The 71,097-nt window shown below is 50.0% G+C and overlaps 1 protein-coding gene across 2 annotated transcripts; it reads left to right on the forward strand.

Moving 5' to 3' along the window:
- The first annotated feature begins 41,619 nt into the window (after positions 1–41,619).
- Positions 41,620–58,197, forward strand: LOC136793747 (inverted formin-2-like). Of its 2 annotated transcripts, XM_067027650.1 has the most exons (5): positions 41,620–42,026; positions 49,354–49,494; positions 51,737–51,952; positions 53,026–53,286; positions 54,363–58,197. In XM_067027650.1, exons 1-4 carry the CDS (start codon positions 41,996–41,998, stop codon positions 53,064–53,066), a joined length of 429 nt encoding a protein of 142 aa, XP_066883751.1. In that variant the 5' UTR covers positions 41,620–41,995; the 3' UTR covers positions 53,067–53,286; positions 54,363–58,197. The 2 variants fall into 2 exon arrangements, 1 of the variants encoding a protein (XP_066883751.1); XR_010839365.1 differs by lacking the exon at positions 49,354–49,494.
- The last annotated feature ends 12,900 nt before the right edge of the window (positions 58,198–71,097 follow it).

Here is a 71,097-nt window from a genome sequence, read left to right on the forward strand (position 1 = left end):
TTGGTATATTATGTTTCCATTTTTATTCATCTAGATGTATTTTCTAATTTCCCTTGAGATTTCTTCTTTGATGGATTGATTATTTAAGAATGTATTGATTAATTTCCATGTATTTGTGAATTTCTGAATTTCCTTATTGATCTCTAATTTCAGTGTGGTTGGGGAAAATACTTTGTATCATTTAAACCCTTTTAAATTTACTTAGGTTTGTTATATAGGCTAACACATGGTCTATTCTGAAGAATGTTTCAATTGTAATGAGAAGGATGTGTGTTCTACTGTTTCTGGGTAGAGTGCTGTACAGATGTCTTCTAGGTCTGCTGAGTTTATAGTGTTGTTAAGTCTTCTTTTCCTTATTGATATTCGGCCCAGTTGTTCTACCCAATGTTGAAAGTGGGGTATTGATGTCTCTAACTTTTGCTGTTGAATTGTCTATTTCTCCATTTCTCCCTTCAGTTCTGCTCAGTTTTACTTCACATATTTTTGGAGTCTGTTCCTAGTTGCTTATGTGTTTAAGGTAGTTATATGTTCCCGATGGAATGACCCTTTTATCACTGTGAAATGGCCCTCTTTTTCTGGTAATGTTTTTTGTCTGTTTGTTTTAAAGTCTATTTTGTTGGATTATAGTACAGCCACGCCAGCACTTTTTTGATTATTTACATGTTACCTTTTCCATTCTTTCTTTCAACCTATTTGCCTATTTGAATATAAATGTGTCTCTTGTAGACAACATATAGTTGGATCTTGGTTTATTTTTTAGACAATCTGACGATCTCTGCCTTTTGATTGGATTGTTTAATTTATTCACATTTAGAGTTATTACTGATATGATTAGATTTGCATCTGCCATTTTGCTTTATGTTTTCTATGTCTCATGTTATTTTTGTTCCTCATTTCTTTACTGATTTATTTTGTATAAAGTGGTTGTTTTCTAAGGCAACATGAGGAATCATTAATTACTTTAAAATTTAAAAATTACATATTTGAGTTATTGACCTTAATTTATCAGAATCTAGTTCAGATTTATTCTTAGTTCCAGGAAAATACAGCAACTTTACTCTTACATTGCTTCATGCCCTCCCCTTTTTTGTACTATTATTATATATCTTACACCCACATGTATTGTAAACCCAACAATATATTGTTAAAATTATTACTTATATAGTCATGTCTTTTTCCTCCAATTTTGTTGAGATATATTTGACACGCAGCACAGTATAAGTTTAAGGTGTACAGCATAATGATTTCATTATTTTCATGAGTCATGAAATGATTAGCACAATAAATTTAGCATCATTTCACATAGACACAAAATTAAAGAAATGGAAAATTTTTTCTTGTGATGAGAACTCTTAAGGTTTACTCTTTAACGACTGTCATTATAACACGCAGCAGTGTTGGTTATCCTTATCATGCCGTACCTCACATCCCTAGTACTTATACTTTATAACTGGAAGTTTGTACCTTTTGACATTCACCTCTGCCTCTGCTAACCATAAATCTGATCTCTTTTTCTATGAGTTTGTTTGTTTTTGAAGCATAATTGACCTACAACACTATGTTAGTTCCTGTTATACAACATCATGATTTGGTATTTCTGTACGTTTCCGAAAGATCACTATGATAAAGTCTAGTTATGATCTGTCACCATACAAAGATATCACATAATTATTGACTATTTTCCCCACACTGTACCTTTCATACCTGTGCCTCATTTATTTTGCAACTAGTAGTTTGTCCCTCTTAATTTCCATCACCTATTTCTTTCCCCATTCAATGCCCTCCCTTCTGGCAGCCACCTATTTCTTCTTTGTGTCTATAACTCTATTTCTGTTTTGTTATGTTTGTTCATTTGTTTTTCCACGTATAAGTGAAATCATACAGTATTTGTCTTTCTTTTACTAACTTATTTCACTTAGCATAATACCCTCTAGGTCTACTCATGTTGTCGCAAATGGCAAGATTTCACAATTTTTTATGGTTGGATAATATTTCATTGTATATATACACTATGTCTTCTTTATCCATTCATCTGTCGATTGTCACTTAGGTTGCTTCCATATCTTGGCTATTGAAATAATGTTGCAATGAACATAGGGAGGCATATATCTTTTCAATGATTGTTTTTGTTTTCTTTAGATAAATGCGCAGGAGTGGAATTTTTAATTTTTTGAGGAATTTCCATACTGTTTCCCACAGTGACTGCACCAATTTCCATCTCCACCAACAGTACACGGGGGTTCCCATTTCTCCACATCCTCACCAACACTTGTTATTTGTTGTCTTTTTGATAATAGCCGTTCTGATAGTTGTGAGGTGATATTTCATTGTGGTTTGATCTGCATTTCCCTGATGATTAGTGACGTTGAGCATCTTCTCACGTGCCTATTGACCATCTGTTTGTCTTCTTTGGAAAAATGTCTCTTCAGGTCCTCTGCCCATTTTTTAATTGGGTTGCTTGTTTTTTGGTATTGAGTTGTATGGGTTCTTTGTATATTTTGGATATTAACCCCTTATTGAATATATTATTTGCAAATATCTTCTCCCATTCAGTAGGTGGCTTTTTTAATGAAAGTGATACACTTTCTTTTTAAAAAAATATTTATTTATTTATTTGGCTGTGTTGGGTCTTAGATGCGGCACGCAGGCTCTTCGTTGCAGTGCGTGGGCTTCTCTCTAGTTGTGGTGCATGGGCTCCAGAGCACGTGGGCTCAGTAGTTGTGGTGTGTGGGCTTAGTTCCCCCACGGCATGTGGGATCTTAGTTCTCTGTCCAGGGATTGAACCAGTGTCCCCTGTATTGGAAGGCAGATTCTTAACCACCAGAGAAGTCTGGCCTGTTTGGCTTTTTAATACTTTCCTTCACTGTGTAAAAATTTATTAGTATGATGTAGTCCTGTTTGCTTGTTTTTTTAATTTTTATTTTTTGCCTCACTGCAGGGCATGTGGAACTTCCCCAAATAGGGGTCGAACCCATGCCCCCTGCAGTGGAAGCACAGAGTCTTAACCACTGGGCCACCAGGGAAGTCCTCCCATTTGTTTATTTTTGCTTTTGTTTCCTTTACCTGAGGAGACATATTTTAAAAAATTACTAAGACTGATGTCAAAGAGCATACTGCCGATGTTTTCTTCTAGAAGTTTTATGGTTTCTGGACTTACACTTAAGTCTTTAATCCATTTTGAGTTTATTTTTGTATATAGTGTGAGAAAGTAGTCCTGTTTGATTCTTTTGAAAGTTGCTGTCTGGTTTTTCCAACACCATTTATTGAAGATGCAGTCTTTTCCCTATTGCAAATTCTTGTCTCCTTTGTTGTAGATTAATTGCCCATATAAGTGCGGGCTCATTTCTGGGCTCTCTGTTCTGTTCCATTGATCTATGTGTCTGTTTTTATGCCAATACAACTCTGTTTTGATGACTGTCACTTTGTAGTATAGTTTGAAATCAGGGAGCATGGTATCTCCAGCTTTGTTCTTCTTTCTCAAGACTGTTTTGGCTAATCGGGGTCTTTGTGTTTCCATACAAAGTTTAGAATTTTCTGGTTCTGTGAAAAATACCATTGGCATTTTGATAGGGATTGCATTGAGTCTGTAGATTGCCTTGGATGGTACTGTCATTTTAATAATATTGATTCTTCCAATCTATGAACACAGTATATCTTTCCATCTGTTTGTGTCATCTTCAATTTCTTTCATCAGTATCTTATAGTTTTCAGAGTACAAGTCTTTTACCTCCTTTGTTAGATTTATCCCTAGGTATTTTATTCTTTTGACTGTGATTGTAAATGGGATTGTTTTCTTAATTTCCCTTTCTGATAGTTCATTGTTGGTGTAAAGAAATGCAACAGATTTCTGTATATTAACACATTCTTGACTGGGGTATTTTTGCAGAAACTAATGCCTGTGGCCAGCGATTTGTTATGTAAGTGACTATTGAAACACCTGCATTTGAGTAAATATCAACAACTTTTTTTGCATTTAATGTATTTATTTGAAACTTTGTACATGTTTTACTAAAGCATTCTAATATTTCATTAGAGTGTGATAAGCAGCATAGCAGGCACCTCTGTGCGGGGGAAGAGAACATCTCTTACAAATATACCATGTTTCACTGTGCTTTCCCCTGGAAGAGCAGACTCTACACTTTCTGGCGGCATTTTTTTTAGTCCTGTGGGTATTATTTCCTCTAGAATATGTTCTTTTATTTTACTTGATAGTTGACAAGGTGGATCTTTGCAGGGGGCTCTTTTAGAAACACCACAAGAAGGACCAGGTGTGGGACTACCAGTACATTCACCAGGACAGTCAGTTACCCATTCTCTAGATATTGCTAACAAAAATTGCTTGTCTAAGTCATTTTATTCTGTGCATTAAAGCTACAATAAATTTTTAACGCATTGAATAAATCTAAATTACTCAAATAGAAACCCACTTTCTTATACCATTTTTGAGTTTTCCAGAGGCTATTGACGTTTACTAGATATTGATTGGATCAATCAACTCCTTTCATATATTTATTATACTCTAATATACAAGGGGCCTTAGTTGTCTGATGGCCAGTCCTCCTGTCTTCCTTTCCTGTAGATGCTATGGAGACATCATGAGTAGTTGTTACCATAGCCTCTTGTCTTTCCATATAAGAAGAATCACTTCACCCTTCCATAAGACTGTCATTTCTCCCCTCTATAGATTTTTAGATTTCTCTTTTAATTGGTTTGGTAGACCATGATTTTCTCTTATATTCTCACAAACTCTGGTTTTATTTTTCAATAATATTTCGGATGTGAACACACTTGTAATAATTGTCTTGGTAAATACGGTGCCATGAACCAAGACAAGGTTGTAGGACTGATAATATTGTTTCTTGCAGTTTCTTTCCTTCACCCATCTAAATCTCAAGGTTGCAAATATATCCAGTTTCACTTTCACTAACCATCCTGACCAAAATGCCATATTTTGTAAGTTTTCTGGGATTATAGTTTCTGAATCTGAGTCGTCCTCTCCACCTTATCATTGCTTCCTCAAGTGATGGCTCTTGTTTTGGTATGTAGATCGATTGAAATTTTGGTAGAAAGTAATCCAAAAGAGGTTTAACTTTTGAAAATCTGTCTGCAGGAAGTGGAGTTTCTGAGTTATCATTAAAGTGAAGAAATGTCATTATTTGTTTGAACCTTTTTCTCGTCATAATCTTTGGAAAGATAGGTATTTCAAGTAAAGGATCAGTTGACCAATATTCTTTCCAGTGTGACTTTCTTATTTGTCCCATCAAAATTATTAATCGAGGGACTTCCCTCGTGGCACAGTGGTTAAGAATCCGCCGGCCAATGCAGGGGACACGGGTTCGAGCTCTGGTATGGGAAGATCCCACATGCCGCGGAGCAACTAAGCCTGCGAGCCGCACTACTGAGCCTGCATACCACAACTACCGAAGCCCGTACGCCTAGAGCCCATGCTCCGCAACAAGGGAAGCCACCGCATGAGAAGCTCGTGTGCCACAATGAATAGTAGCCCCTGCTCGACACAACTAGAGAAAGCCCACGTGCAGCAGCGAAGACACGAAGCAGCCATAAATAAAGAAATAAATTTATTTAAAAAATTATTAATCCAAGAAACTTCTTCATGTCACTATTGGTTACATCAGTCCATTTTAAAGCCTTATCACACTTTTTATATGACTTTTCATTCTGTTGGTGATACAAGTTTGTTTGAGAAGTGACCAACTCGAAAAATATGTTACCAAAAATAAATTCTGAGGCTTCCCTGGTGGCACAGTGGTTGAGAATCTGCCTGCCAGTGCACAGGACACGGGTTCGAGCCCTGGTCTGGGAAGATCCCACATGCCGCAGAGCAACTGGGCCTGTGAGCCACAATTACTGAGCCTGCACGTCTGGAGTCTGTGCTCCGCAACAAGAGAGGCCACGACAGTGAGAGGCCCATGCACCGTGATGAAGAGCGGCCCCCGCACACCACAACTAGAGAAAGCCCTCGCACAGAAACGAAGATCCAACACAGCCAAAAATCAATCAATCAATCAATTTTTTAAAAAATGAATTCTGTTATTTCACTCTTTGTGGGTTATTACATTCTATAGTCGTACCTGACACAGCTGTAAAGTCTTCTAATTTTTCTGAAATGTCTTCAATCCACTCTTCTGCAGAAGCAAAGAAGCATCCCTCAACACGATGAGTTTCATTTTCACTTTGCGTATCAGAGTCAATCACTAAGGTTTTCTGTCTTTTTGTTGGTCTAATAGTCACATCATCTGAATCAGAATTATATTCTGAAGAACTATCATCCTCCGAGACACTAGTATATATGTCACTCAGACAATCAGAGAAAGTATCTGCATAAAATTCCCCGAAAAATTCTTTACTCAAAATTTTACAATGCATCATTTTTGAAAATTTTATGGTAATAAACTTGCATTTATAATATACACAAGGTTGGAATAAAAACCTAATGGAGCAAAATGTGAGTGATAAAGACAATCATAAGTTGTATAATGAAGACTTGATCAATTTTTTTCAAGATTTTTTTTTAAACGTGGACCATTTTTTTTTTTTTTTTGCGGTACGCGGGCCTCTCACTGTTGTGGCCTCTCCCGTTGTGGAGCACAGGCTCCGGACGCGCAGGCTCAGCGGCCATGGCTCACGGGCCCAGCCGCTGCGCGACATGTGGGATCTTCCCGGACCGGGGCACGAACTCGTGTCCCCTGCATCGGCAGGCGGATTCTCAACCACTGCGCCACCAGGGAAACCCAAACGTGGACCATTTTAAGCCTTTATTGAATTTGCTACAATATTGCTTCTGGTTTATGTTTTGGTTTTTTGGCCACAAGGTATGTGAGATCTTAGCTCCCCAAACAGGGAATGAACCCGCACCCCCTGCATTGGAAGGTGAAGTCTTTAACCACTGGACCACCAGGGAAGTTCCAATCAATTTTAAGCTCTAACAACTTTGCCTGGCGATGTTAATTGTATCACTCTGTAAAAACGTATTGATTCATCTCCAGTCAATCAATTGTTAATTTTGTATCTTGCAACTTTACCAAATTCATTGTTGAGCCATAGTAATTTTTTGGTGGCGTCTGGAGGATTTTCTATGTATAATATCATATCATCTTCAAATAGTGACAGGATTACTTCTTCCTTTCCAATTTGGATTCATTTTATTTCTATTTCTTCTCTTATTGCTGTGGCTAGGACTTCCAATACTATGTTGAATAAAAATGGTGAGAGTGGGCATCCTCATCTGGTTCCTGATCTTAGAGGAAATGCTTTCAGCTTTTCACTGTTGAGTATGTTAGCTGTGGGCTTGTCGTATATGGCCTTTATTATGTTGTTTTCTCTATGTTCTCTCTATACCCACTTTGTTGAAAATTTTTATCATAAGTGGAGGTTGAATTTTGTCAAAAGCTTTTTCAGCTTCTATTGAAATGATCATGTGATTTTTATATTATGTCTTTTAAAGAAGGTAAGAGAATGGAGAACAAGTATATATTTATAGATTTTGTTATGTTAACCTTTTTATTTACCTTTTAAATTTTGCTTCATTTCTTTGTTTGAATTTGAATTAATATCTCATGTCTTTTTTCTGCAATGCAGCTTTTCCCCACCACTTTTGTGCTGTTATTATCAAATATATTACATGTCTATGATTATACCCCAAAATACAACTACAGGCATACTGTTTTATGAAATTTCTTTTAAAGTAAGTCAAGAAAAAAAGGAAAAATATGCAAGTATACAGTCTTTTGTTATTATCAAAATAATTACCTATACTGATGCTTTTGTTTGTGTGGATTTGAATGACAGTCTTGTGTTACTTGATTTCAGTCTGAAGAACTTCTTTTGATATTTCTTAGAAAACATATTTGTTAACAGCTAACTACCTCAGTTTTTATTTGGGAATACCTTTATCTCACCTTCATATTTTAAAGATAGGTTTGCTGGATATGAGACTTTTGGTTGGCAGATTTTTCTTTCAGCACTTTGAATAATCTGGCCTCCATTGTTTCTAAGTGAGCTGTTACTTTTATCAGGGTTCCTTTATATATGATGAATTAGTTTTCTCTTGCTTCTTTCAAGATTTTATTTCCTTTGTCTTCAATGTTTTGGTTATGATGGATTTGGGTGTGTATCTTTTTGTATTTATACTTGTAATATGGAGTTTCTTGGATATGAATTTAATGTTTTTCATCAGATTTGGGACGTTTTGGGCCATTGCTTCTTCAAGTACTTTTTCTGTCCTTTTCTGGTACTCCCATTATACATATGTTGGTGTTTTTAATGGTGTTCCACATTCCACTGAGGCTCTGTTCATTTCTCTTCATTTTTTCCTTCTAGTCTTCAAATTGCATGATCTCTATTGATTTACCAGTAAGTTCACTGATTCTTCCTTCTGCCAGCCCAAATATACTGTTAAGTGCCTCTAGTGGTTTTTCATTTTACTTCTTGTACTTTTTTTTTTTTTTTGCGGTATGCGGGCCTCTCACTGCTGTGGCCTCTCCCATTGTGGAGCACAGGCTCCGGACACACAAGCTCAGCAGCCATGGCTCACGGGCCCAGCCGCTCCGCAGCATGTGGGATCCTCCCGGACCAGGGCACGAACCCGTGTCCCCTGCCTCGGCAGGTGGACTCTCAACCACTGCGCCACCAGGGAAACCCGCTTCTTGTACTTTTTAACTCAAGAATTTCTAGTGGCATCCCAGTCGCAATAAACACACCTAATGCCTAGATCTTGGCTTCGAATACCATTCTAATACCAGCAAAAGGAACCAGAGATCCTTGGAGAAAGGCTGATTATAGGGTTGGGGCAGGGCTTATACAAGAGGAGCCCGGAATGTCCTGTAGTGCCAGGAAGTAAATGAGTGTTTAAAAACCCCACAACGATGGGTTTATGTCCAAGTTACACAGGAGCCCACTGAAAGAGCTTCTGATGGCCAAAGCTGGAAAAATTTAAGCATCAAAATAAAGCAGTATAAGATTATAACCCAAAGCATAAAATAAATCTCTATGAGTCCATACTGATATAAGTAAATGATTGAATAAATATCTAAATGGAGAAGAAGAAACAAATGTCCTGTGTAAAAAAATTCTAAATAACATTGTAAATAATTTGTTCTTCTCCCTCCTGAAGCATGAGCTGCTCATAGTGACTTCCTTCCAAAGAATAAAGTATTTGAAGTGTGAAAAACAAGTAAATTTTAAAGTGAAGTCGTGGAGAACCCTGACAAGCACTACCTCAGCTGGGTGGTGAAGGTCACCATTGACAGTGATAAGTCATGTTGGCAGCATGTACCCTTCATACGATGTGATGAGGATCGTTCTTCATCTCTGTGGTCTTCCTCTCCCGACCCACAGCTCCAGTCTAATCATGAGAAGAACATCAGACAAATTTCAAGTGAGGGGCATTCTATAAAATACCTCTAACTTTTCTCATGTTAGATGTTCCTACATCTATCCTCAAAGTCCTTTAACTGCTGTATCATAATTTTTTTCTCCTCATATGTTTGCTCTTTACTCATATTTTTTATACTTCATCTTCCAGCCCACTGACTTGGGTCTAAAAGACGACCATGCTATCCTTCAATCCGTCTACCGAAATTCTTCTTGTTAACGCCAGTAACAAGTGTGCACTGCCCTTGAAGCTACTTAAGTGTCTGTTATTGTCATCGTTTTACTCTACTTTTCCTGTCTCCTCTCTCTCAGCAACATGTGTTCTTTTGGGACACAAGAGACTGATTTTTGTCTCTTGTGGCTGCCCTCCTCCACCTGCCTTGTTTGGGGCATTTTCTTTCTTGGTTCCCTGGGGCTCAGAAGTGATTGTTGTGTTACCTACACACAGCAGTTCTGCAGGGAGTGGACTCTGCTGTGGCTGGTGGTGTTGAAATAGGTACGGTGCCAACCCTGTGGTCTCCTAAGCTGCTTCCATCTTTCAATCTCTTCCTACCATCCCAGGGCCACCTGGGAGGCAGGATCCATTTCAGGGGAGGTGGGTAGATAGATTTGAGAGTGGAGAGGACAAAGCTATGCTTCCAGAATATTCTTCCCACCGTTTAACCTGGAAAGTCACATCAGACCTCTCTCAGACATGCGAACGCTATGCCCTTGAATGAGATAAAGAGACCAGGTGGTCCCCATGAGGACCAAAGCCAAAGCCACTTATTTCTGGAACTTTCCAAAGGAAAGCACATCTCTGATTCCGCCAAGGATGACGTGTTCTACCCATCAGTCAGTTAATGTTTTGTGAGTCACAAATTCTGCAACAAAGCGACATAAAGATATAGCTTTTCTCTCCCACAGCAGTGCCCTGCCAGGGACACTTGGAGCCATCTCCCAGAACATGGTTTGAGCACCTCGATGGTGAGTCCATAATGTCAGGGAGAGACGGCTGGAGGCTCAGGGAATAAACAACTGATCAGAGTACTGTCGGATTTAAGGACTGATTTATTTCCTGGTTCCTTCCTTCCTTTCTCCCTTCATCGACTCACCCTTGGCCCGTGATCCGTATGTAAGCGAGTCAGACATCTTTTTTTATGAGTCAGACCTTTTCTACGAGCTGCGGACCCATGGACACATCTGACCATCTCCTCACCTGCACACCCAGGCACCCCAAATTGATGAGTGAGTTCAGCTTACATCCTCTACCCTGGATAGTACCTCTTCCTTTAATGGGGAGCAGAGAAAGAGATATGATGTGGAGGTTCCAGAAGCCTGGCCACCACCCCACCCCATTGCTTTGCTACGCCCATTGTGTACCGTTGTCTGGGAAACCTGAGCCCATTGGGGGGGCCACAGGGTGGGGTAGGGGAGACATTTTGTGCTGCAGGTGCTGTGGACACATCCTCCCAGAGATGAGTGGAGGATGGCAGCGCAGAGGAGGCAAGCCCTGGGGCCCTGGGGCTGGGAAGGAGGGCAGCCGGAGACCCCAGAAGGGCCTGGGACCCCTGGGCTCTGAGCCCAGCAGTAACAGGGCTGCTTATTTGGTGGAACAGACATACGTCCACAAACCCTTTGCTTTGGACAGAAATAAGTCTGCCTCCAACTGGACCAGTTACTATTTTTTATTTCAACATGGGAATGTCTTTCGCAATAAATCCTTGGATGAGTGCTCCAGTCTCCTCTTAGAGTTTGTCCAGTGCAGTGAGTTTCCTGGCTGGGGGCAGGGTGGGGATAACCAGAGCCACAGGGTTTGGGGAGGGGGCCGCCAGTGGGTACCAGAGAACGGTCGCATGGCCATCTTGACTGATCACACACCAGGGGGGAGGAGCAGGGGAGTCACCATGACCAAGTAGGTTTTGTTCCAGGGACATAAGCAAAAAATAGTGCTGGGAAATCCTGTGTAGTTCACTTCATCAGCAGATCATGAGAGAGAAGCTTAGGGTCATTTCAGAGGATGCAGACTGGATTTAACCCCACCCCCTTCATGGTGGAAACTCTTGGATAATTAGAGATACAAGGGCGACCTTAACAGGTGAAGGGCTACTGCTACAAACACAGCAGACCCCAGGCTTCCACGAAAACTTCAGAATGCAACCCACTGAGGTTGGGACGGGGGGAGCTGATGTCTCTCACAGCTATGACTCTGGCCCGTGATACAAGACAGGAAGGAAAGTGGGGATGAGGACTGGAAAGGACACACGAGTCGCCATTTATGTAGACGACGTAACTTTCTACATAAAGAAATTTTCTAAGAAACTTTACAGTTAGAACTAATAAGGTTTGATATAAGGAGATAAAAAAATCCACAGCATTGGGCTTCCCTGGTGGCGCAGTGGTTGAGAGTCCACCTGCCGATGCAGGGGACGCGGGTTCGTGCCCTGGTCCGGGAAGATCCCACATGCCGCGGAGCAGCTGGTCCCGTGAGCCATGGTTGCTGAGCCTGTGTGTCCAGAGCCTGTGCTCCGCAACGGGAGAGGCCACAACAGTGAGAGGCCCGCGTGCAGCAAAAAAAAAAAAAAAAAAATCCATGACATGGTTACCTAACAGCCATTACTAATTGAAGAGTGCAAACAAAAAAATGCCACCCACAATAGCAATAGAACTGTTGATTAGCAGTAAAGAAAGATGTGCAACACCTCAAGTGAGAAAACAGTACAATTTTACTGGAGGATAGCAGGGAAGATTTAACTGTGGGAGAAACATAGCATGGGTAGGAAAACTCACTTTTAAGTGTTCGGTTCTCTTGTAAAATAATATATAAATTAAATGCAATTTCATCTGAACTCCTAGCAGCATTCTTCACGGCACCTGTTCAAGTGAATTTCTGCTTCACGTGGAATACTGAAGGACCACGTATAGTCAAGCCAAGTTTGAAGAAGGAGCAGAAAGGGACTTGTTCCACCGAATATCAAGGCTCCGGCCATGGCTACCATAGACTGCGTGAACAGACAGGTCCGTGGAACAGAGCAAAGCCCCAAACCAGACCTGTGCACACATGAAAATGGGATGCACCAGAGGTAGCTACAGATCAGCAGGCAGTCACTTGCTGCCAGTAGAAAAGTAAAATAATTCAGATCATGATCTATTTCTGTACAGAGATTAAATTTCATATGGGTTAAAGTCCTACATTTGAAATGCCAAACTTTACAACACTGAGAAAAAACTATAGGAAAATGGCTTTATGACGTGAGGGACAGAAAAGTTTCTTAAGCAAGACATGCAAACACAAATCATAAAATTGAAGTTTGATAAATTTGACTACCTTATAATTAGTAGCTTCTGTACAACAAAAGCCACCATTAATAAAGTTAAAAGTTAAAAAAAAAACAAGCCACAGACCATGAGGAATTATTTTCTATAAACTTAACAGACAAATGATTATTATCCAGCATATATAAAGAGCTCACAATAATCAATAAGATAATACAAAAAAAGAATCATTTAAAATAGGCCAAGGATATGACCACACAATTAACGGAAGAGGTAAATGAACGGCCAATGACCATGAACAGAGGTACTTTCTCCCCAGGATCCAGGGAAATGCAAATTAAAGCAGCAGTTTAACAATTGTCCCATTAACAAAGGTTAAGGGTCTAGCAGTAATAATGTTAGCAGTGAGTGAATGAGCTGTTGGACAAAGCTAGGGAGGGTGCACTGGCTCCACCCTTTGAAGAGAAATGTGTCCATTCCTGGAGCCTGGCAGATCCCTCCCCCTGGCAAGTCCATCTCTCCTTCTGGGAACATTGTTGCATTTTGCACAAGAACCGGTAATGTGCATGTCGGGCGGCCCCTCTTATGACCCGACCCATCAGAACAGTGGAATGTGTCAGGTGGGGATGGACCACGTGGCATTCTTAGGATGGAGGCCTCACGGACATGGGCCAACTTGGACACGTGATGTAGTGTGAGAAAAGAGAAGAGACGCAGTTATACACCAGATCTGATTTGTGTAAAGTCTTAAAACACACATATCTTTACGAAAAAACAACACGATATATTGTAGTAAAGATATCAAGGCATGATCGATAAGGCTGTCGAGGGAGAGAGGGACATTGGGTGGGTGGTTGAAGCACGGGGCTCCCCTCGATTTTAATGTAACACTTCTCGAAACACTACGTGAAGCAAATGCAGCAGAATGCTAATGTTTGTTCGGTCTGGGTGGTGGGTACAAATTATCCTGTGTCATTTGCTCCGAGTGTTCAAACTATCCCATAATAAAACACTGGGACAAAGCACATAGATCAGGGAGGAGGGTGGAACTAAGAAGAAATAGGAGAAGACAAAGATGCTAAGATAGCAGAATAGGATAATAGGATGGAAAGTGAGCCAGCAGAGCTCGGGGTGGAAATGAAAGAGGAAAAGAAACCACTTCAGAAATGCAAGCGGAGGAGACTGCAGAATACAGCCTCAAGGACGCGGATTCATTCAACAGATAACTGAACACCTGCTGAGAGCCAGGCCCTGGGACTCGGAGTGATCCCTCCCTTCAAGGAGCGAGGGGGCAGTAAACAAGGAAAAAAGAGCCGAGAGGGGATATTTCAGAGCCTGCTGCTGAGGGCTGGGAGGGGCGGGGGGTGAACGGTGGGCTTGCTCTGTGACGTGTCCCTGGGAGCCTGGGAGGAGCCTGGCACCCGGGGGCCAGCAGAGCCTGCGTTCCAGCGTGGCGGAGAGGGTGCGAGAGCGCGTGGCTTTGGGGAAGACAAAGGACCATAGCGGGGCATCCAGGACGTGAGTCGGGAGCCTGGGTCGGCCCCCAGCCGAGATGTGGACCCAGAGGTGTCTCCAGAGTCAGAACAGATGGTCTCCGCTTATGTGGGACTGGATGGGGCAGCGGAGAGACGGGGGCGACAGCCGACGTGCGGCTGAGTGAAGCGGAGGGTGAGGCTCCCGGAGCCGCAAGGCCAACCGGGACAGGTGAGCCTCGCAAAGTTACATCCATGCGTCGACGTGACACCCGCGACGTGGGACGAGGGGCAAGGGGACAGGGCGGGGGACGCCCAGCGGAGGCAGAGGGCGAAGAGGTCAGCGTGCCTGGGCAGACGGTGGTGACATGGAAGCAGACGGGGCTGGGGGGAGCCCACCAGGCACGCTGCCCCCGCTCTGGAAGGGATGGACGGGGCGGGGGGAGGGAAAATCACAGTGGGGTGCACTCGGGCCTGATGTGTCCCAGCGGGTCGTGAAGGCAGAGGCGTCCAGGCGGAGCTGGAAGACGGGGTCTAGTGCGGGAAGAGGGGGGCGCAGTGGCCCGGAGCCTGACGCGGTAAAGCAGGGCGGCCCCCAGACACCGCCCAACCCTGGACTCTCCGGGCGGGAGCAGAGCAGGGCCTCCGCCTGCGGTGGGTCCGGAGCTGGGCGGGGGATGCGCTGGTCTGGCAGCCCTGCCCCCGGGGAGGTCAGTTCCCAGCTTCTCCCCGGTACAGAGGAGCCCGAGGGTGGAGGAGGGGCCGTGCCGAGGGGACAGCTGCCTGCTCAGCCCCGCAGCTGCGGGACGGGCGGGGACGGTCCCCGGAACGCGGCCAGCGCGGCTGTGCCGTGGGAACACTTAGGTGCGAAGGTACCAGCGCCGGGTCCGCGTGGCGTCCCCTGGATCTGACTGCTGCGTCCGGTTCTGGAAGGAATGTCGGTCCCGCCGGGAGGTGCGGGCTGAGGCCGTGGACGGCAGGCCATGGGAACAGGGTGGAGCTCTCCTCGGTCGGATTTAGTTCTTGCAAAAATAAGACCAGATCACATTGGTAAGAGGTGTTGGGACAAATCACCACAAACTCAGTGGTTTCAAGGAACGCCCGCTTCCCATCTCACAGATTTGCAGGCTGGATGGCGGACTTGGCTCTCACTGGGTTTATCGAGGGTGTCGGCCTGGCCGCGTCCCTTTCCAGAAGGTCTGGGGTTGGGGTGGAATCACCTGCAGGCTGTGCAGGTGTTGGCAGAGTTCAGTCCCCGGCGTTCGTAGGACCGAGGCCCCCGTGTCCTCGTTGGTGGTCTGGCGAGTTCCGCTCTTGGCTTCTAGAAGTTTCCGACACCCCTTGGCCTGGGGCCGCCTTGCTCCACCTTCGAAGCCAACAACGTCGGTCAAGGCCTCACCCTCAGTCTCTCCTGTCCCGTCTGTGTGTGTCTGACTTCAGGGAAGGGCTCGAGTGGTTCCACCAGACGATGCAGGACAACGTCTGTCTCGAGGTCCTCAGCTCAACGGCACCTGCAAGTCCCTCTCGCCACGTGAAGCGGCCTCGTCACCCTTATTCAACCTGCTACCAGTAGAGAAAAAAAATAAAGCAAGTGCGGCAAAATAGCACCTCCTGGCAAATCTCAGGGGAGGGCTGTGGCGCTCCTGGTTCGCCTCCTGCAGCTTTTCCGTGGGTGCGAGTGCGCTGGTCCCGATGGACAGGTGATCTAGACAGAACAATCATGCTCACAGGTCAGAACGTCCTCAGGGTCTCCTCTTCCTCCTGGATTTGGGGTCGGGGGGGGGGGTTTGCACCCAGCCTACGTGTCGCTCAGATACAGAGGCAGCGGGCAACGATCTCAAATTGTCAAACATGCATCCGAGAAGAAGACGCCCTGAGAACATAGGTTCCAGAACTCAGAGATACCTTCAGCCAGCGCCGATGCTATCTATGCCCACACGGGAAGGGCAAAGCAGCCGTGCGGTTTGCTCGTGGCCGGACATGTAAGCGGTATAAACAGCAGAATACCTAAAACAAGAGGACGGAGGGGAAACCGGAGGGCCGGGGAACAGTAAGACCGCAGGACGGACAAGTGTGTTTATTTCTCCATTTTTCACCACAGGGAGTTAAAAGTACAAAGTTTTTTTTTTTTTTTTTTTTTGCGGTTCGCGGGTCTCTCACTGTTGTGGCCTCTCCCGTTGCGGAGCACAGGCTCCGGACGCTCAGGCCCAGCGGCCATGGCTCACGGGCCCAGCCGCTCCACGGCATGTGGGATCTTCCCGGACCGGGGCACGAACCCGTGTCCCCTGCATCGGCAGGCAGACTCTCAACCACTGCGCCACCAGGGAAGCCCAAGTACAAAGTTTATAAATCAAGAAATGAAGGTCTAACTGTCCCTGAAGGTTACGCAGTGGGTGGGTACCTTCTTCCCGTCCTGCTGAGCGGGGTGGGGGGTGGGGTTCATGGTCTGCTTTTTCCTCTCCTTTATCCTCCCCCCACCGCATGCCCTGCCGCCCGTGAACCCTGCCCTCATGGTTTGTGAGCTCAGGAGGCATTGGCGCCGCCGGCTCGGGGGCCCCGGGCGCTCCGCCCTCAGCTCCAGGCTCAGCCCTGCGCCCCTCCTCCTGGCCGCCAGCCTCGCTGCTTTTCGCTCCGGGGAGGGGGCACCGACTCCTCCACCCCGGCAGGGATTTCACATCAGACCCGCGAAGCCCGCAGCGTTCTCGGAATCCTCCGGGCAGACGGGTGTGACCCCGCCTCCCGGTCGTATGTGTCCCTTCCAGCCAGCAAGCTCGGGGCGACCCCCAGGCCCCGAGGCTCTCAGGGCAGGCGTCCCACCCCAGTGTGTTGACGGCCCGAGGGAGGGGCCAGGGCTCTGCAAACGCCGAGCGCGAAGGCACGCGCGCAAAGTGGACACAGCTCTCGACGCCCGAAGCGTGCCCCTACCCTAAGTCCCCTGTAGGTGCTGATTACAGGAGTACCTCGGCGGCTCGGCACACAGGCGGGGTAACCTGCAAGGTCTAGGTCTTTGCTTTTCCACAATCGTTCTCTGTGGACTGCATCAGTGCACGTTAAAGAAAACCCATCAGCACACATTTTCTTTAATTTTCAGTTCCTATTAGCAATATCGACAAAAGGATTCCCCAGGGCCAGGGCCAGACAGGGTTAATACCTCCTTGGTCTGAGCCCTGTCCTTCGACTCGGTGGGCGGGGGCCTGCCTGTCGACCTCTACACACCCTACCCCCTGCCTGGCGTTCAGAGGATAGTGCAGCTCAAGTTTAATCCACTCCCAACTCAATTCAACTCGGTTCAGTTCGTACGTGGCTTCTGTTCCTTTCCCATCCATTTTCGGTTCAGTCTAAGTCATTGTCGGTTTAACCCAGCTCATTTCTGAGTTCCGTTTCTATTTTGCTTAGCGCTTGTGCAGAGAGTGGCTCCTGTTCTCCGGCCCTGAGCTGGGTCCCCCTGGGAAGATGAGCTGTGGGGTCTGGCAGGGCGAGGTGGGCGCTGGGTCTCACCCAGAGGTGTCCCGGGGACAGCAGGGTGAGCACAGGGCCACGCGCCGTGTGTCCACGTGCGAGGCCCCCGCCAACCGGGATGCCAAGTCCCCCCGGTTCCCCGAGCGCGTCGGTGCAGCTCCGTGAGCGTGGGCAGGTGTCCTGCGGGTCAAAGGTGTGTCTGAGCCCACAGGAAACACGATTGAACTTGTGGAATCACCTTCCTCCCTGCAGTCCTTTGCTGGGTCTTCAATGCACCACGTATGCCGTGAGCTTCCGAGGAAGGACTGACGTGGAAAGTTTTCCGCAAGTTTTCTACTAGTTCCAGGTGAACCCGGCTGCTGAGGGCAGGTCCCGGGCTGGGGGCAGGACGGCTGGGTTCTCAGCCCAAGCTGACCGGTGGTGGTTGTGTGCTGGGGCCCCAGCCTCAGTCTCCCGGGGTGGAAGTGTGTGCTGACAGCCCAGCTCCGGGGTCCCCAGCTTCTATGGGCCCTGCATGATCGCCGTGTCTCGGGCTCACCCGCAGGCACTCCCAGCTCTCAGGACCAACCGAGACGGAGTCCCCGAGCCCAGCCTCTCCCATGGCCCGTGAGGGCCTTCGAGCTTGTACAGACGTAAGTCCTGTCTGGACCTCCCTCAAGGGCGGACTTCGCCAGACCGTGTGCCGGGTGCCAGCCTGAAGGCCGAGTCCCGGCTAAGCTGTCGCTCTCCCCGGGCAGACGCTGCTCCGGCCCCTCCCGGGGTGCCACCCGGAAGCAAATTCTCACCGTCCTCTGCCCTCGAGACGACTGATTTCCATAATCTCTGCAAAACAGCCCCGAAGTTGAGACTCAAGGCTCTTTGGAGCAGGAGTGGTTTGCCTGGGAGACTTGAGGACGCAGGTTCGATTCATCATTATTTATGAACCAGCAGGGAGGGGTTATTATTCTGATTACTCACTAATCATTCCCCATAAATGCAGGAACCCACAAAATCCCGCAGAATCAATAACGTGGTAAGTTCCCTGTGTGAATCAGGGCACCTAGCGTTCTTGAGTAAACCTTCCGGTAATTTACAAAGGCTGTTGCATTTTATAGTAAGTGTTTTTCAAACCAAGCCGGATTCTAAACAATAATGACTTTTTAATGTGACTCTGTGATTACATTGTCACGGTGAGATACGGGGTCTCTGACTGCATCCGAAACGAGCCTGGTGTGAATTGACTCATAGGCACAGACCCACTCGGCCCAGGTAAAGCAATCTTCATAAATTACCCTCCAATCCGGATGGCCTGGCAGGCGAGGCCTGATGCCAGTGTTGGCAACTTACATTTCGGCGGACGGTTTGTAAACAAGGCCTCCCTCTTGCTCCCAGTGGTAGACACGGCTAGCGGACTCTGAGCGGCGGGAGGCTGCACCTCCTCGGCCGGGCTGTCAGGTGTTGGCGGTGACCTTGTGTGACACCAGTACGGGGTACCAACCCGGGAGGCTGCTACGTGGAAGCGAACGGAAGGTCCCGAGCCTGCCGGGGCCGAGCCCCATGGCCAGGGCTCGGCGGCCACCGCGCCAGGAAGAGCGTGGGATGCTTCCGCGGGAGGTGCGGACTCTCCAGCGGTCCTACGCATCTCCCGCCCCCCTCGCTGTGTGTCAGTGGCTCCGTGTCCCCCTGGGAAGGGCCCAGAGGCCCCGCTGCCCCTCGACCGGGGACCTGCCCCCTCTGCTTCTGAACCTCTGCCTGGCGCCGCGTGGGACACAGAGGTGGACAAGGCTTAGAGAGGGGCGTTTCCCTGCAAGACCTTCAGGACACCTGGAGGGGCGCTGGGAGATGGATGGACGCACTGGAGGTGTCCCACCAGGACCCTCGCACCAGGACTGGCTCTCGGCGGCCTTCCCTGCTGCTCCAGCCTGGGGGGGGGGGCGCTCCTCCGGGACGGGCCCCTGGCTCACCCCTGTGTCCAGAGCCAAGCCTGGCTGTGTCAGGAAACTGGGGGTCCGGGAGAGTTTGTGGAAGACATGCGCACCTGGGCTTCCAGGGCCACGAGGCACCACGGGAGGTGATGATTCCTGAAGCTTCTGCACAGCAGATTCTCCCGGAGAGTGGAAGGGCCCTTCCCCCCACTGTCCTGCCCGATAGGGACTGGGGTGCATCTCCTGGTCATACGTCTCCGGGGCTCAGGCCTGTTTCAAAAGCCCCAGGTTTTAAAAACTCTGTTCTACCCCAGAGTCATCTTTCATGAGCTTATGTAAAGTCTGGGCTTCACAGCTAAACGTATTGATTCCAATGTTCTGTTGGCTGTAACTCCCCTGCCTCCCCTGGGTCTTGGGGTGGCTCCCAAGCTGCCTGCTCCTTCGGGGGTTGCGTGGGGCTGTCTGTCTCTCGGAGTAGAGACCCCCTTGGTCTCTGCGACACCTCCCTTCTAGAGCTGTCCCCACAGGAAGTGGGAAGGAGGGTGCAGCAGTGCCTCGGGCTGTGCGGCAACGGCTCCCCTTTGCTAAATGCAGCCATGGAAACTCTGGGGGTGGGGCTGGAGGGCTGTCGGTGCACTGGGCCTCCTGCTCTCCATGCTGTCCAAGGACCTACAAGGGGTCGGCGACCAGGCCCAGCCGCCCAGGATGGGGGCCCGGGATCCCCAGGCCCCGTGCCCCTCAGTGAGTCCGAGGAAAGCCCCGCAGCCTGTCAGTGAGACTCGCGGTGATAATGGGGGGGTGGGTGGGGCAGGGGGGGGCAAGGCAACAGCAGCCGCAGCCCCTGCCCCTGGGAAGGTGTCATCATCACCTGCTTTGTTGACGGGGCACGGAGGCCGAGGAAGGAAGAGACCGCCACCCAAGGCTCCAGCACTGTCAGCAACAGCGAGTAAGCGTAGGGGTCTCCTGCTTCTTGCTCAAGTGGCTTCTTGCCTCACGTACAGCTGGTGGGAGGGCAGGGACGCTTGTTCAGGGAGGCGCCAGGACGTTAGCAGTCAGCGGCGTTGCCTCCTCTGTCCTCACAGCTCCTCACGCTCTTACCCCCATTTTACAGATTTGGAGACTGAGGCCCAGAGGTGCGATGACCCAGCTGGCTTGAGGCCGCACACCCGGGAGCTGGGATCCAAGCCCCCTCTCTGCCCCGAGGGGTGTAGGGCCAGCTCCCCCTTCACCGCCAGCCCCGCCCTGGGCCCCTCTGCCTGCTGCTGTGGGAACGGGATTAGTGAGCTCGCCCCAACCTCACAGCGTTGCTGAGAAAAACAAACAAGTTAATGAATCACAGACGGCTAAGACTCCAGGGAGGGGAGGTTTTAAGTTCCTTCTCGGTATCCACAGGACCGTGTTCGAGAGGAAAAAGGCCCTTCAGTGAAGCAGCAGTCTCTCTAATGTCTCTTCTTTTAAACATAAAAACGAGGAAGGAGAAGTCAGGAGCCAAGCGGTCTCCCGTCAAGACCGGAGACACGGGATTGAATTTCCATTGCGAGAACCTTGGGTGATGGAGTTGATGAGGAGCCCCGCTGGGAACACGCCAGCCACGCCGGGGAGGGCGCGCCAGGCGCGCCACGTTGAAATTAACACGTGGACGTCCAACCTACGAATCTGATTGAACAAACTGCTCTTATTAAAGTCAATTGGCGAACATTCTATTATCAAAACAAATGAAATCCTCCAGTCTACCAGATAAATAATTTTCTCCCCACACCTAAACGGGAGGCATCAACTTAACGGGTAATAATCTAAATTATGTATTAAACTCAATTACTTTTTATGACTACTTTCCAATTAGGGTGCCCTGATTGACTCGCCTGTGTGGAGACTTCTCGCCGCTCTACCTGGTCTGCGGGCCGCTTCTGGCCTCACACACGCTGCTCACCCAGCTTAATTGAGTGTGTCTCTCCCTCGCTCTAACCAGTCACGAGGTGCGGTCTTCTAACGATGAATAAACAAAGGCGCGGGCGTGATTACCAGCTAAATTGCCCGTCTGCGGAGTCACTCTCGGCAAACACTTCTAATGCAGCAAGATCTCCCTGCCTTCCAGCCCTGAGCTCCCCTAATCAAGATGCATTCCCAAGGTGGGCTCTGGGGAAACCAGGTTCCACCCTGGTCTGGGTACCATGCTGTTGTCGTGACAAGCATCCGACCTGCTAGGCATCCCTACCGTGCGCTGGCCGGCGGGGCCATCCATCAGAAGACACCCCTCCGTCACAGTGCCCCCGGTTCAGCTAAGAGCTCTCCTTCTAAGAATCCAAATTCCTCCGAGAACAGCCATGCGTGTCCTTATCTCAGTCCCTTTGGGCTGCTATAACCAAATGCTGCAGACTGGGTGGCTTATGAATAAGAAATTTATTCCTCACCATTCTGGAAGTCTGAGATCACGACACCTGCAGATTCAGTATTTGATGAGGACAGTTTCCTGGTTCATAGACAGTGGTCTCTCCCTGTGTCCTCACTGGTGGAAGAGGTGCAAGAGCTCTCTGGGGGTCTCTTTTATTAGGGCACTAATCCCATTCATGGGGGCTCCATCCTCAGGACCTCATCACCTCCCAAGGCCCCACCTCCAAATACCATCACCTTGGGGGTGAGGTTTCAACATACGAATTTTGGGGGGTGCAAACATTCAGACCATTACAGGCTATATTTATCAAACTCAAGTATCGAACGGCTTTTAAAGCTAAAAACATTTGCAGGGTCCGCCCCCCACCAAGCGCTAGAACACTGCTCTTTCGTGGATCACTCTGTGCCAATGTAATTGCGAACACAAGCCCCGCCCGGCGCGCAGAGCGATGCGGCTTGCAAGGGAATTGGGCAGGTATGCCGAACCTTCGTCCACCGAGGATTCTCTGAGCAGCTGCTCTGAGCCAGGCACCAAGGAAACCAGGCAAAGGTGGGGCCGTGGAGCTGATGGGGTTGGGGCGGGGGTAGGGGTCAGGCAGTGAAGCCCGAGGCAGAGGGCTGAGCCCTGCACAGCCTGCTGGGGTGCTAGGTGCCCTGGGAGGTTGGTGGGCAGCCGAGGACTCGGGGAGGGGCTGCAGCTTTACACGAGGCGTGGGGGAAGCTGGTCCAGAGGGCGGCTTTGAGGAGGTGGCTCAAAGCGGCTAGTGTGCTGGTGCCGCAGAGCCTGGAGGGCTGAGGGGAGGGGGCGGGCAGCAGAGGCGATGAGTGCCCCGTGTGGGTACCGCACAGCAGCCAGCGGGCTGGGCCACCTCGAGCGGGGCTTCTGCAGGGACGCCTCAGAGCTGGCCTGCCGGCCCCCCCACCTCCCCGCCACAGGCTGAATGCAAGGCTGGAGGGGACAGTTCCCAAAGAGGCCCCCAGGGGAGGAAGCGAGGCCTCCCCAGGAAGGCCGGGGGACTGGGGCCCCCAAACCGCTGGGGGCTTAGCTCCTGTTGGCTTGCCTGGGCCGTGCTTGTACACCCAGGTGTGGGAGCAGCCTGGAGAGGCCAGGGGCCTTGTGGGGGCCTGCCTGGGTCACTGCGGGGTAGGGGTGGGGCTGGGGGGCTTCATGGGTCAGGGAGCAGAGAAAAGCCTCCCTGCGCACCCCGAGAGAACACCCTCGAGAGCTGGCGGCCACGTGGGCATGGATGCACCACTCCCATGGGTGCCCTGCCAGCCCACCCTAGGGTGAGGGCGAAGGGGGGCTGCAGAGAGGGGAGGAGGGGCTGAGACAGGCTTAAAATGTCCCCTAAATCCTGCAGTGATGCAGGGCCCACATCCCAGGTGAGATGAGGCCCAGGGAGTGCAGCCTGGCAGTGGCTGCCAGGCTCGGGGGTTGTCAGAGAAGAAGCCCCTCCTGTCTGTGCTCACCTGGGAGGCTTCCACAGGCCTGCAGGGACCAGGATGGCATCAGCTGAGGCTGGCCCAGGCTGCCCTGCTCGTGGATGCAGTCCTCCCACCACCCTGAGGGGTCAGGGGGACCCTCTCCTCTTCCAGGTGAGGGGAGTCAAGTGAGGCTCTGCAGCTGCTTGCAGGGGCCCGAAGGGTGAGAGACGGAGGCAGCGGGGTCCCGGGCAGCTCAGGCAGGCCCGGAGCGGCATGCACGAGGATGAGGTGTGGCCCGGGGTTGAAGGACCATGGAATCCAAACCTGGCAGGTGGGAGGGAGTGTGAGTGCACGTGGGTGCGTGTGTGGGTGTGTGTGCGGTGTGTGAGCGTGTGTGCAGTGTGTGAGCGTGTGTGCGGGTGTGTGAGCACGTGTGCGGTGTGTGAACGTGTGCGGTGTGTGAGCGCACGTGTGGGTGTGTGAGCGCGTGTGCGGTGTGTCAGCGTGTGTGGGTGTGTGAGCGTGTGTGCGGTGTGTCAGCGTGTGTGCGGTGTGTGAGCGTGTGCGGTGTGTCAGCGTGTGTGGGTGTGTCAGTGTGTGTGCAGTGGGGGGCTCACTGGGATGGTTCTCAGGTCATCCTTATGCCTGTGAGTGCCCAGGCCCCTGTTTGAGGCACCTGCTTACCTGGCACAGGTAGGTGGAAAGGATTGTGGCGTTTAGCACCAGCCAGACGGCGCCGGGTCTGGTCTCCCTTCACTGCTGAGCAGCCTCAGTCGGGCAAGTATTGAGGTCCCACCGTGAAGCTCCCCAGCCAGCCCCTCTGCCCACACCCGCTGCCTGGAGACGATGCAGGCTCCCAGAGGGGCTGGAAGGAGGTAGCCAGGGAAAAGAGATGGGTATGATCCAAGTTTCTGGCCCCTGAGCCCTCTGGAGTGCTGTCCCTGTGCTGGACCCCCAGGGGCCACAGGTAAGGAAGAGGCTGGCTTCAGCCTCTGGAGATGAAGGAGCCATAGTTTGTGAGTCAGGCCAGGCAGGAGAGGGCCCTGTGGTTGGAAGAGTCAAGGAGTGCTGCTTAGAGGAGGCCTTTAAGTCACAGCTCAATGGTACCTGAGAGGGACAGGCGGGGCCTCCACCTGGGGTCCGCATCCCGCATCCCGGGGCAGTGTCGATGCCAGTGACAGACAGAAAATCGCTGTCCCCAGGGCTGGGCACGCAGACCCGCTGGCCCCCACCCTGCACAGGCCCTGGAGTTTGCTTTTTGTTTGTTTGATGAATTTCTCCGATATTCAAGAAAGAAATTAATTTTACTTATTCCTCCAAGCGGTCATTAGAAAGCTTTTAATGAACACAGTAAAACCCAACTAATTATTGCAATGGCATTTTACTCTAAATAAAACTGGCAGGGACCACGAAGAGGACGTGTATAATTCTCCTTAGTTTATTAAAACCCATTTATCACATTTTATCCTAGAAGAAACTGATCATATTAGTCTGTGATAATTTAACTAATATTTCCTCACTGCATCTAATATTTAAGGGGAGTTTACTGATATTAAAGTCATAATGCATTATATGGAGATGACCTTGCATTCTAAATACTTTTCTTGGTGAGGAATGGAGACTGGTATGATTCTGTCTGCGTCTTCTATTTTGTTATTTATTTATTTATTTATTTTATTTAAAAAATTTTTGGCTGTGTTGGGTCTTTGTTGCTGCACGTGGACTTTCTCTAGTTGTGGCGAGCAGGGTCTACTCTTCAATGCGGTGCGCGGGCTTCTCATTGCAATGGCTTCTCTTGTTGCAGAGCACGGGCTCTAGGGTGTGCGGGCTTCAGTAGTTGTGCCACATGGGCTCAGTAGTTGTGGCTCGTGGGCTCTAGAGCACAGGCTCAGTAGTTGTGGCGCACGGGCTTAGTTGCTCCGCGGCATGTGGGATCTTCCCGGACCAGGGCTTGAACCCATGTCTCCCGCGTTGGCAGGCGGATCCTCCACCACTGCGCCACCAGGGAAGACGCACTGTCTGCATCTTCTAGATGGAACCAACGCACGTGTAACGGCAGGCCTCTAATTAGGAAAAGTCCCCTCCTGGTTTCAGTGGATTCTGCGTGGTGCCATTTTTCCTCCTGGGACATGGGCTGGGGCCTTGGGGTTGGAGACTCCCCAGGTGGTCCCCATGCTTCAGAAATCTACCATTTCCAGCCATCCCCTGAATGACCACATTGAACCCAAATTCGCATCCCTGGCGTCCTCCGAAACACAGCAGACACACCTGAGTGTGGGAAAAAAGTGTTGGCGTATGTTTAACCCAGAAGCCACATTCCTTCCAAATCCAGGTTTGAATGTTCATGTCTTGCTCTGGGCGTATTATTCCTGATCACGAAAGGCCACCAGGCTGAGGAGGTGGGACGTGCGGCCCCCTTCCTCACTCACAGCCGCAGGGAGGTCCGCCAAGCTCTGCGTCACCCGGCCCTGCTCACCCTCCCTTGGGGACCGCGCACGTCGGGCAAGGCGGGTGGCTCATGCTGGTATGACAGATAGTCCGGATCCCATTGGCTGGAAACAACCAGTTTGGTTCTGATTCCGCATGTGGGCTGGCGGCGGTTCTGCTCACCAGGCTCTTAGGGGCCAGGCTGGAGGACCCCCCCATCCCGTGATGCTGCCCTCTGAGTGTGGGGCTCAGGGGTCCCATGCAGAGGAAGAGGTCCCATGCACCTCGGTCCTCCAGGGCTTCCCCCCGGGGCGACCCGCCTTCCACTGTCCCGGTCGGGGCGCATGGGCGCTGATTTCAGTGCCGCAGTGAGGTGCCAGCCCCTCCTGCAAGTCTGGGTGGCACCCAGGTGAGCACCAGGCCACGGTCCCCGAGCATATGGCCCCGCATCTCTCCCCAGGGCGCCATCTCCGGGCTTCCAGCTCTGGCCCAAGGGCCCCGCGCTGGGCTCTCTGACCCCAGCAGGAGCCCCAGAACCCCCAGCTGCCAAGCCCCACGCCCTTCCTCCGCCCAGGCCCCCAGGGCCTCATTCCTATGCGGCCCCCAGCCCCCCGGCCCCGGGTCCCTTCACTGCCCTGAACTACCCGGCCCTCCTGTGGCCCCCGCCCTCGCTCGCAGCCGCGGGAAGGACCCACGACGCAGGAGTCGGCCGGCGAGGACGTCTGCGCCGGGCTGGCGGCCTCTGTAGCCTCACGTTGGCCTGACCCCGTGCGCCCCGAGCACTGCTTAGCGACCCCACCCGCTTCAGGGCGCGTCGCCCACCGTCTGCCGAGACCCCCCATTCCTGTCCCCGGGGCCCGTCCACCTCGACGGAGGGGCTGGCGTCACCCTCACCCGGGCCGGAGCCGAGGCACAGAGGACAGGCCCCCGGCCGCCCCCCACCGACCCCTTCTCTCTCCACCCTGGGCTCGGGAAGCTCTCAAGGTGCCGTCTTCAAAAGGGCAAAGGGAGGGCTTCCCTGGTGGCGCAGTGGTTGAGAATCCGCCTGCCGATGCAGGAGACACGGGTTCGTGCCCTGGTCCGGGAAGATCCCACATGCCGCGGAGCAACTAAGCCCGTGAGCCATGGCCGCTAGGCCTGTGCGTCCGGAGCCTGTGCCCCGCAACGGGAGAGGCCACAACAGTGAGAGGCCCGCATACCGCAAAAAAAAAAAAAAAAAAAGGGCAAAGGGAGACGCCCACGCGGCCCTGCCCGCCAGGCCAGGCCCCGCCCTTCCCAGCCAGCTCGCCCCATCCTTGCTGACAGTTTCTCCAAGGTTCCTGCCAAGTCTCAGGACTCGAGAGGTCTCAGGAGGCCCAGGTCTCCCCTTGATCTTCACCCACCCTCGGGTCTTCCCCTGACCGCCCCCCCCACACCCCGCCCGGCCCCAGACTTCCTGGCTCACCCGGCAGCTCCTCCCCCTCTACTCAAGCCCCGGGGTCATCCTGGGCCCCCATCTCCTCTTCTTTCCCAGACGGCCATCCCCGGCTCCAGGGGCCCGTCTGTCCCCGCCCTTTTTTCTCGCATTTCCTTCTCTTTTGAGCCCCAGACCTGTGCACTCAGCTGCCTATTCTAATTCCTTTTTATTGTCACGGTCATTTGTTTGAATTGTATGGGTCACACAGGGACACGTGTCTGGGGACTGTGCGGCCACGAGGCCGCATCCCAAGTGCAAAGCAGGCTCACTTCCCTTGTCCCCACAGGGCGGGGACGCGCCCAGACCATTCTCTACGGGCACGTGCATGTGTGTACATACCAGGTAAAACACACACTTGCGTCTGGCGATCCTGCTATTGCACAGATGGAACCAGACGTATTTCATGGGTTGTCTGCAACTCCCTTTTTTATATTTAGCAGGACGTCTCAGGGAGCTTTTGGGTTGGCATTCACAGCCTGACCTTGTTTTATTTTATTTATTTTTTGGTGGCCGCAGAGTTTTTGGTCCTGTGGACAATGTTTCTGTGTAATACGCTCTCCTCTGCTGATAAGGATTGAGCTGCTTCTCTTTCCTTCTCTTTCTAATTATGTTTTTCCATCACCAAGCACCGCCCACGACGTTTCACTGTCCTGTGTGCCCTGCCCTCCCTGGAGCAGAGATCTCAGAGGGTGAGCTGGGCCCAGGAGAACACGTGGGTGTTTTTGATGGATGGTCCCAAATTGCTTCCTGAGAAGGCTGTAAAAAGTATTCCCCACTGGCTTCACAGGAGGGGGCCTGTTTCTCTTACCCATTTGTCATCGTTAGAAAGTATCAATCCTTTACCTTTCCCCCCAATTTTATGGGTGAAAACCAGTATCTCATGGTTGCTTTCATTGGCTAATCCCTGGTTACCAGTGAAATCAAGCATTATTTATCTTTGTGTATGCGTGTCTTTGTATCTATTTCTTTAATCTGCAGGCTTTACCTGTGTTCACGACTTAGAAATGTACTTGTATTTTGTCCCCCTGGGCAGCCTGTTCCACACGTGTCCACACCCCCCGCCCTCCCCCGAGTGAGACGCGCATCGGGTCCTCACGGCTGGCAGGTGCACAGGTCCGGTTTTGGACTAATTTGTGCCGTGTCTGCAAGTCCAGTGTTCGTTGTTCTTTTTCAAAATTGGGTTTGCTACGCCCAAGCATTTTCTTTTCCAGGTGGACTTCTGTAGGTCCATCAAACTCCGTAAAAGGTGTGATTGCTGTGTGACGGGGGTTCCACTCTGTGAATAGATCGCTGAGCATCACGGCATTTTTATAGCATCGGTTTTCTCATTTAGGAACAGGATCTCTCTCTCATTTACTCAGATTTTCTTTTGTGTCTACCAGTGAAGTTTATCTTTTCTTTGCAAAGGTTTGTCTGCATTTCTGTGAGTTCTTTTTCCCCAAGATGTTTTCCAGTTTTTCTGGCTATTGCAAATGGAGACAGATGGCCTCTTTTAAACAGTTATTCCTGGTGTACGTAGAAAGCTGTGGCTTTTAAGATGTTGATCTTGCCTCTATCTTACTAAACTCTCTTATTATTTTTTGCTGTTTTTTTCCCCTGGATTTGCTACCCTCGATTGCACCGTTAGTAAATCACAATTCGGGCCTCTTCCTTTCCGGTCCTCACCGCTCTCCAAGGTTGGGCCCGCAGTGTGTAGCAGAAGTGTGAGGGCTGACAGCCTCATCTTGTCCCAGATTTTACCCGGAGCCTCTGCTGCTTCACCGAGCATGAGATTTCCTCTGTTCCCACCACTGGAAGAATTCTCATCCTGAGAGTATGTGAGGTTGTAAAAACGCTTCTTCCACATGCATTAAGTTGAGCCTATGTTCATTCTGCTTTCATGAATTATAACGAATCCTATTAGTAGATTTCAAATGTTGAATGTCCTGGAAGCACCGGAGGATCTGCTGCAGCTTCCAGCCCCTCAGAGCTGGTCCTGCATCCCCGAGCACTACCCACCTCTGCTACCCCGAAACCTCGGCTCTGGCAGACAGACGGACAGACAGCATTCCAAGGGGCGTGCAAGGGAGGAGCAAGGAGCTGCTAGGCCAGCGTTGGTTCGTATCATTTCCACATACACGTTTATACTTTTATATCACATGCACACATCTGCAAACGGTCATTGATTGATCGATCGATTTTATTTATTTATGTTTGGCTGCATTGGATCTTCGTTGCTGCGCGCGGGCTTTCTCTAGTTGCAGCAAGCGGGGGCTACTCTTCATTGAGGTGTGTGGGCTTTGTAGCGGAGCACGGGCTCTAGGCTCACGGGCTTCAGTAGTTGCAGCACACGGGCTCAGTAGTTGTGGCTCTTGGGCTCTAGAGCGCAGGCTCAGTAGTTGTGGTGCACGGGCTTCGTTGCCCCACGGCACGTGGGATCTTCCCGGACCAGGGCCCGAACCCATGTCCCCTGCATTGGCAGGCGGATTCTTAACCACTGCGCCACCAGGGAAGCTCCCCTTGATGTGTTTTAAAGTTTACGTAAATGGTAAGAGTGTGAAATTCTTGCAACTTGCCTTTTCACTCCACATCAAGTTTCTGAAATGTATGCCTGTTGATGGATGTAAACCCAGTGAAGTTCAAAAGAGACCCAGTGTTTCTTTTGACTGTGGTAGAACATTCCATGGTGGGAATAAGGCACGGTTGATTGGTCCCTCTCCACTAAAGAACTCCCAGATCCTTTCCAGCTTTCCCCCCTTACAAACAGCCATCCCACCGATGGCCTCATTTCTGTCTGCAGGTGCTGGTGAGTGGAAGTTCTCTACTGCAGGTAGCATTGGGGGCTCGTGGGTGTGTACCCGCAGCTTTCCATGAATTCCTACATGCAATGCTTTAACCGTGCCTGGCTGGCACGTTCTAAGTGCTAAACATCATCATTACTATTAAGTATTGACAAATTACTGTCCAAAGCGTCGATATCAATTTACACGCCCGCCAGCAATGGCTGGATCTCTCATTTCCACGAATTCATGGCAACACTCAGTGGTGTCAGACTTATTAATTTTTTACACTCTAATGGGTGAAAATGGCATCTTGTTGTTTTAATTTGTGTTTCTTGTTGTTAGCAGTGAAGTTGAGCATCTTTTCACATATTTATTGCACATTGTTTTCTCTCATATTTATAGTTTCCTGTCGTGTGCTCATTTTTCTTTTGGGTTGCTTTGTCTTTTTCTTATTGATTTTCAGGAATTATTTATGTATCTGGGTAGTGATACTTTATTGGTTATATGGGTTGCAAATATATCCTCCCAGACTGAGGCTTGTATTTCTTGCCTTATTGATGGTATCTTTTGCTGAGCAGAATTATAAATTTTGATGTGTCTCATACACCAAACTTTCCCTTATGTTTTGTGATATTGGTATAAAATTTTATGTTGTCTTTGGCAGTTGTGCATATTCACGTGTAGGTTTTTACCCACCTGACGTGAAGCATCCTTTTTTCTGTTGTGCTGGGTCCATGGCTGTAGCCCACCGGGGGGAAGGAGGTCCTCTCTATCACATATTGAGTTCACATACACAGTAGGTCTTATCTCAGCTGTCTCTCCAGTTTCATTATTTTATTTGTCCATCCGGAAACAGGTAACTTTATAAGTCTTGTTCTCTGAGGTAAGTCTCTGACTTTTATCTTCATGTATGTCTTGGCTATTTTTGACCCATTGCTCTTAGGTATTGATTTTGTGAATCTGCTTGAAAAACCCAGTTTGGATATAGACTGGAAACACAGGGAATTTTCATCATTTTTGAGTCTCCCTGTTCACGAATATGGTGCATCTCTCATTTTTTAGGTCTTTCACACTTTCAACATAGTCCAACCAACAAAATTCCTGTTAGAAAGGTTTTGCACACGCACCCCTAGAAATCTTGTGTTTTGGGACAGTTAATGGCATCTTACAATACTAAGTTATCTAAATTTTGCAGGTAACTTTTATGTTGAATTTATATTCTGCAACTCATTGAATTCCCTGATTAACTTTAATAGCTGTCTGTAGATTACTTTTTCTCTTTTGAAACAGTCTGCAAATATTGACAGTTTCAGGCTTTTTCCCTTTTCTAGACTCTGTTTTACTTGCCACAGGGTGTTTCTAGGTGTTCAACCACAATAAGGCATAAAAGTGGGTCTGATGTGAAAGGGCAGTGGTGCTGAATTTTACCATCACGGATAACCTTGTTTGTGGGATGTGATCATCTCTATCAGGACAGGAAAATTCTCTCGTGTTCTTAGATTGCTAAGATGTTTTTGTCCCGCTAGAATCATGAATTAGTGTCTGTCTTCTCTAATGTTTGGTTCGGAAGTATTTTTTCTTTTCTTTTTTTAAAGTTGAGGTACAGTTCATTTACAATATTGTATACGTTTTAGGTGTGTAACATAGTAATTCACAATTTTTAAAGGTTATACTCCATTTATAGTTTTTATAAAATCTTGACTATATTCCCTGTGCTGTACAATATATCCTTGTAGCTTATTTATTTTATACATAATAGTTTGTGTCTCTTGCTCCCCTCCCCCATCTTGCCCCTCCCCCCTTCTCTTTCCCAAGTTTGTTCTCTGTATCTGTGAGTCTGTTTCTTTCCTGTTATATCCACTAGTTTGTTTTATATTTTCGATTCCACATATAGCTGATATTTTACAGGATTTTACAGTATTTGCCTTATAATACATATAAGTGGTATTTTACAGTATCCACATATAAGTGGTATTTTACAGTATTTTAGATTCCACATATAAGTGATATTTTACAGTATTTGTCTTATGCTACATATAAGTGATATTTTACAGTGTCCACATATAAGTGATATTTTACAGTATTTATCTTATTTTACTAAGCATAATACTTTCCAAGTCCATCCATGTAGTTGCAAATGGCAAAAATCTCATTCTTTTTTATGGCTGAGTAATATTCCATTGTATATATGTACCACATCTTCTTTATCCATTTATCTATCCGTGGACACTTAGGTTGCTTCCATGTCTTGGCTGTTATAAATGCTGCTTCTATGAACACTGAGGTGCATGTATCTATTTGAATTACTGTTTTCTTTTTCTTCAGATATATACCAAGGAGTGGAATTGCTGGGTCATATGATAATTCTATTTTTAATTTTTTGAGGCACCTCCACACTGTTTTCCACAGTAGCTGCACCAATTTACATTCCCACCAACAGTGTAGGAGGGTTCCTTTTTCTCCACAACCTTGCCAACACTTGTTATTTATTGTCATTTTGATGATAGCCATCTGACAGGTGTGAGGTGATATCTCATTGTGGTTTTGATTTGCATTTCCCTGATGCTGAGCATCTTTTCATGTGCCTGTTGGCCATCTGTATGTCTTCTTTGGAAAAATATCTATTCAGGTCTTCTGCCCATTTTTAAATTGGTTGTTTGCTTTTGATATTGAGCTGTATGAGCTGTTTATATTTTTTTGATATTAACCCCTTATCTGTCATATCATTTGCAAATATTTTCTCCCACTCAGTAGGTTGTCTTTTCATTTTGTCAATGGTTTCCTTTGCTTTGCAAAAGCGCTTTTTTCTTTTTTTTTTTAGTGGTACGCGGGCCTCTCACTATTGTGGCCTCTCCCGTTGCGGAGCACAGGCTCCGGACGCACAGGCTCAGCGGTCATGGCTCACAGGCCTAGTCACTCTGCGGCATGTGGGATCTTCCCGGACCAGGGCACGAACCCGTGTCCCCTGCATTGGCAGGCGGACGCTCAACCACTGCGCCACCAGGGAAGCCCAGGGATAGTTTTCTTGTAGTGTCTTTGTCTGCCTTTGGTATCAGGGTTATGGTGGCCTCGTAGAATGAGTTAGGCAGTGTCCCCTCTTCATTTTTTTTGGAAAAGTTTGAGAAGGATTGTATTCTTATTTAAATATTTGGTAGTTAACCAGTAAAGCCATCAGGTCTGTGGCTTTTATTGTCTGGAAATTTTATATTTCTGGTTCAATGTCCTTACTAGTTATGTTTTTATTTCTTGGTGATTTAGTCTTGGCAGGGTTTGTGTTTCTAGGAATGTCCATTTCATCTAGGTTATCCAATTTGTTGGTGTACAGTTGTGCATACTGCACTTATGACCCTTATTTCTACGGACTCAATGGTAATCTCCCCATTTTCATTTCTGATTTTAGTAATTTGAGACTTTTTTTTTCTTATTCCATCCAGCTAAAAGTCTGTCAGTTTTGTTGATCTTTTCAAAGAACCAACTTTTGGCTTCATTTATTTTTTCTATTATTTTCCTATTCTCTATTTTGTTTATCTTTGCTCTAGTCTTTGTTATTTCCTCCCTTCCACTAGCTTTTAGTTTGTTTTTTACAGTCCCTTAAATTAAGTTAGGTTGTTGATTTGAGATTTTTTTTTTTTTTTTTTTTTTTTTTCAGTACGCAGGCCTCTCACTGTTGTGGCCTCTCCCTTTGTGGAGCACAGGCTCTGGACGCGCAGGTTCAGCGGCCATGGCTCACGGGCCCAGCGGCTCCACAGCGTGTGGGATCCTCCCAGACCGGGGCACAGACCCGTGTCCCCTGCATCGGCAGGTGGACTCTCAACCACTGCGCCACCAGGGAAGCCCCATGCAAAAGCTTTTTAAAATTAGGTCCCATTTGTTTATTTTTGCTTTTGTTTTCCCTTGCCTTAGGCAACAGATCAAAAAAATATTGCTGTGATTTATGTCAAAGAGTCTTCCACCTGTGTTTTCATCTAGGAGTTTTATGGTTTCCCGTCTTACACTTTGGTCTTTAATTCATTTTGAGTTTATTTCTGTGTATGGTGTTAAAGAATGTTCTTACTTCATTCTTTTACATGTAGCCATCCAGTCAGTGGTATTGTTATACCTCCATTATTAGTTATCCGTAATATTCTTCTTCTTCTTAGGCAATGCTCTCTAGGTTTCCCTACGTTGTTTTTCACTCACTCTACCCTCATGCATTCCATTGCGTCTTCCTGGGTTCACTTTTCTTTTAGCCAAAATTCACCTCTTGGTAGCATGTTCTGTGAGGGTCTTCAGTGAAACAATCTCTCAGGGATTTTTGGATTTATACTCTCTCTTGAGCACTGTTCGTCTGGGTATAGAATTCTAGATCGACGATATACTTTTATACCACATGTTATTAGTGGAATATACTAATCCACTGTGTGTGGTTGTGATGGTCACAAGTGTGAAGTTTGCTCCCAATCTAATTACAGTTTTTTGTTAATCCCTAATAAGTCCTTTCTTTGCAAGTACTTTTAATGTTTATCTTTTTCTTCAGTATTTTACAATTTGATAATATTTCTTTTTAAAACAGCATCGCTGAGGGGTGGCTGACAGGCAATTAAACTGTATATATTCAAAGTGTCAAATTGGATACATTTGACATTTATGAAACCGTAACTACAGTCAAGATAGTGAACATATCTATCACCCCCCAAAACTTCCTGTGCCCTTTGTAATCCACCCTCCCTAATTCCCTACCACTGAGAGGCTTTCAGTCAATATGGTTTGCATTTTCTATGATTTCTATATAAAGGGGAGCATAGGACATATCCTCATTGTTCCCCCGCAAAGTTATTTTAAGATTCATTCACGTTGTTGCCGGTATTAACAGTATCATTCCTTTTTATGGCTGAGTAGTTTCAATTGCACAAATATACACAATTCCTTTATGCACTCACCACTTGATGAACATTTGGACTGTCTCCCGTTTGGGGCTATTAAAACTAAACGTCTATGAGCACCGTTGCACAAGTCTTTATATAAACATATATTTTCTTTCTCTAGGAGTGGAATGGCTGAGTCATACAGCAGTAGGTATATGTTTATCCAGTGAACTGCCAAACTGTTTTCCAAAGTGGCTGCACTGTTTTGCATTCCCACTGGCAGTGCACAGGGGTTCCAGCTACTCCACGGCCTCACCAACACGTGGCAGGGCAGAGCTTTTCATTTTAGATGTTCTAGTAGGTGAGTCGCAGTGCCTCTTTGTAGTTTGCATTTGCATCTCTTTGAGGACTGATGGTGTAATTCTCATGCTCTGCTTTGCCATCCACGCTTCTACTGAAGCATCTGTCCCAATTTTTGTCCTCCTTTTCATTGGGTACTTGGTTTCCTTTTTGTAGAGGTTTGGGGGCTTTTATGTGTTCTGGATAGAAGTCCTTTACAGATGTGTAATTTGAGGGTACAGTCTCCCAGCCTGCTGCTTGTCCTTTCATCCTCTCAACAGCGTACTTTGAAGAGCAAAAGTTCCTAGTCTTGATGAAGTGTATTCAATCGATTTGTTCTTATGTGGATTGTGCTTTGATGTCATGTCTAAAAAACCTCTGTCTAATCCAAGGTTACAAAGATCTCCTGACCTATTTTCTTCTGGAAGTTTTATAATTTAAGGTCTATGATCCATTTTGACTTAAATTTTCAAATTAATCTGAGTTTGGGATCCAAGTTGTTTTTTTAATCCAGCATCATTGGTTGAAAAGACCATTATTTCTCCATTGAATTTTCTTTGTACTTTTGTCATGACTGTATATATGGGAACTCTGTATTGTACTCTATCTTTATGCAAACACCATACTGTTTTTTGGGTTTTTTTTCTGTACGTGGGCCTCTCACTGCTCTGGCCCCTCCCGTTGCGGAGCACAGGCTCCGGACGCGCAGGCTCAGCGGCCATGGCTCACGGGCCCAGACACTCCACGGCATGTGGTATCCTCCCGGACCGGGGCACAAACCCATGTCCCCTGCATTGGCAGGCGGACTCGCAACCGCTGCACCACCAGGGAAGCCCCACCATACTGTTTTGATTAATGTAACTTTATAATTAGTCTTAAAATCAGATAGAGTAAGTTCTCCAACTTAATTCTCTTTTCAAAGTTGTTTCAACTATTCTAGGTCCTTTCCACTTCCATATAAATTTTAGATTCTATTTGTCAATTTCTACAGGAAAAGCCTACTCGAATTTTGATTGAGATTCCATTGATCAACTTGGGGAGAATTCACACCTTAACAACTTCGAGTCTTCTTATCCACAAATATGGTATACATCTCCATTTAGTTAGATCTTGCTTAATTTCAGCAATGTTTGTGATTTTCAGTGCAGAAGTCTCACATGTCTTTTGTCAAATTTATGCCTAAGCATTCCATATTTGTTTTTTGTTTTTTTTGTTTTGGGTTTCTTTGTTGTTTTCTGTTTTATTTTATTTTTTCTTAATTTTTATTGGAGTATAATGCTTTACAATATTGTGTTAGTTTCCGCTGTACAGCAAAGTGAAGTATTCCATATTTGTTAGTGGTGCTTTACAGGTTATGGTTTTTAAAATTCCATGTTCCAATTGCTTGTTGTGAATATGTAAATATACAATTGGTTTCTGTACATCAATCTTGAACCCTGACACTTTGCTAACTCTTTATTAGTCTAGAGGTTTTATTTTGTGGACTTCATGGGATTTTTTTTCTACAGAAAGTTTTATTTCTTTCTAATCTGCATGCCTTTTTCTCTTGTCTTATTTTACTAGATAGAAACTCCAGTCAAATATTGAGTAAAAGTGATGAAATAATCAAAGATGAGAGTAGGCATCTTTACCTTGTTTTCAATCTTAGGAAGATATAGGTTTTGGGTAGATGACCTTTATCACATGCAGAAATTTCATTTTATTCCTAGTTTTTGAGGACTTTTATCACAAATTAATATTGAATTTTAAGTGCTTCTTCTACTGAGATGATGATAGGTTTTTCCTTTTTAGTACATTAATATGGTAAAGTTCATTGACTGATTTTTGACATTAAGTCAACTTTGCTTTCCTGGGATAAATCTCACTTTGTCATGATATAGCATCACATATGTATGCATATATTTGCTAAAACTTTGGTAAGAACTTTTGCATCTTTGTTTGTGAGGAATATTGTTTGCTGGTATCATTCCTTGTGATGTGTTTGATTAAATATCACAATAAAACTGGCTTCATCAAATGATAAGGGAAGGGGCCCTGCCTCTTCTATTATCTGGAAGAGTTAGTGTAGAATTGATATTATTTCTTCCCGAAATACTGGTAAACTTCACCCTTGAAACTATGTGAGCCTGTAGTTTTCCTTGTTGTAAGGGCTTTAATGACAAACTCAATTTCTTTATCAGATATAGAACTATTCACATTAGCTATTTTTTCTTAATTTTGGTAGTTTACGTCTTTGAAGGAGTTTTCTACTTCATCTATGTTGTCAATTTTATTGGCCAAATGTTTTTCATAATGTTCAATTTTTTCCTCATAGTAACTAGAATATTAGGTGAGATCCACTCTCTCATTCCTGATATTGGTCATTGTTTTGCCTTCTCTCTTTTTTCTTGTTCGGTTGGGATAGAAGTTTATCAGTTTTTGATCTTTTAAGACAATCAGCTTTTACTTTTATTGGTTTTCTCTATAGTTTCCCCCTTTTTCTTTCATTGATTACTGCTCTTTATTTTCATTTTTATGCTTACTTAGGATTACTTTGTTCTTTTTCTAGTTTTTTAAGTTGAAAGCTTTGGTCACGGATTTGAAATCCTTCCTTTTTGTTATAATGTAGGTTCTTAGTGCTAAAATTTTCCTCTAGGCACTATATTAGCTGCACCCCCCAAATTTTGACATGTCAGGTTTACATTATCACTCAGTTCAAAAGACTTTCCAATTTCCATTTTGATTTCTTCTTTGAACCATGGGTTATTTAGAAGTATGTGCTGTTCAGTCAAATATTTGGGATTTTCCAAGTATCTTTCAATTATTAATTTTTAATTTAATTCTAATTGGATCAAGATCATGACTTGTATAATTTGAATCCTTTTACATGTATTGTGACTTGTTTCATGACTTGAAATATGGTCAATCTGGGTAAATGTTCTGTGTGCACTTGAAAATGTTGTGTATTCAGCTAGTGTTGGGTGGAGGGGTCTATGGATATCCATTAGTTGGGGTGGTTGAAGCATTCATTGTTCAAGTCTTCTATAGCTTCACTGATTTCCTGTATACCCCGTTCTACACAGGCCCTGACCAATACATCGCTGGAGGCTCTAGGGGAAGTCTGCAGAATCTGGAGCCCCATCTCTATGCAGCTCCCCTTCCCATATATTTCTCTCCCCTCAGATCCTCTGCTTTGCAAAGTCTAGTCACCTGTCCTCCCTGAATTCTCAGCTGTGTCCCCTCAACTCAGGGAGACACTGTGCTCTGTGCTGAAGCCTAGGTTCCACCTACAGGCGGTAAGCTGGGGTACCATAGGAACCATTTCATTTGTTTCCTATCTCTTAGAAGTCACTCTCTTGCACTGCCTGTTCTTCAATGCCTCAAACCTATTGTTTTATCTTTTACCTTATTTTTAGTTGCTTAAAATTGGAGAGTAAGTTCAGTCCCTGTTACTCCATTATAGCTGGGACAGAAAGCTGCACTGCATAATATTTACATTGTATTGAAATGCTGTATATTGGTTTTCAATTTTAAAAATCAGGAAAGAGACAAAGCATGGAAGATTTCATTACAATTGCAGAACTGACCTGAATGCCGCAAACCTCAGCAACATAAAAGTGGGAGTATGGCTGGCAGACCTCCGGAGTTGAGCTGGCAGTGGGCCTGGTGGTGACTAATATAGGGACATATTCCATTGTTTCCATCCTGCATAGTAGGGAATAACATTTTTCAGTCCAAAATTAATGAATCAGGAGATAGACACTTGGGCTGCTTATATAGAATTTCCTTGGAAAACTAAAAAAAAAAAAAAAAAAAGATAATAACCAAGAAAGGAGCTTCCATATTTGGGGGTTGACCCCTAAGGTGGGCCTGTGTCCTCCTCACCACTTTTATCCCAGGGGCACAGCACCTGAAAGATGGAAGGAGTGAAAGAACGGGGGCTGGACAGACAGAAGGTGGGTTTCAGGGAGTGCCGAGGAAGTGACCCCTTTTACCCCCAGAGCCCCTCCAAGTTCTGCTCCCAGAGGCCACCCTACACTGTCCTGGACCTCTTGCTTACTCATCTGACTGCTTCCTGCTGTGATGGCTACTCCTCACCTGCTACCTGCAGGGAGCATCAAGGCAGCGCCTTGATGGGAGAGCCAGGCAGGCCAGCAATCACAGCATCTCGGGGTTGACCCTGCAGGGAGGGAGACACTGTTGGGTCCAACACTTTGGTTTTCCATCTGGGAGCAGTGAAATTCAGAGCCAAACTTGGCCAAGGTCACACGCAAAGGAGTAGTAGAACCTCCCAGAGCCCCAGTTCAAGATTTCCTCCAAAACTTTGTCCCCACCCCAGAAGGAAGGACACTGACCTGCCGGCGAGATTAGTGATTGGACAGGGTGGGCATGGTCTACTGTTATTTTTGTCCCGGAATGTGACTGTGTCCTAAGAAACACCCCCCCCCCCAATCCTTGCTCATGTGTAGAATAAAGCCAGGTCCCGTGGCATGATGGAAAATTCCAGCTAGTTACAGCATCAATGCCAGAAAAGCAAAAAAATCCTCCAAAGGACTCCAAAAGTTAGTTAAATCCAAGTTACCTGGGGGAACTGAGGCATAAAGTACTCCTTTTGGGGTTTGTTGAGAGGGTGGAAGGGTGGACAGGAATGGGGGATGGGTAAATGCGTGGATGGATGGAAAGATGGATGGACAAAGAACTGGGTGGGTGGATGGATGGCTGGTTGGGTGGCCAGAAGGCTGGGAGGACTCCCCAGCTGTGGCTGCCCGGGGCCCCCCCGTGTACCGCACAATGGTGGCAGGCCAGGCTGGGTCTGGACTTTTAAAGCACCAGGGTACTGCCTACTTCCTAGGTTACTGCTGGGTTCCATGTCGCTGAGCGGGGAGGGGGACCTCATCCCTGGAAGCGGCTTTGGGAGCCCGCCTGGCATCAGAATGGGTGTCAGAGGGGTCAGAAGGACCGAAGCTTTCTGAGGACTGGGCAGGGAGGGGGAGGGGTCGCAGGGAAGGGAAGGGGCCCTGAGAGAGGCAGGTGACGTGCAGGCCTGTGAGAGGTTCAGACCTGCAAGAAGGAGCAGAACAAAAGGCAGGGGCAGGAACAGCAGAGGGGGGCTCAGGGGCTGGAGGGGAGGCCGACCTGCTGGGCCCCTGAGCCAGCAGCTCAGGACTGCCTGGAAGAGCCAGAGCGTCTGCTGAACACAGGCTTCGTGGAGGTCAAGGGCTTCTGCGGGAGTGACGTCAGACCCCACAGCATAGCTGAGGTCCTGCAGGACCATTGGTCCACGCTTCTGTTCACCCATTCACTCACTCATTCACTCACTCATTCACTCACCCATTCATTCACTCATTCACTCACTCATTCACTCACCCATTCATTCACTCACTCACTCATTCATTCACTCATTCACTCACCCATTCATTCACTCACTCACTCATTCACTCACTCATTCACTCACCCATTCATTCACTCACTCACTCATTCATTCACTCACCCATTCATTCACTCACTCACTCATTCACTCACTCATTCACTCACTCATTCATTCACTCACCCATTCATTCACTCACTCACTCATTCACTCACTCATTCACTCACCCATTCATTCACTCACTCACCCATTCATTCACTCATTCACTCATTCATTCACTCACCAATTAATTCACTCACTCATTCATTCATTTACCCATTCACTCACTCATTCACTCACTCATTCACTCACTCACTCATTCATTCACTCATTCACTCACTCATTCACTCACCCATTCATTCACTCACTCATTCACTCACTCACTCATTCACTCACTCATTCACTCACCCATTCATTCACTCACTCACTCATTCATTCACTCATTCACTCACTCATTCACTCACCCATTCATTCACTCACTCACTCATTCATTCATTTACCCATTCACTCACTCACTCACTCACTCATTATTCCTCCCTCCATCCAAAAACAAGGAAAGATGCTGTTTCTTGTCCAGTTGTCACTGTCACATGTGGCTCTATTTCACCCTGGCCACAATTTTAAAGGGCAGGACCATCACCCCACCATTTCACGATTTTGGAACCGGAGCCCAGCAGGTACCCTCTGTGTTCTGTACCCCGTTCCCCAGTGCCCAGAGCCCTGGGTGCTGGGATGAGATCTGAAGCTGTCTCCATTGATCCCAGCGCGATCCGCCAGGTGGGATTATGACATTTAAAAGTCAAGACGGAAGTTCTTGCCAGACTCAGAGCCAAGCTCCTTTCCGGATGACGTGGAACCAAGGTCTGGCTGGGAGCGCTTCTGGGATCTGCGTCTGCCACGGAGATCAAGCCTCGCCTGGCAGGGGCCTGGGGGTGGGAGGGACTGACACAGCTTCGTCTCTGGATCCAGCAGAAGAATGACCAGGTGGCCCAGCGAGGAGAGAGGTAAAGGGAACCGCGGGGAGACTTCCACGGCCGTGCCCAAGAAGAGACGCTGGGCAGGCCAGCTCCCAGGTCCCCTGGGCCACCCTGGGCCCACCCGGGCACCCTGCCCAATTGCTGAGGAATCCAGGAGGTGTCCAAGGTACCCGGCAGGAAGGGGTTAAGGAAGTGCTGAACAAATCTAATCTACATGCAAAAGCCTCCCCATCCTTTCCTGGCAACCCAAGCCTTGTGCAAACCAATCAATATTTTATGAAGACGTTTCCTGGCTCCTGCGGGGAGGCAGGGGCTGCAGGCATGGCTCTCTGCGGAGGAAAGGAGGAGCCAGGGCCTGTGTGCGGCTGATTCCTCCTGAAGGGGCCGGGCTCCTCTAGCTCTGGGGAGACGCTCCTTCCTCCCTCCCCGGCTGCCGTTTGGCAAGAACAGGGGGCTTCCTTCCCGCTCACTTCTCCGTCTGTCCGGCGACCCGGCCGGCTGGCACATGACAGCTGCGTGGTGCGTACCTGCCGGAGGTATGAGAGAGGGAGGGTGCGAATGCCCCCTTAATCCCAACAGCACGTGGTCCAAGCCGTCCTGAGGGTTCTTCCCGTGTGGACGCCCCGACTTCAGGAACACAGTGGCCTGGGTCTCTGGTGGCTCACGGGCCACCAGAGACCCAGACCACGGAGCAGAAGCCCAAGTAAGCTGGCTCATCGCCACGAGGCCCCTCCTTTACCAGCCCCCCAGGGCACGCCTGACCCACTGCCGGCAACCTGGCTCTTCCCCAGGCCCCGTGGGGATGGGGGCCGACCGGGGTCCTGCCGCTGTGGCGGCCTTGGCCTCCTGTTGGAGCCTCTCAGCCCCGTGGAAGCTCTGGGACCAGCCCCGTCCCCCAGACCCCAGAAATAAGTGATCTCGAGCCCCCAGTGCCGAGCTTGGGGTGCCCGGGTCCGGAGATGGCCATTACCACACATCCCTTTAGCAAGCAGGGAACCCACTCTGAGCCAAGCCCTTCAGAGCTCACGGGCGTGCTGGGGTCAGACCAAGGTCCCCAGATCACACAGCAGCTCTCCCAGTCGGGACGCAGCAGCACAGGGCAGCCGGGGCCGCGTCCTTCAGGGACTTCAGCTGGGGCTTGCAAGTGGGTCGGGGGCTTTGAGGGGGAGGGACGGCTTGTGGGGAGACCCCCAAGACCTGGGAAGATGGAGGATTCTGGGCAAATCAGGAAGGACAGAGCAAATGGGGGGGGGTCAGGCGGGGGAAGGCGGGGCCCAGGGGCAGGGAGCAAGGATTTCGGCCTGAGAGGATCACAGAGGCCGGGGAGCCCTCAGTTCGGGGGTGAGGTAGCCATAAGCACGTGAGTTCAGGGGGTCACAGCCTGAGCCCGAGCCCCTGGGCCGGCAGCTGCAGCTGGAAGGGTCCAGGCCCCTGTGGACAGGGGGCCAGGCCTGCTCAGGGGAAGCCCACTTGCAGGGGAGGAGCGGGTGGGTAATTCTTAGGGGCCAGAGGACAGGAGGTCCTGAGCGGGAGCTGGGGCTGAGCTCCGATCCCTGAGGACTCTTGTGGGGGACAGGTTGGGGGCTGTCCCAGATTTGGGGCCACAACGCACAGGTTCCCACCGGCTTCCCTCTCCTGTGCAGTGGGACAGGGCTGGGGCCCCCTGGCCGTAGCACCGGGTCTCAGCAGGCATCTCACAGACCCTCCTGAGGGGGCCCTGCTGCTGGGGTGGGCAGAGTCGCCCCCCTAGACGCTCCCCGCACCCTCCCTGCTCCGAAGGCCGCTGCGCGGCAGTGCTGGGCCGGGGGTCCTGCTGGAGGCAGATGAGCAGGTAACGGCATCAGGCCAGCGACTGGGTGCCCCTGGTGGTCACGTGGCGGCCGCGGCTGCGTGTGCAGGCCCCAGAGGAGGACGGGGTTCCCCGGGGACCCGCTCACGCGCCCTCTCCCTGCAGAAGGTGGCACATCCCCCAGTAACAGTGACCCACGTTCGCTCACCCACGCACACGGCTTCCTGGGGCCCCGGCTGTCGGGATCCCCACCAGGTTCTTTCCTGGACCCACCTCCCCGCTGTCCTGTCCTCCCTGCAGGGCCGGGAGGAAGGCAGACGCGGCGGGACAGGGCAGGCTCTCATCCCCACCCTCTGCCCCCCTCATTCATTCACTTTCCAGAGCTGTCGGAGGCAGATGCTTCCGGAATACAGAGCCAGCAAGGCGGGGCCCTGCCTGTGAGTCTCTGAAGGCCTGGCGGGCGAGGCCAAGGAGCCCCGTGCCTGGTTTAGAGGAGGAAACAGGTTCTGAGGGGTCTTTTTCCCCAGGCCGGGTGCTCTGTGTTTGTCTCCGCTCCCCAAACGTTCCCCAGCCTGGACTGACCGTCTCATCCCACGCGTCTGGAGTGCTGGGTGGGGTCCCCCAGGAGGGCCGGCTGCCCCCCATGCCCTGGGCTCCCCGGGGGTCCCTGGAGATGCCAGAGAAGCTGGCATGGGCCGTGGAGGCAGGCGCCGCCCTGAGCCCGCCAGCGCCTGGCTCCCCTCGCGCCCGGTGCGGGGAAGGGGCGCTGCGCGGGGGCCCCCAGGCCCGGCCACCCCCCACCCCAGGCCTCGTGGGTGGGGTTGCCGCTGTGCCGCAGGACCGGCCAGGCGAGGTCCACGGGGTCCTCTTGGCCTCTGATTCAATCACCGCTCTCGCGGAAGAAGCCCCGGCCGCCGAGGTTGCTGCCTGAAAGGAGCAGGAAAGGAAAGCTTCGGCCTGGGGACGCTGGCCTTTGTCGAGCGCAGAGAGGCTCCGTCTGCAGCGGGAGAGGATGCTGACGGGGTCCCAGCGGGCTGGGCTGGGGCGGCCGGAGCACACGGCTTCCCTTTTTCATGGGAAACAGGTTGTTCATTATGTGCTCTGTGCTCTGTAATTAAAAACACGGATTAAAGGGCCCCGGGCACTCAGGGCGGCTGGAGCCGCGGCGCCGAGGGGTGCGCGTGGGCCAGTCACGCGCCAGCAGAAAGGCCTTGGCGAGTCTAGGGCCTGCGGCTGTCCTGCTCCCCCCGTCTCAGCCTGCCCGCCCCAGCTCCCTGGCTCAGAACTGCTGCCCAGCCCCGCCCAGCCTCCAGCCCAGTCGGAGCATCCTCCTCCGGGAAGCCCTTCTGGCGGTTCCGTCTGCCGGGCCCTCTGCACACTGCCCTGCTGCAGAGCCTCACTGGCCGCGGTCCAGGGCATCCCCCCGCCCTGTAGAAGTCTGGCCGCCTCTCCCTCCTCAGCGCTGGCCACCAGCCACCTCTGGGATCCCATCCCTCCACCCGGAAAGTGGGACTGGCTCTCCTGGCGCCGCCAGAAGGAAGGACGGGGTCGGACGGGGAATCGGGGGCTGGGATTCGGGTCCGAGTCCACCATAGATCTGGGGGCCTTGTGGGTGAATCCCTTCCCATCTCAATGTCTCTGTTTCCCTGTCTGTCACTGAAGCCTGTGCTTTCAGACAACGGGTGGGGTAGTGCTGCGAACTCCAGGAAGCACTGCTTGAAACCCCGCCGTCCACTTCCCGGGTCTGGGTATGAGCGCGCCCGGGCTGCGTAGCAAATGCCACGGTCCAGGTGGCTTCAACAGCGGAGGTGTATCACAGCCCCGGAGGCCAGAGGTTTGGGGTCAGGCGGGCAGGGTTGGCTCCTTCCGAGGCCGTGAGGGGGAGTCTCTTCTGGGCCTCTCTCTCAGCTTCTGGTGTTTTGCCAACAGCCTCGAGCATGCCCACCTTCGTTGTCACTGTGAGGGTCTCTGCGTCCAAATCCCCCGCTTTAGAAAGACCATCAGAGGGGATCTGGAGCCCCCCTACTCCAGTCTGCCCCTTGCAAACCACCTCTGCAACAGCCTTATTCCCAAATTCGGTCTCACTCGGAGGTGCTGGGGGTTAGAACGTGAACATTTGAATTTTAATGGGGAGGTCTCGTTTTAACCCATAACAGCCGGGGACACTGGCGCGGGCCACTCAGCCCGTGAACTGGCTCTGTCCACCACACGTGACTACGGGCTGGGCAGGGACCCCGCCTCCGGTGTGGAGGGACGGTGCCCCAGCACCACGTGCTATGTGGACGGAGAAGCCAGGCCGAGGCTGGTGGCCTAGGCTGGGAGACCCGGCGTCGCTGGGGGCTTTCCACACATAGAAGGGTGCCCGTGTGCCGGGGAGAGAGGACCCCCGCCCCCCAGAGTGTGATGGGCCCTCTTGGCACAGGTGGGCGCAGGAAGACCCCTCCCAGGCAGCCCTTCCCGGGGCGCACAGACCCCCAGCTCGGCAGGAGAGGCTGTCGCAGGTGGGAGCCATGCCCTGTCCAGGCCTGACCACAGGGTTCTTTATTCACGGCTTTGCGGCGCGTTCCTGTCCTCCTGGTGCTGGGCCCGGTGGGGCTGGGGAGCTGCTGGGGGGTAAAGGATGCAGGGCAGCTTTGGAGAGTGGGGTGTCCGGCGAGGGGGGTGAGGTAGCTGGGCAGACACGTGGAGAGCGGGCAGGGGCCCCGCGAGCCTCGGGCCCCGCCGTGTGGCCCAGGGGACAAGGCCCCGCCTCGGGGTTTACGACAAGCATCGCCAGAGACCCTCGGGGACCACGGCACCACCCCGTCCGCCCCCCGGGGCGGCCACTGTCCCCAACGCCCTCCCCATCTGCTCTACTCCCACCCCACAGCACCCCGTGAGGGGTGGCAGGTACCACGGGGGCGGCCAGCGACCTGTGCGAGGCTGCCCGCGAGGGGTGCTGGGCCCCGGGAACTTACCCCCAGGTAGGAGCCTGCGGAAGTGAGCACAGGGGCCAAAGTGGCCAGTGGGCCGTTGGTGGGGGAGTTGGCGCGGGCCGGTGGAAGAGCTGGAACCTGTGGCGCCTCGACTGCCCCGGGTCCCCCCGACCCCTCCCCGCTTCTCAAGGGGTCCCCTTGGGCACGTGGGGAGCAGGGGGCGGCCCCCCTCTAGCTGTGGATTGAACGGGTGCCGCTGGCGGCGGTGGCCCCTGCCTGGCCCAGGGTGGGCTGGGGGGCATGCTGCTTCCTTCCCCACCCGGCTCTTTTCCTTCCTCAGGCCTCAGCAGAGCAGCCCAGGGCCCCCATGCTTCTCTCCGCAGCAGCCAGGGCTTCTGAGCCTCCTCTTATATTTGCTCAGCGGCCCCGCCTGCCAGCTCCGTGGACGGAGGGCTTTTGTGTCTGCGGCAGCGGCGGGCGGGTGTGGGCAGGACGGGCGCACACAGCCCCCAGACTCGACACTGAATGATTAAGAGCCTCGTAATGACAGGCTCATCGGGTGGATATCGACTGCGCCCCGGGCTGGCCTGCAGGAGCTCTCAGTCCGTCCCAGCTGAGGCTGCGCCACAGGCAGGGGGCCTGGGGTGGGTGGAGGCGCCCACAGGTGCCCGGCGACCAGCCTCTCTCAGTGGGCCTCCTTCGGGAGCCCCCTGTCTGACAGGGGAGGCCCAGGAGCGCAGGCTATGACGGGGAGTCCAGGGGCCCCTCTGCCTGGCAGTCCTGGAAGGCTTCCAGTGGGAGGCGTAGCTGAGCCTCCTGCAGACTGGAAGGGTGACAGAGGCGGGCAGTCGGGGAGAAGGCGCGAGGTAGGAAAGCACACGTGATATGTGGTCGCTCCCATGGCCCAGGCGGGGGCCAGGGTCCAGAGCCCTCTCCTCTCTTCTCAAGTCCGCTGTCTGGAAGGCCTCTCCCTCCCGGGGGCTGCCTGGGCAGGCCCAGCGGGCAGAGAGAGCCCAGGTGAGCCAGGGCTACTGGAGAAGAAGGCGGCAGGCAGCACAGAGCAGCAGCCCCAGCCCCTCCCCCCACCGGCCATCATTAATTCACCGTGTCTCCTGTTCAATCCACTCACCGCGGCTGCGTCCTCATAGGGACAGAAGGAGACACGTGCTGTCTGTCTGTCCGGCCCTCTGTGAAAGGGGCTTGCACAGCTTGAGGCCACACCCCAAGCCTGTCTGCCTAACTACCGGCCTCTCCAGGGTCCGGAGTCTGGCCGCTGGCCGAGAGACCTCAGCCGGCCCGGGCCCTCACCACCTCCTCGGGACCCCCGGGTGCGTCTGCAGGGACACAGGGCAGGCAGGACGAATGAGATGCTGCGTCGTTATAGGAAGTGAGGTCTGCTTCGGTCAGGGAGGCCCGACCCGGTCTTAAGCTCCGCCAGGCCTGTGCGGTCGCTGGGCCCCCAGCCTTTGTCCCCTGGGCCGCATCTCCAGGGCCGGCGCTGCAGGTCTGGTCTGAGGCTTCTCTGAGCAAATGCCGGGCGGGGCGGGGGCCAGCCTGGTGATGCGGGGCCCAGCGTCCCCTGCAGGCCGTGAGGGGCGTCCAGGGCTGATGACTTGTCACGTGACGTCAAGCAGGGCGCGCAGGGTGGCGGCTGGACGGAGGAGAGGCTGACCCAGTGGCTCACGGCCAGGATGGCGCCAGCGACCCTCCAGAGAGGCCCCGGGACAGAGCCTCTGCTGGCGCTTTGGCAGCTTCTAACGGGAGCAGGTCCAGCGGGCTCGTTATCCGCTCTTGCGGGCGCCGTGGGGAGCACATTCCATCACCCTCCTTCCCACGGCCCGCTCCCTTCCGGGGGTCCAATCCCCATCGCCCCTCAGGCAGCCCCCTGGCCGCAAAGCAGCTCACCGTCGTGGGGCTGAAGGAGGGGAGCCGATGCACGTGCAGTCGGCCCTGCGGCTGCCGCATGGGTGGCAGCGGGGAGGCTGCGGGCCGGCGGGGCGCCAGGATGGAGTCCGGGGGACACATGGGCAGTGCGCAGGGCGCCAGCAGCGGCACGAGAAGCAGCTGCGCCCAGTGACCTGGAGCCGGGCTGGCCCCAGAGGCTCCCCTCGAACGGTCACACGGCCGGGGGCTCACGGCCCCGCGTCAGACCCCAGCTTCCCCGCCACGGAAGGAAGCAGCTCTCTCGGCCTCCGCATGCGCTGCAGCAGTGGGGCTGCTGGAGGATGAACAGTTCCCGCACCCCCGTCGCTTAGAACAGCGCTCCAAACCGCTAGGCCCGTTCGGCGCCCGCGGGCTCGTGGCTCCCACGGGGGCCTCATCTAGACTGGGGCTCGGGCGGGGGGCAGATCTTCCTTGATCTGGAAGAACTGTGAAGTGGAGCTATAGGTCCAGGAGGCTCAGGTGTCGGTGGGGTGAGTGGACCGTCCTCAGGCAGCAGGGGCAGTGCCTCCGTGGAGACAGGGCTTGTGCTGAGCCCGTGCCCTCTCCCTGACCACACCTCCCTCCTTCCGGCAACGGGGGGGCCAGGCCTCAGGGGGCGAGTGGACATGATGTGTGGGCTGGGGTGCCCGGCACTCGCCTTCAGGCTCACTTTGCCACCGCAGAGCACGTGTCAGAGGAAATTCGCCTCCTTCCCCAGGGCGGGAGGGGACACTGCCCGGCCTCTGTCCTCGGGGGCTCCAGGCTCCAGCTGGCCCCATGACAGCTTGTCCTGAGCCCTGGCACGCAGCCCTGTGCCCCGGCCGTCCCGGCTCCTGGCCCAGTCAGGCCTCATGGGTACACCAGGGGGCCGGGCTGGGCCTTAAGCCGGGCATCACGCGCACCCGCTGCACTGTGCCGGGCCTCCCAGGATCCCTCACGAGGCTCCGTGCCCACGAGTCCTGCCTGCGGGATCAGGAAAAGGCCGTGCAGACTGGCTGGTGGCAGCGGGCAGCCCTGGCTTTTGGAGGGCAGGGGGCCCTATAAAGAGTTTGATATTTAAATACCACTCTCAGGCTGGCAGCAGCTTCCCTTCCCTGCAGTCTCAGTATCAGGACAGGCCACCCCACCGGGCCGCCAAGGGCGCCGTCATGAATATTTGTTCAGCCCGATGCTGGGTCAGCACTTTGCCGGGTCTGCTCCCAGGGGAGGCAACCTCTGCTTCTCCCCGCTTTCCAGGTGCTTCCCAGACCCACAGAGGGCTCCAGGCCGAGACCCCACCTCCTCTCCCTGACCGCCACCATCACCAGCGCCCCGGCGGCCTCCTCAAGCTGCTCCCAGGCACTGCCACGGCACCCCCACGCCCCTTTCCCCGCCCCGGTAAGCTCACTTGCTTGGCACTAACTCAGTGCAGACACTGGAAAACACACCTCGTGCAGGGTCACCGGAGCTCCACAAAACGCCTCTGAGGTCAGCTATTACACTCACTTCACAGTGTGGAAGTGAGGCACAGAGAGGGCAAGCAACTCGCCGAGGTCACACAGCGGCTGAGTGGTGCTGCCCAGATGGGAACCGGGCAGTAGGACCGGGTCTTGCTCTGGAGGTCCCTTGACCGCCTGTAGGTCCGGCTCAGGCCACCCACACCAGGCGCCGGGGCAGCCCTGCCTGGGGGGAGGGCCCGCCTGTGATGCGCCCGCCCTGCCCTGCATTTGTGCCCCAGAGACAGGTGCCCGCCCACCGGAGTCTCCCTGCAGGACCGAGGCGCAGCGAGACAGAAGGTACGGGGCGCACAGTAGGTGCTCAATGCGTGTGGGTGGCATCGATGCGCTCTGCGGAGATCGCAGCCTGGCGGTGTCGGTGGCGGTGGCAGTGACGGACTCACCGAGTGCGTCCAGGGAGTGAGCTGTTTCCCGAGAAAGCCTCACGGCCCAGTCGGCCAAGACCTGCCAGGGTGGCCAGGGCACCTGGAGGGAGACGCCGTCACCGAGGCCCCCACAGCCACGACCCTTAGGCGGCTCAGGGCGATGCCAAGGAAAAGCGCAAAGCTGCGGCTCACGGTGGCAAAAACCGAGGCCCAGAGTGGAAGGGAAGTTAGCAGAGGATGCCAAGGGCAGCCCAGCCTGCAGGGGCGGCCGGGACGGGGCTGGGACACTTTGCCGCCGAGCAAAGTCGTTTTCTGGCGCCCGTCTCCTGGTTATTCTCTCCACAGCAGATGGGGTGATGCTTGGTGATGCCTCACTTGAGATCCTCTTTGGTTTGGGCCCAGATCTCCTTCCACAGGCCCCACATCTGGGTCATCAGAGCAGAGCTTTTTGCTAGAAGCCGGATGCTGTGCTCTGCTTTCCCGGGAGCTGGTGTCGCTGTGGGCAGGCGGGCAGGGCTGGGCTGGGCCCTGGAACAACGGGCGGGCGGGTGGGTGGGGTGTCAGCGCCCACGGTGGCAGGCTCCCCGCCCTGGTGGGAAGGGCCGTGTAGGGCCTGCTTGGGCAGAGCCGCCCTGCAGACGGCAGCTGCTGGAAACGGCAGCGAGAGTCACCTAGAGCTGCTCGGGGCCTGGGTGCGCCCACCCGGGGCTGGGGCCCGGCCAGGTGTGCCTCAGGGCTGTGGTGTGCGGGTGAGGATGACGACGGCAGACAGACAGGCAGCAAGGAGGGCTTGCCGTCCCCGCCCCTACCCGCAGCTGCCTCAGGGCAGGGAGGTCTGAGCAGCCAGTTCCGTCTCCCCGTTCTTGGCAAACCCCGTCCCTCTCCAGGCCTGGCCTCCCCACCGTGGGTGAAGGGCTGGCCGGAGCACCTCTGGCGACGTCCCAGGGCTCGGTGACCCCAGGGCTCCAAGAAGCTTTGGTTCTGTCCTGGCTCCAGGTCTCTCTGGCCGCCTGGCCACTGTAGGGCTCCAGGCAGGCCCTGCTCCCCTCCCCAGGGACCCCACGGAGCAGGGGCCTGCGTGGCGTCAGGGCCGGGCCAGCCGAGACAGACACGGTGGGGCCGGCCTGATGTTTGCTCTCAGCTGGATGGGGACCCGCTGTTCTTGGCTCTGGCCCTGGCACAGGGCAGCCCAAACACCTCCTCCACTCCCGCCTGGCTCCCATCCCTTAGGCTGAGGTCTGGCCCGGGCACCGCCCTCCCTGCCTGGGTTTGCAAGAGCCGCACCGGGCTGAGCCCCTCCCCCAGGACGGGGCCTCTGGTGACACTCGGGGTGTCCACGTCGGAGCCCGCGTCAAGGCTGTCTGCGCTGTGAGGCCAGCTCTGTAGCCGTGCCTGCTGGCTGCTGTACCCTCAGGGCCCCCTGGGAGGTGAGCCCCCTCTGGGCCCCAGCTGGAGGGAGAATCACCTGAGCAGAGGTGCCAGGTGCCCCAGCAGGCACTGGCTGCATCGGCCGCCCCCTCCAACCCAGGTTAACTGTCCCCCCACAACCCCCCCCGGGGAAGGGCGTTACCAGGCGGGTCATCAGGAGGGGTGGAGCGTGCACGCTTTGGGGCAGGTAGAGCCAGGCAGCGCGCTCATTTCCCCGGCTCCTGGGTTGTTTGTGGAAGCCCACGCCTTGGAGGAACGCTGGTGTCTCTCTGGAATTTTCCCCAGAGGCGCCTGTAAAAGTGATTCCTGTTCTCGTGCCGCTCTCTGCAGATCTCTGGAGCCTCGCGCGCCCAGCCCGGCCCCCGTCAGAGGTGGGGAGCACAGCACCTGGGGCGGCAGGAAGCGCTGTTCACGGTCCCGAGGGGGCGGGCAGGCTGGGGCAGGGCGGGCACTCCTGTCTCCCCGAAGCCCCGGCGCAGGCGGAGGCTGGCGCTGTGGCGGCCCCGCTCTCCAACCGCCATCCGGACCCTCTAATCCCCGCGGCAGGTACAGCCTGCAGGTCCTCAGGTTCACAGACTAGGAGGCTGGGGCCGGGAGGGTCACATCCTGGAGACTGTCAGAGCTGAGCCCTCCCGCGGCCCCCTGAGGGCCCCTCTGTCTGCACCCGAGTCCCCACCCACACACCTGGCCCGAGCTCCCAGAGGTGGCCTCACCCTCCGTCTGGCTGGGCTCCCTTGACGCGTCTGGAAAGCGAAACCAGGGAAAACAGGGAAGGCTTCCAGGAGGAGGAGGGAGTAGAGGCTGCGTGTGGAGGAAAGGCGGACCCCGGGCTCCGGGAGCCTGAGGAGGGTGTGTCCTGGGTGCACGGTCACTTTGGGGGCAGAACCGAACACCGCCACGTGTCACCACGTGACCTCCGGGGTGACAGCGACCCCCCTCAGTTCCCCGGGAAGGCACAGCACTCTGACCCGGGCTCGCCCGCTTGGCAGGAGGGCCCTGCCGGACCCGGCAGCCAGGATGTTTGGCCCTGGCCTGCGCTGCCGATCTCTGCCTGAGACGGGCGGGTGGTCTGGGGGAGCTGAGCCGGCCATTTCCCAGGGCCAAGGCCCTCCACTCGCGGGCGCGCACACACCAGCTCCCCACCTCCCCCAAGCTGGGCACTACGGCCCCAACCTGCAGCTGGGGAAACTGAGGCCCAGAGGCCGAGCAGGGGAGGGAAGGTGGTGCGTGACTGGAGCCTGAGTCGGGCCTCTTGCCCCCGGCACGTCTTGGGTGGTCCTTGCGGTCTCCTCAGAGGCAGGCCTCTCCTCCCATTTCACAGCTGGTGTCTGGGTTGCCGGGGGCGCGCGACTTGCTGAAGGACCCGCGGGCGCTGCGGAGCTTAACCCCGCTCGGGGTCTTGGTCTCCAGTCTCAGGCCCCCGTCGCCTCTCCACGGCCTCCTGGGAGCTGAGGCTGTGTCCGGGGCTGCTCCCCCAACCCCGAGGGTGGGCTGAGGGGCAAACCTTTCTCTACCCCCCGTGCCCCGGGAGCAAGAGGATTCGGTGGCCGCAGGGAGGGGCCGTCAGAGGTGGGGGAGTGGAGCATGTAAGGCCGCTTTGTGTCCCGTCAACCCTGCAGGTCCTGGTCACCCACCTGCCCACTGCAGGACCAATCCCTGACCACAGCCCTTGGGTACAGAAGGAGCCATCGGGCCCACACGTGCACATGCAGGGGCCCGGTGTGCCACCAGGCCACGGAGGGCACCCGCGCTGTTCCCCAAGACGCAGACTGGCCCCTGTGTCAGGGCCGCAGGGTTCCCGCTCTGGACGGGGTGGACCTGCGGTCCCTGGGGTCCCCCTGCTGCCGGACGCTCTGGTCCTGAATGTGTCTGTGCTTCAGGTATTGTGGCCTGGGGGGAGCGGGGGCTCGTGTGGCCCCTCCGGGGGGTGTTACCTCCTTCCAAGAGGGGGACCCCGTCGTTGCCTGTCAGCTCCCCTCCCAGCCGCCCCACCCTAGGGAGCTTCGGGCAGCCCCGAGGACACACTTGTGAACAGCTCAGTGCTGCAGTGCCCAGCTGCTCAACCCCGGGGCTCCAGGTCCATCTCGGGGGCCATCAGCTGCTCCTGGAGGCCTTTGCTGTCGGACAGCCACCCACAGGCCATGAGGCGGCGGCAGGTCAGGGGACGGTACCGGTGCCTGAATGCGCTGGGTGCCCGTGATCCTGGGGGCACAGGCGGGGACCTGCGGACAGGAAGCAGCAGGGCCGCCGGAGGTGCGAACCTTCCCCCAACACCCCGACCCCACCCCTGCTGCCTCTGGGTTTGGGGGCTCTCCTCCCCCAAGTGTCCGATCCTGTGGCTGCTCCCCCACGGTGTCCCTCTTAATAATGCCCCCCTGCCTCTCCACCGCAGTTCACCCCCCAAGAAGCAGTCCGTCCAACACGCTCCACCCAGGCGCCTGTCAGAAGCCCCAGGGTCCGGGTTAGTGTCTGAGCTTTCAGGGGACCTTTCACCCCAAACCCCACCTCAGCCCCCGTTGCCGGACCACTTCCGGCCAAGCCGACACCGGGGTGTCTGGTTCTCTGTCTCCGGGGCTCCCTCAGGTGGCCCCACCAGTCTTAGCCAAGACCCAGGGGAACGGTCCCTCCCAGTACCGTGTCCTCACCGTGGAAGGATCCTTACTTCCTTGCTCTGGTGCAAACTTTCCTGATGGTATCCTCGCTGCCTCCTCCCTGTGCTGTGGCTCAGAGCCCAGTACCAGCACCAGGCTGTCGTCACAGCCCACAGGCCGCTCGACAAACCCTCCCAAGTTGTGCAGTGCGCAACCTGCACACCGTGCCCTGGACCTCTGCCTGTGGTCTGAGGCTACTGGGCCAGGTGTGGGTAGGTGCAGCCTGGCTTTCATGACCCTTGTCTCTCTGTAACCAACCCCCCTTTCCTAATTTATTTTACTTTGTTAAAAAAAATTTTTTTTAGGCTGTGCCACGCGGAATGCAGAATCTCAGTTCCCCAACCAGGGATTGGACCTGTGCCACCTGCAGTGTAAGTGCGAAGTCCTAACCAATGGACCACCAGGGAAGGCCCTGTAACCCCTTCAGGACACTGAAAGCAGAGTATTGACTCGTTCCCTGTGTTTCTGTGTCAATAATCCGGATCCCCCAAGCCAGTGGACGCTCCCGGTCGAATCCAGGAAGATGGCGTGTGAGGAACCTGCCGGAGCGCCTCATTCCAGGAACTGTGATCCCTCATCACAAAGGCTCCTTTCTGGACGCGGAGCGTGTCGCCTGCAAGGCCGCGGGTCCCTGCAGGCTTGGCCTGGCGACAGCGCGGGCCGCCCGGCTCTGCACACGCCCCACCTGCACAGGTGGGAGCGAGGGCTTCCTGCGCGGGGTGTCTGTGTGCTCATCCGCCCGCTCCCGCGTTCTGGACACAGAACCAGAAGTCCTGTGTTCGGGGGTTGCTGGGCCCAGATCCCGGGCTCTGCGGCCCGTGGACGGAGGAGTGGAAGCTGAGAAGCTCTGACTTGAACACGGCTGAGAGGTCTGCAGGCCCTGGGGGTAGATGGGGGGCCGGGAGCTGGGGGCAGGGAGACCCCTTTCAGTGTCCGGGAAGGTGCTGGGCTCTTGGTCAGGGCACACTGGGCCCTGGCCTTCCTGGGCAGGTCAGAAGAGGTGCCTTCAAGCTCCCCTGCCCAGCTGCACCTTAAATATGGCCTCCTGGGCCCCTCAGCAGCCTCCTGAGTGACTCTCTGACTGTGGCCTGGGAATTGGTGTTTTAAAGGCCTTGCAGAGGCTCCATTGTCCTGAGAGACGTGGAGCCCAGGGTACACGGCAGAGGTGTGCTTCCAAACGCACCATCTCCTCTCATCTCCATGGATACCGGGAGGTGGCTATGAGGTTCATCTCCATTTCACAGACAAAGAGTCTGAGGGTCAGGGAGGTGATGGCCCAGCTGGTGAACAGAAGTGAGATGTGGGCCCAGGTCTTCCAAAACCAGGCCTGTAGCCTTTCCTTTCAGCATGGGCCCTCCTAGAGACGGTGCCCTCCCCTCAGACCACATTCCTCCCACAAGCTGGGAGCTGAGCCAGCTGTTGTGAAAAGCCACACAACTAACCATGTTAGAGAAAACAGGGACAGGGGTACAAGTTTTCCTCCTGATCCTATTGATTCATATTTACTTTAAAAGTTGATTTGACTAATATTTATTTTGTCTGACTAGAAAAGCACTACATGCTATTGAAGAAATTTGGAAATTCTGGCTGAGAATCAAGACAATTCACATTCAAGCCTGTCACTCAGAAAGACCCTAATTTGATGCATTTCCTTCTTCTTTTTCATTTGTTTGTTTGCATGACTGTCTAACTCAGTCACTAGTTCTGCATTTATTAGTTGGCTTTCCACTGTAAGGCCTTCATCTATTCATTTTTCATTTGTATTAGTTGGACTCAAAAACGCTTCATTTATTCGGCTCCTATCTGTTAGAATCATTCTTTATTTAAGTGCTTGAATTGTCCCCAGTTTGGCCAGTGGGAGTCCCTTGAAGCTACCTCCAGTGTCCCTTCCGACATGCCCCCCTCATTCGTCGAGCACTTCCTTACTTTCTGGCTCATGTTCACTTTCCCTGGAAATAGCCGTACAAGGAGTCCTGGTTTCTTTTAGTGGAGATGGTATTTAGAAGCCAAGGTATGGGCACTGAGTACGCTCAGCACTGCTGGGGAGTCATTGCTCTCAGGCCCTCTCGGTAGACAGGGCCAGTTAATGAGCTTTTCCACGTGGGGCATATAGAACACAAGCCTGTATCTGTATACCTCATTGGCAGTTCATAGCTGACAACCGCATTCCAGTACCACACTGCAGGTGACTTTCCTTAACTATGGCTTGCACTCCAAAGGCAAGAAACTTGGCTCACAAGATCTCTAATATATTTATTGTTTTTCTCAAGCCTAGAATAGACAGAATAGTTTCAGAAATAAAACTGAGGAGGGAAGACCTGTTAATTGGAGTTCGATATTTGTTTTCAGGATGTGTGTGTGAGAGAGAAGAAGGAGGAGGAGAAGGAGGAGGGGAAAGGGAGGCGGAGAGGGAGGGGAGGAGGAGGAGGAGGAGGGAAGGAAGAAGAGATAGAATGGGAAGGAAACAGGAGAGAGAGAATTTACATCCAGGGCAATGCAGATCTTAAGGGCAAGATTTGATGAGTTTTGATGGACATATATACCCATGTAGTCATCACCTCAATCAAGATCCAAGACGTTTCCATCAACCCCAAACGTTCTCTTGGGCCCTCTCCAGTAAGTCCCCAACCCGTAGGCAATCTCTGTTCTGATTTCTATCATCCTGTCTGCTGTTGCCTGTTCTTGAACGTGACTTAAATGGAAGGGTGCGTGATGCTCTTCTGTTTCTGGCTCCTCGGGATTGACACGACAGTTATGAGACACATCCATGTTGTTGCGTGTGTCACGTGTTGATTCACCCCTACCGCCGAGTGCAGTTCTACTGTGTGCACGTGTCACCGTTTGTTTATCCCTCCTCCTGTTGATGGACACCTGGGCAGTTAGTTTCCGGAGGTTGGCTGTTATGAGTAAGGCTGCTATACACATTCTCACACACGTCTGGGTGTAGGCATGTGTTTTCACTTCTCTTGGGTAAGGAGAAATACCTAGGAGAGGACCAGCTGAGTCAGAGGGTCGGTCCATGTTTAACTTTATGAGAAACTGCCGAGTTGTCTTCCAAAGTAGTTTCCATTCTTCCCTCCCGCCGGCAGCGTGGTTCTCCTTATCTTCAGCAGCACTTAGTACTATCAGTCTTTCTCTTTTCAGTTATCCTAGTGGATATGAAGTGATATCTCACATATTCGTGGTTTTTGTTTGAACCACCTGATGACCAGGGGTGTTGGGGCACCTTTTCCTGTTGTCCCTGATCATTTGCATTTTGTGTTTGCTGAAGTGTCTGTTAAAATATTTTGCCTATTTTATTGTTCTTTGCCCTTTTATGAGTGACTTGTGGGGCTCCTTCATATATTCTGGGTACAAGTAAGTCCTTTGACAGATACGTGAATTACAAATATTTCCTCCTAATGTGTACTTTGCCTTTTTTAGTTTCCTAATTACATCTTTTGAAGACCAGAAGTTTTTATTTTTGCTGAAGCCAAATTTAGCTTTTTTTTCCTTTAGGTTTATTGGGGTTTTTTTTTGTCTTCTGTTTAAGGAAGCTTTGCCTCTCCAAACTCATGAAACCATTCTCACGTTTCCTCCTAGAAGCTCTATACCTTTAGCTCCTACATGTATAATCCATCACAAAATAATTTCTGTATGTGATGCAACCAAGGGATAGAGGCTCATTTTTTTCCATATACTTATCTAGATGGTTCAACATCATTTGTTGATAATACTTTCCTTTCCACATTGAATTGCTGGGATATGTCATTCAAAAATCAATTGATCATGTAAATATGGGTCTATTTCAGGACTTTTGATTTTGTCCCATTGAACAATTTGTCTATATTTACGTCAAAATACAATACAGTCGGTTACTGCAGCTTTATAGAAATTTTGAAATCCGTGTACTCCTCCAACTTTATTCTTCTCTTTCAGAATTTCTTTTCCTATTCTTGATCCTTTGTACTTCCAAATAAATTGTAAGATTAACTTGACAATTTCTACAAAAATGCTTCTGGGATTTTTATTGAGATCGCATTAAATCTGTAGTTCTCTGGGGAGAATTGACCTCCTAACAACATCAAGCCTTCCAATCTATGGTCTCATTGTATCTTCCCATTTATTTAGGTTTTCTTTAAGTTCTGTCAAAGATTTTTTAAAAATAAAAATAGCACTATTTTTCAGTTTACTGTGTAGAGGTCTTGTATAATTTTCAGTGAGTCCCTAACCTGTTTAATTTTTAATATTATAAATGGAACTGTTTTTTAAAAGTCATTTTCCTATTGCAAGTAGAAAATGTATGGTAATAAACTAATTTTTGTATATTGACATTGAATTCTGCATCTTACAACATTTGCTGATTAGTTCTAGTAATTTTTTCTCAGATTCTTTATAATTTTCTATGTAAAAAAATTATTATCTGTGATTAAACAGCATTTTACTTCTTTGCAAACTGTATGGCTTTTCTTTCTTTTCTGTGCCTTATTTCCCTGATCAACTTTCGGTACAATGATCAACAACTGTGTTTTGGGTTTCAGGGGAAAATGCCCAACTGATTTCACTAGTAGGAATGACGCTTATTATCTCCAGGTTTTTAGTAGATGTCCTTTAACAGATTGAAGAAATTTCTTCCTATTTTCATCTTCCAGAGGTTTCCATTTTATCCTGAATAGGTGTTGAGTTTTGTCAAATGCTTTTCCATTCCTGTGGAGATGATCATATAGTGGCTCCTTCCTTGCTGTGAACAAAGTGAATTATAGTGTATGGGGGTTTATTTTTTTATTTATTTAATTTTTTGTTGTTGTTAGAACTCGGCAAAATAAAATTCTGGTTTACTGTTGGACTACATTGTTCCACACATACATCAAACAGGCCCCCCCCCCCCGCCAAAAAAAAAATAAACAGCAACTTCATAGACAAAAAGGGGAAAAAAAGAAACCTTTTATCTTTGGTCTTTTTAAACATTGCATACAAACCAACTACTTATCGTACAGGGTAAGTACCTACGCAAAAAAGTTAAGGGAATGCTTTGAATAAGATTGTTTTTTTGCTGTTGTTTTTGCTTTTTTTACAAGGTTTTTTTTTCTCCTTTGAGATCGTAATGAACATGGTCACACCACAAGTAAAGTCAGAAGTAGGACAGAGAGCGCTCCAAAGGCTGGTTTGGTCATCCGAGATCATTAAAACTGGCTGACCCCCTAACAATATGTACAAAAATATAAAGTGTAGATAAAAAATACGAACACATTTTCCTCTTTAAAGCACTTTAAGAAAAAAAAGCAGGGCCTTCGAAGCTGTGGTTCTTTTTTCCTCCGCTGTTGCAAATTCGCGTTGTGGCTCTGGCTGGGTGGCGGGGACCGCGTGTCACCTGCGGGTGGCGCTGCCCGCATGGGCGGGCGGGCAGGCGGGACTCTCCTCCTCGAAGGGGCCCACGTTTAGATTCTGCGACGGGAAGTGGAAGGTGACTAGGTCATGGTGGCCCTTTAAGTTTAACTTTTACTTTTGTGCGGTCCGGTCCTCCTCATCCGTCTTCTGCTTCTTGGCGTCAACCTCATCACCCCGCTGAGCTTCATCTCCACCCTCCTCCGCACGTCACCCGCCTCCTCCTCCTCCGCTTCCTCCCCCCTTCTTCCTCTTCTCCATCTACCTCGCTGTCGGCCTCCTGCCCCCCATTTTCCTCTCTAGCGTTCCTGTGAGCAGGTGCCCCTCTCCCCTTCTCCGCCGCCTCCACAACTTCCTTCCTCTAAGTCCTCGGTGGTGATTTCGGAGCTGGTGTCCACGGCTGCGTCCGACACAATGGCGCACGCGGGTGACCCGACGCAGCGGATTAAGAAGAAAGCGGGGAGCTTCCCTGGCGGCGCAGTGGTTGGGAGTCCGCCTGCCGATGCAGGGGACGCGGGTTCGCGCCCCGGTCCGGGAAGATCCCACGTGCCGCGGAGCGGCTGGGCCCGTGAGCCGTGGCCGCTGAGCCGGTGCGTCCGGAGCCTGTGCTCCGCAACGGGAGAGGCCACAGCAGTGAGGGGCCCGCGTACCGCAAAAAAAAACAAAACAAAAAACAAAAAAAAAAAGAAGAAGAAAGCGGGACTTCGATGAAGGCGGTGACTGCGGCGGGCGGGGAGCCGGTCACGGGAACAATGCAAAGATGGCTTTTCAGAGCAGCCAGTCGTGTATGGGTTTTTAAATAAAACCCAACATGCATTCCTGGAATAAATCCCACTTGATCACAAGGCAATCTCTTTTTTATATTTTACTATTTATTTGCTAATATATAATATTAATATAATTAATATAATATATAATTTCATTTTGCTAACATATAATTAAAGACATGCATCTATGTTCATAAAGAATATTGCTCTGTCTTTGTCAGATTTTGCTATCAGGGTAATGTTGGCCTCATGAAGTGAAATTGGAAGTGTTTCCTCTGTTTTCTGAAAGAGCTTGTGTCAGATTGGTGTAAATTTAAAAAAAATATTTAATAGGATTCATCCGAGAAAACACATGGGCCTGGAATTTTCTTTGTGAAAGGTTTTTGATGATGAATTCAGTCATTAAAATACATATAGGGCTATTCAGGTTTTTATTTTATCTTGTGTCAATTTTGATACATTATTCAAAAAACGTGTCCATTTCACTGCATTTTAAAAAAATAAATTTATTTATTTACTTACTTATTTTTGGCTGAGTTGGGTCTTTGTTGCTGTGCGCGGGCTTCTCTCTAGTTGCTGAGACCGGGGGCTGCTCTTTGTTGCGGTGCATGGGCTTCTCATTGCTGTGGCCTCTTGCTGTGGAGCACAGGTTCTAGGTGCACGGGCTTCAGTAGTTGTGGCATGCAGGCTTCAGTACTTGTGGCTCGTGGCCTCAGCAGTTGTGACTCGCGGGCTCAGTTGCTCCGCGGCACGTGGGATCTTCCCAGACCAGGGCACGAACCCTTGTCCCCTGCATTGGCAGGTGGATTCTTAACCACTGCGCCACCAGGGAACTCCCTCACAGCATTGTTGAATTAAGTTGTTCATGAGATCCCTTTATCTGCTGTATCCTTGGTAATGTTCCCTTCTTATTTCCTAATCTTTGTCATTTGTTTCTCTTTTTTTCTTTTAGTACTCTGGGAAGGGATTTAGCCATTTCATTAATCTTTTCAAAGAAACAACTTTTGGCTTTGTTTATTGTCTCTGTTTGTTTTTTTTTTTTTTTCCTCCCGGTACGCGTGCCTCTCACTGTCGTGGCCTCTCCCGTTGCAGAGCACAGGCTCCGGACGCGCAGGCTCAGCGGCCACGGCTCATGGGCCCAGCCGCTCCGCGGCATGTGGGATCTTCCTGGACCGGGGCACGAACCCGTGTCCCCGCATCGGCAGGCGGACTCTCAACCACTGCGCCACCAGGGAAGCCCCCTCTGTTGTTTTTAAAATTTCATTTACTTCTGCTTGTATCTTTGTTAATTTCTTCTTTCTATGGGCTTAAGTTGCTCTTATTTTCCAACTTCTTAAGGTGGAAATTTATTGGCAAATTCTTTCTACAAAGGGTCTGCGAGGTTTTTCTGTCCTAACACCAAATATGTGTTTTAATTGCCCTAACCCATGAGACTGGGGGTGTCTCTAAGGCAAAATGTTGTGTAAACGTGAGTCTCACCCAGGGCGCTTCTCTCCTTGCAAGGGTCAAAGCTCTCCACTTTCTGTTTCTTTTTGTTTATCCTCCGATGTCTTCAAATAGTTGCATTTTATATTTTCTCTAAGTCTATATTTGTCATTATCGTAGGAGGATCGGTCTGAGACAAATTCCTTCTGGTATCTTTCAAGGCATATGTTATTCAACCTGACCGATAAAAATGGTAATGTCTTAATTTTGCAATTTCTTTGGCTAAATGTGGTTGGACACTTTTTCATAAGTTTTGGTGATTTGTAGTCTTTCATTGATGAGTTGTCCTTTGCCAATTTTATTTGGGGTGATAGGGTCTTTGCTGAGGACTTTTAAGAGATCTTTCTCAGTGCACAATATTTGTTGCAAATATTTTCACAATGTCATTTGCTTTTTAATTTTGTTTATTATGTTTTAATACACAGAATTATTAAGTAGCTACATTGAAAGTGCTTTTAGGGCTTCCCTGGCGGCGCAGTGGTTGGGAGTCCGCCTGCCGATGCAGGGGACGCGGGTTCGTGTCCCGGTCCGAGAAGATCCCACGTGCCGCGGAGCGGCTGGGCCCGTGAGCCATGGCCGCTGAGCCTGCGCGTCCGGAGCCTGTGCTCCGCAACGGGAGAGGCCACAACAGTGAGAGGCCCACGCACCGCAAAAAAAAAAAAAAAAAAAAAGAAAGTGCTTTTATATATGTAAGAGCTTTTACCATTTTTATTGAAATACATTTAAAAATTTTTTGAATAATATTTCAACATTTATGTAGATAATATTTGCAGTCCTATTAAAGAATTGTATGCTGCTAAATAATTGTATTATATTAAATCATTCTTTCTTTCCCATGGTCAGCTTCATAGATTGTTGATTAAGCTTGCAGCTGGATTTTATTTGCTAGTATTTCATTTTTTACTTTACATGAATTTTTATATTTATAGCAGACTTTCCCAAAGGAACCCCACCCCCAAGAGATGCCTCCAGGTAGAAACGGTTTTCTGGTTGGACAAGTAAGATTGCGAGACACTGCAGATTCTCTCCCTGCCCTTGTTAAGAATCACAGTGCATATTTGCAAGTTAAAGGCTTTGAGAGGTTCTGCATTTAAAAATTATGTTGACCTTGGTGAACCAACTTATTTTTAACTTTATGAAATAGTGGCATCTTTTTATGTAATTCCGAAGTAATATAGTTTGAAGAACATATGGTGAGTTATATTTGTCAAAATTACTTGGTAAGTTTTCCAAATTTATAAGTTTCTAAAACTGAGTACATAATTTTGGAATTAATCATGCCTTAAATGCTCACAATATCTCAACAGCAAGAATGCCTGAGTCTGGAACCCCTTTCGGAGGTAATTCTTTTCTATTTTTAGTATTTTTCCCAGGGGTATCTATTTATGCATATTGCTTAGCTCTTTTAATGTCAACTTTGATAATTTATCTGTTTTCATTCAGATTTATTAGCATGCAACAGTACAAGTCATTCCTGGTCAATTTAAAAAATTGTCTGCATGTTTATTTTACTGCTTATGTGATTTAAAATTTTGTTTAATTGCTCTTTCACCCCCTCCTTCTTTGTAGTAGCTAGGTTAGCCAGAGTCTGGTCTGTTGTGTTAGATTTTTCAAAGACTTAGCTCTTTAATTTACTTATCTCTTAGGTCTTAATCTGCTTATCAATTCTCATTTTTCTGTTTTTTTAATTTAATAATTTCTGCTATTATCTCCTCTGTTTTAATCTTCCTTGGAACTACTTCTATAAAACTCATTGACTTGAAGGCTTTGATATTTTTTTTTCTTTGTTTGATAATGAAAGCATTTAAGGATGTGACTTTATCTTTGAGGACAGCTTTGTAGAAACCCATTTGTTGCTAGCAATTTCATTATTTTTCTGATATTCTAGAATTTAAGTAATATTTCTTTTTTCCTTTTTCCTCAAATGTTATATTTACAGGAGTACTTTTTAATCACCAGTTGGTAAGGATTTTGAATTTAGACCTTTGTTAATAATTTCTAGTTTTAATCCTTCAAAATAAACTAATGTCATTGTACAATTTTAACTTTTTGAATATATTGAAGTATTTGTTTATTTTTTATTCACCTAGGGAATGTCCCTTTGGAAATCTTTCATTGATCATTTGAAGTATTATTTTTAATTACCTAAGTAATCATGATTACATTGTCTTATAATAAAATATAATGTTATTATATTAATATATACAAAATTATATAAAAATACATGTAAACATAAAATACCCCTGACCTCCATCCTCAGTTCTAGTCTCCTAGTCTCCAGGAAAAAAAAAATCACTAGTCCAGTTGGTGTGTTTTCTTTATTATACATTTCTATATGTTTGCATATAAATATATAATCTACAGAAATACACACTTTTGACTTGTATGCTTCAGCAGTTGTATGTGTTGTCCTGTAGGCTAGCTTTTTCACTCACAGTGTATTTTGCATATATGCCCCGTAAGCTTATTGAAGTCTGCTCTATTTTTTCCAACTTCTATCAGAATATTAATAGACAGTAATTCCTTTAGCCTTGTCCCTATCAATGGCCCTTTAGGCTGTTCCCAGTTTTTCTCAGCTGTAAACAATTCTGCAGTGAACATCCTCATATGTGCCTCCATGTGCTCATGTGCTAGGTTTTCCTGGTAAACTTTTTTGAAGCGTAGCAGACACTCAGAAAAGGACGAAAATCAGAAATACCAACTCAACCTCCAGATCAAGACACGGAACAGCACTGACCCCCAGAAACCTCTCTGTGCGTCTTCTAGTCATCATGACCCCGCCCAAGATGAACGGCCGGCTTGACCTCTAACAGCATGTATTCGATTCCGTTAGGCTGTTTCACACTTTAGATTATGGGCTCATTCAAAATGTACCGTCCACGTCTGACTCCTTTCACTCACTGTTTTGTTTGAAAGATCAACACACGTTGGTATGTGTCCTTGGAGTTCATGAATCTCACTGATACATAGCATGCACTGAGTGAGCACCCCACACATTGCCCCTCTACTCTTCTACTGTTGGTGGGCTTTCTGTTCACCTCCAGTTTGGGGTTATTGTAAATGGTGCTGCTATGGTTGTTCTCTCTCTCTCTCTTTTTTTTTTTTTTGCCATGCACGCAGCTTGCGGAATCTTAGATCCCTGACCAGGGATCGAACCTGTGCCCCCTGCAGTGGAAACGCTGAGTCCGAACCACTGGACCTCAGAAGTCCCTCCTATGGTCATTCTTGCTCAAGCCTTTTGGGAAAATATTTACCCATTTCTGGTAGATCTATAACTAGGAGTGAGAACGTGGTATCAGGCACTAGAAATTTTGTCAAACATTTCCCCAGAGTTTTGTACCAATTTCCAAGCTAACCAGCAGCGTATGAGAATTCCAGTAGTTTCACAGCCTTGTTAAAACATGGCATTTTTCATCTTTCAATTTAGCCATTCTGCTGGGTATAGTGCTATCTGTTGGTTTTAATTCGCGTTTCTGTACCAACCGATGGCACTGAGCATGTCTTCATATATTTATTAGCCATTTGGATAGCCTCTTTTTTGAGATGTCTAAATGGTTGGCAAAAAGTTAATATGCAATCTATAATAGGAATAGAAAAGAGTTTCATGTGTGCCAAACTGAGGACTATAGGCCAGAAGCCAGCTTCCCAGAGGACTCTGGGAAACTCCTCTGGAGAAGAATAAGCCAGAATGACCGCCCCATACTCCAACGTGTGAACATTTCTTTCATCACTTCCCCCTTTTGATCGTAAATCTTTTGATTTATGAAAAGCAGTGATGATCAAAATATCTGTCCCTTACCTAATTAAACTTAAAAGCTTTTGCACAGCAAAGGAAACCATTAAAAAAGTGAAAATACAACCTACGGAATGGGAGGAAATATTTGCAAATGATGCGACCGACAAGGGATTAATTTCCAAAATATACAAACAGCTCATACAGGTCAATGTCAAAAAAACAAACAACCCAATCAAAAAATGGGCAGAAGACCTAGATAGACATTTCTCCAAAGAAGACATACAGATGGCCAACAGGCTCATGAAAAGATGCTCAACATCACTAATAACTGGAGAAACGCAAATCAAAACTACAATGAGGTGTCACCTCACACTGGTCAGAATGGCCATCATCAAATAGTAAATGTTGGAGAAAAATAAATAAATGCTGGAGAGGGCGTGGAATATAGGGAACCCTCTTACACACTGTTGGTGGGAATGTAAGTTGGTGCAGCCATATGGAGAACAGTATGGAGGTCCTTAAAAATAGAGCTACCATATGATCCAGCAATCCCACTCCTGGGCATATATCTAGAAAAGGTGAAAGCTCTAATTCGAAAAGATACACACACCCCAATGTTCATAGCAGCTCTATTTACAATAACCAAGACATGGAAGCAACCCAAATGTCCATCAACAGATGAATGGATAAAGAAGATGTGGTATAGATAGATAGATAGATAGATAGATAGATAGATGTACAAGGGAATGTTACTCAGCCATAAAAAGAATGAAACAATGCCATTTGCAGCAACGTGGATGGACATAGAGATTATCATACTAAGGGAAGTAAGTAGAGAAAGACAAATTTCATATGATATCACTTATATGTGTAATCTAAAAAAATCATACAAATAAACTTATTTATAAAGCAGAAATAGACTCACAGACATAGAAAATAAACTTATGGTTACCAAAGGGAGGGGAAAGGGGGGAGTGGGATAAATTAGGAGTTTGGGATTAACAGATACACACTCCTATATATAAAATAAAGAATAAGGACCTACTGTACAGCACAGGGAACTATATTCAATATCTTATAATAACCTCTAATGGCAAAGAATCTGAAAAAATATATATTTACATATATATAGAGAATGTATATTATGCATGTATACATATATAACTGAATCACTTTGCTGTACACCTGAAACTAACACAATATTGTAAATCAGCTATACTTCAGTAAAAAGAAAACTTTGTCCCTTGATGCCAAGGTGGCTGCTACCTGGGTCCACCATGTCCCTCGGTGCTAGGTCTGCCCCCTTCTTTCTTTCTTTCTTTTTTGAATTGAATGTAGTGGGCAAAAACAGAGGTATACTTGCTGATGGGGAAACATTTTATAGGCTATACATATTATCAATCTTAACAAAGTGCTGCACAACCATTGTAATTGTGCTTTTAACAGCAGTCTTAAAGCAAGCAGTGATACATGTCATGAGTAGCTTGATAGTTAGGAGAAGAGTGATAATACATATTGTGAAAATGATAATCATCTGTAAAACAGAGAGGAGAAAAGTGTCTATTCCTGAGGAAAGCCAACAAAACAGATAATTTAAAGGGTCATTTTTTTTTACATCTTGTAACCATTTTGCCCTTTGGGAAATTCTTTCTAGGTGTGTCTCAACTTCTCCCCAGGTACTGATATAAGTCAACAAGTGTTATGAACAATAGCACAAACACCTCCTTGTTTAGCCAGTAGACAACCTGAGGCAACCCTGTTATCTAACACTACTTGCGCTAAGAAATTTAGGGATGTTTGCTGTGCTACAGTGCTGTTTGCAATCTTTCCAGTTATTTGACCAATGGTGGCTGATAGATTTCTGAGCATATCTTTGTTTTTTTGGGTTTTTTTTTTGCGGTACGCTGGCCTCTCACTGCTGTGGCCTCTCCCGTTGCGGAGCACAGGCTCCGGACGCGCAGGCTCAGCGGCCATGGCTCACGGGCCCAGCCGCTCCGCGGCATGTGGGGTCTTCCCGGACCGGGGCACGAACCCGCGTCCCCCGCATCGGCAGGCGGGCTCTCAACCACTGCGCCACCAGGGAAGCCCTGAGCATATCTTTGTTTACATATATTCTTGCATTAGGAACCAAGATACCCAAAAGATTTTGTCACCAGGTATGCTGGTATCTGGCTAACATGGATCTCTTGACTCTGTAATGCAGAGAGAAAGGGGGCTCATCTATCTGTTGACGTATAGACGATGGGACAACATAATGTCCTCATGAACATAAAGCTTGTATTTGTCAGCTATTGAGACATTTATGTGCCCGTCCTTGGGAAGGTGTGTCAATTCCAGTCCCACCTATGAAGACAAAGCTTGGGGGAGCTCAGGTGACCCCCTCCCAGAGTGCCGTCATTGATAACCTCATCAATTGGGAGTTTCGTCAACACAATTTTAAACTGTGGATCCCTTCTCTTGTAGGCTTTCCCAAAGTCAACTAGGTATTTGACAGAAGGGAGTTGCTGGCACAATTTACTCACATTTTTCTCTTTAAGACTGTTTTCGATTAAGTAAGGGAAAGAGCGAGGGGGTCCTGGGGTAAGTCACGCTCCATCTCTAGGGACTGAGAATAGTATCAGACAAGGGATGGTCACATTAATACGTTGAAGAAGTTGAACCTGAAAGATTAGCTCAGAGGGAGGTTCGTCTGGGTGAGTGGGTCACGTTAGGAACATCTGAAAAGTCAGTGATAAGTGTTATGAAGGGATTATCCCAGGAGCTATACTTTATGGCCACTTTACTGAAGAATTTTCTCTCCATCCTGAATATTGGGGCAAAAGTAGAGCTACAAGTAAAACAACTTGCAATTCTGATAGGGAGACGAACATTTGGTAAACCATTTAATTGAACTAGTAGGATGGGTCTTAAACAGGCCTGGTCCAGATTCTTGGGTCAGCTGTCACCGCTGATGTCCTCTTCTTCTCAGCCCGGCTTGATGGTTGTTTTAAGGTGAGTTTGAGGTTAGCAGTCCTCTCTTTAGAGTCCCACGCAGAGGCCCTGTTTCAGTGGGAAATATGGAGTCAAGAGTCAATTCTTTTTAGGGACATCCCCGGCAGCCCCGTGGTTAAGACTTCACGCTTCCACCGCGGGGGGCCCGGGTTCAGCCCTTGGTTGGGCAACCGAGTTCCCACGTGATGCACGGTGCGGCCAAAAAAAAAAAGAGTCAGTTCTTTTCCATTTCACTGCGCATGAGCTGGTTACAAGTGCCTAATAAGGGTCCTCCCATCTAGGTCAGAGAGAGAGTCTTTTAAATGATGTCTTTTCCAGTCTGCATAATCTCCTGGGGGCAGGTCATGGGCCATCTGAGCTTCATCCAAAGATACGTTACTGCGGTCAGCTTCAGAAATAAACTTAGAACATACTTTTAATAATTTGCTTAAACTTTACAATAACGTGACATAACAGAGATGTCTTGATTGTAGGTAGTAAATACAAAGCTTCAGTGTATAGAAAACTTCAATAGCCACAAAGGTATAGTTTTTTGTTTTTTGTTTTTTTTTTTTTGCGGTATGCGGGCCTCTCACTGTTGTGGCCTCTCCCGTTGCGGAGCACAGGCTCCGGACGCGCAGGCCCAGCGGCCATGGCTCACGGGCTTAGTTGCTCCGCGGCATGTGGGATCTTCCCGGACCAGGGCACGAACCCGTGTCTCCTGCATCGGCAGGTGGATTCTCAACCACTGCGCCACCAGGGAAGCCCCTAGGTTTTTTTTTAATATCAATTTATTTATTTATTTTCTTTTGGCTGCGTTGGGTCTTTGCCACTGTGTGTGGGCCCTCCCTAGTTGCGGCGAGCGGGGGCCACTCTTCACTACGGTGTGCGGGCTTCTTATTGCCGTGGATTCTCTTTGTTGCGGAGCACAGGTTCTAGGCGTGCGGGCTTCAGTAGTTGTGGCACGCGGGCTCAGTAGTTGCGGCTCGTGGGCTCTAGAGAGCGGGCTCAGTAGTTGTGGCTCACGGGCTTAGTTGCTCCACGGCATGTGGGATCTTCCCGGACCAGGGCTCGAACCCATGTCCCCCGCATTGGCAAGCAGATTCTTAACCACTGAGCCACCAGGGAAGCCCTAAAGGTATAGTATTGAAACTTAACTTTTCTCCCTGAATTATCTTTATTTTTACCAAATATAGTCAAATTAAGACTAATTCGTTTGCAAAATAACTCTGATTTCAGTAAAGTTAACATGATTATTTACGTAAGTGTAATTGATCCTATAGGCTTTTTAAAATTTGGTTTTGCTGGAACTTTTCATAAGGGATCTCAAGCTGAACTTTTAAAAGGCCTCTCAAGGCCAGGTAAGCCATGCCGTTAGATTCCACCTGCAATACCTACAGATTTAGGTGGATCCCTCTCTTTTCAAGGTCCAAAATATCTTGAGATTCTTATATCTGCCAGGAAGTGGCCTTCCCTATTCACCTGCAAAGGCTGCTGGGAACCTAAGAGTTTCCAAATTCTGGAGGGATCAGGTAGAGAGAAAAGATAAATGCTTCAATTCTACTTAAAAATGTATAATTTACTAAACTGTTGTAAGTCATAATTAGATTAAGGGGGAAAGGTTCCCTTACCTGGAAAACAAAGATTAAAAGCCAGTAACATTTCAGATAAAACGTCATAAAAATCATAATCATGTTTATCAGTTCATTCACTTCTATGTAATTACTTTTTGTTCTGCTTGAGTCCAGTTTTTCCATTAGTTGTGTTGACCTTGCCTGCTGGTCGAGGGCGATAGTGACGGTGATAATTTCCAGAAGTTCATGAGGTTTTTGTTAAGGCTCGCATGATTTGCCCAATGACGTGGGTGTCTTGATCACTGGAGATTGTGGAAAGTACACCCCAAGTGGAAAACATACGTCCCAGTCGTTTCTTTGTCATTGGACGGCATCAGCCTTGCGGCCAGGGAAGGCTTTAACCCACCAAATAAAAACTAGTGTTTGCCAGGGAGCCGGGAAGAGCCAAGCGGCCGCCTTGGTTTCCCATAGCCCCAACTATTTAATACACAGTTATCGTTGAGCCATTTAATTTCTGATTTCGGAGCAGACTACTGCCATGTTAAAAGCACATCAGGATGGCAAAAGCCTGACAATGAGTGGGTAATTTTTTGTAGAAGCAGAATGGACTTTATCTGCATGTGCCATGATCTTTACAGATTCTGTTGTTGCCTTGGCATGAAAGTCAGCTAGGGCATTTCCCTAAAACTTGGGTTTAGTCCCTTTAGTGGGAGCCTCGATTTGTGTGTGTGTGTGTGTGTGTGTGTCTGTGTGTGTGTGTGTGTGTGTGGTATGCGGGCCTCTCACTGCTGTGGCCTCTCCCGTTGCGCAGCACAGGCTCCGGATGCACAGGCTCAGCGGCCACGGCTCACGGGCCCAGCCGCTCCGCAGCATGTGGGATCTTCCCGGACCGGGGCACGAACCCGTGTCCCCTGCATCGGCAGGCGGATTCTCAACCACTGCGCCACCAGGGAAGCCCGAAGCCTCGATTTTGATGACAGATAACATTTTACGTCAGGATGTATACGATTTCCAAGAATTTCATATCATATCATTTCATTTTCTTTCTCTCTCTTTTTTTTTTTTTTTTTAGCCTCACCACACAGCACACAAAACTTCCTGGACCAAGACCATACCCGCACCCCCTGCAGTGGAAGCGTGGAGT

Source organism: Kogia breviceps, chromosome 3 (assembly GCF_026419965.1).
Source record: "Kogia breviceps isolate mKogBre1 chromosome 3, mKogBre1 haplotype 1, whole genome shotgun sequence".
Classification (NCBI taxonomy): Eukaryota; Metazoa; Chordata; class Mammalia; order Artiodactyla; family Physeteridae; genus Kogia; species Kogia breviceps.

Coding starts and splice junctions, on each gene's coding strand:
- LOC136793747 (XM_067027650.1), top strand. CDS start 41,996: ATGACAGCTGCGTGGTGCGTACCTGCCGGAG. Junction 42,027..49,353: donor GTGGTGCGTACCTGCCGGAG/GTATGAGAGAGG, acceptor CCCGCTTTCCAG/GTGCTTCCCAGACCCACAGA. Junction 49,495..51,736: donor ACGCCCCTTTCCCCGCCCCG/GTAAGCTCACTT, acceptor CGCTCTCTGCAG/ATCTCTGGAGCCTCGCGCGC.